Genomic DNA, 71,521 nt, shown 5'->3' on the forward strand with positions numbered 1-71,521 from the left:
AAAGGCCCCTAAGAAACACATCCTTGACACTTGGTTTCAGTACAGAGCAGTGTGCAAACAACAAAGTCCTCTCAATTATTCTGCACCAGGCACCACAGCTGGAATGCCATGGCACAGTGCTTTAACAAACCTGAGGTCTATCTCCGGCCATGAGCATTCATCATCGCAGCACAGAAGCATAGTTAAGATGCACCCAGATTTATCACCACAACACGCACACCCAGGAGTCTGCACAGCACTCTGCCTCTTACCAGAGCAAGTCCAGTAAAGGGCCATGAACTGATTAAGGCACTGGAGCATCTCTCTTACAAAGGGAGGCAGAGGACTGTTTAGCCCAGAGAAGAGAGGGCTCATGGTGGGGGATCTTATGGATGTTTATAAATATCTGATGGGAAGGTGTGAAGAAGATGGAGCCAGACTCTTCTCAGTGGTGCCCAATGACAGGAAAATAGGCAATGGGCACAAACTGAAGCTCAGGGAAGGGATGGTGTACCCAGAATGCATTTTGTTCTTTTGGCTTTATCTGGGGGGATACAAAATGGAATATAATCCAGTATCTGACAAAAGACTACACTTCTTCCTATAAATTTTGCCCTGTAGACTTTCATAACAATGATATTATCACTTTTAGGATCTACTCAGACATTTAATTTTTTCCCCTCTCCCAGTGCATAGAAGTCTCGGCAGACTTGGCATTGAAGGATCTTTCCGTATACCTTGCATTACTATATTAAACAGTACCTCAGTACTTGCAGGAATGACTTACACACTGGTTCTATAGCGAGAGCTCACAAGAATATTCTAGCTGAATCTTATGCAGGAAATTCTTTACTGATAACCATTCTAGCAATTCATTACTATGATCAGCTATGATTTTGTATAGGCCCTCCAGAAATGACAAAAGGTAAACCACTTGTGAAATCCATGCGCTACTTGAAGTGCATGTGTAGCCAGGCATAAGAATGAGCACAAATTACCAGCACTACTTCGGAAAACAATCAAAAAAATCCCACTCTTGTTCCAGGAAGCATCCATGCATTTATTTATTGCAATGCCACTTTCCCTCTGGATGCACAGCTTGGTGTATATGTTACTGTTCCAACACTACCAACCAATAACTTTTGCAGTGTTAACGTGGATAATATTGTTTATCAATCACTCCTAAAGCCTCTTCTCTATGTTTGCAGTGTGTGCCTCTTGCAAAATTAAGACTCCCATGTATATGTTAGAAGATATGCTGGTATTCTCCAAGGATTACCAAACACAGGTCTACCCTATGCAATGCTTGCATAGACTTTTGGCTGGAATAAATGCATGAGGTCCAGTTCTCTTTGTGTGTACTGCAGTAAGCCCTAGGACCATCAGAAATCACGTATCCCATGAAGTTTTGAAACAGAGAATGGAGCTAGTCATTAGGTAATAAACCCAACAGATGCCAGAAATGGACACAGTGAACAGATACATTTCATGTATGCCTAGGAGTAGAACTAGGGCTGTGCCCTTCCGTCTTCCCAAACTGGCTTAATGTGCTCTCCACTAGCTGAAAACTTTCCGAGTTACCCATCTTTTGTTGGACAGCCACAAGAGGGCAATACTTCATACAAAATCTCTCTGTGATACACGGCTCCAAAATACAGTGCTGTACAGATAGCCAAGTGATGATGTGCTAATACTAGCCAAACGAATGCACCTCCTGCCTGTGAGATGCTCCCTTTCTGGACCTTCTAACCTGAGACCTTACATCTAGATCCCAGTGCTGATAATCCAATCCTGTCACAATGCAACGTCTGACATTCTGCTAAACCCTACATTGCTAGCCATCAGCATGAAGTATGTGGTAAAGCTAACTATCTCATCAAAATGCACACGTCTAAAAGGTAGTGGTGTAGTTGTATGTGAAAGTATAAACAAGTTCAAGGAGAGCTTCACGTCATGTATCTTAGAAACCTCTTTCAGGTTGGGATGCATTGCGCCTTCAAGGTGAGAGTCTCCCATGACTATGGAGAGAGCTTTGGGCTGCTGGCTCTCAGTGACACCTCTAGTTTTCAGATGTGTCGTTGTAGGCATGTTCTTAGTTGTACCGGATAATTAAAAGTAGAAACATAGGGCAGTGTCTGAGATATGTTCTTAGCCAAATCTAATGAGGCCTTCCAATTAACCAGGTTGGTTGTGATGTTGTTAGCCCAAGACTACAAAGGTCTAGGCTTGTGCATATGATGTTACTGATCCTCAAGATGCTTGTGAACTGTATGTGCCGCTATTATGTACCAAATGCAAATGCTGACTTTAAGGCCTTAGGAAAATATCAGCAATTACCAAAAGCGTCCTCAGCTGTGTCTGTATTATGCTGTTCTTTTTATCAGCTTTGTCATACGGTTACCAAGGCCTAGTGAATTTTACCTAAGTAGAGAAATATTTCATAAGAATAGCATTACTAGCCTCTCTCTATTCTAGATACTGAAATATTCAGTCCATATGCAATAATTGCAGTACTTGTGAAGTATTACTCAGGGAAAAAAAAAGAGGCCTTTAGCCCAGTTGCAAGTAGATGTTACGTATTGCTTGTAAAAAGGGTATTCTGCCTTTGGATAAAAATCCCATTTCACAGGTAGTATTCTTCACCTACGAATACTTCAAAGTAGTTTGGAGGTACTTGGGTGGTGCAACTCCCTCTAATGTTACTATTTCATACGCCTAACTTGCAGGATATATGTAGTGCAGCGTAAACTCCTTATTCCAGATCTTATTAATCCCAATGGCTCTATCATCCAAAGCCACCTGCTACTACTCAACCTGCTTATTTTGGTATGCTCACCACAGGAAATTTCTAATTGAGGATGTGCACTTTAAATTACAGTTCTTCCATTTTGTTTTATGATGAAATAGTAATTAAAACAAAAAAAATCTCAGGAGTCTATTTGGAGAATACATGCTTGCACTAGTTGATGATATGCTGGGCCCAGATAATCGCAGGCCTGTTGGGGGAGCAATTTAAATCAGAAGTTTTGAACACACGCCTCTGAATTCAGCGAGTCCTTGGAAAAATAATTCTTCCTTTGAGCCCTGCTTTCCAGGTCAACACCTCTCAGTGGCATTTTTGGTTGCAGAAAACTCAGCCCTGGCCCTCTTGGCCCACCAGGAGAGTCTCTCTCCCTCTGTCACTTCAGAGGCCTCGCTCTGGCCAAGTCCTGCAGCACACTGTCCCCCTGCAACTCTCAGCTATCTCCAATCTGCATTCAAACTGCAGATTCCCTACCAAACTCCTGCCCTGCCAAAGGCACTTGCTCTCCAAAAGCCTCTCTAAGGTCAGGATGTTTGGGGCAACTGAAATCTCCTGGAGTTTCATCTCGATCCACAGTGCAGCAACCAGGACAAGACAAATAAGCAGCCATTCCCCTGGTGCCCAGCCACACGCTTTTACATCTATACACTCATTATTATCGCAACTTCCTGGCTGTTTTTTTTTTTTTCCCTAGATTTTGAATCCTAGCTTTGGATCTCAAAGCAAATAGAAAGCTTGGAAGGAGAGGAAAAGTCTTTTTATGCATGCCATACTGCTGTTTTATTTAGGCCTCTTCTTTGCACTGTGCATGCTACTGCATTGTGTAACCCTGCAGACTGGTGCTTCCACCGAGGGTCCTTAGCCTTATACCAGAGGAGCCGTCACTATGGGGTTTATGTAGGCAGCAGAGGGGCAAGTGTTTGTCTGGAGAAGGGCTTTGTTCAGCCCTCTCATGCCACACCAGGACTATGTTCCTGGAGTAATGTGATCAAAGCAATCTGATTTTGACTAATAGTGGGATTAATGAGCTTTGTCAGGTCTTGAGCTGTCCAACTAAGGATGCTCGTTATGAGCCCAGGCCAATTACAGACTTAGCTGCTGCCTTCAGACACGGGGCTGAGAACGATCCTTTTTTCTTTCATGGCCATTTGTGTTTCAGACATAGAGACAAGATGCTCTGAGGTAGTTCTGTTGCAAGGGAATAATCCCTCCCTGCAGCTCACATTGCAGGTGGGCTCCATCCTCCCTGCTAGGCTCCCTCAGAATGTTCTTTATTCTAAAATTAAATGAAAAACTGGGTTTCTAATGAAAACTTTGTCCCCTACTTTCCAGGTTCTGCAAAGGAGATGGAGTAGCAAGAAGAAATCTGCAGAGTAGGAGGCCTGGGACAGCAGAAGAAGAAAGGGAAACTTGTGAATTGGCCTCATCTTTGCCAGAAACCATTTCTGAGTTTACTGCCTTTGCTATGTAGACCAAATTGGTCAGTCAGGTGTGTATCATCCCAGCAAAAAACAGAGTAGTTCAAAACCAGCTCAGTCCAGGCAGTTTTAAGCTGCAGCCCCACTAGTGCAATGCAGCCAGCTCTGTTTGACCCATCATCTTTAAATGAAATAGATTAGACCAGGGTCTCTGTGGGGTTTTTGGAGATACAGCAAAAGCATTGTAGAGATCCTGCCAGTTTTCACAGGCTGCTTTTCCTTCAAGGCGGTCTCTCACTGTCCCTAGATTAGAGCAATAATCACATCTGACTGTAAGATGAGAGAGCTGCTAATTTCAAGGAGTGAAAGAACTTGAGATTTTAATGATGCACACTGGAGCCAATTTAAACACACTCGCAGACTCACTTGCCAAGTTGCATCATTGCAATTTGTCAGGCACAAGTTTCTTAACTGTACCTACGGAGACCTTACTAAAATCATCCTAAGTCATTTCCTGGAAAGACAACCAATTATATTAAATTGCTTGCCTTGAGTCTTTAGACACAGGCTCCTTAAAGCTGTAACCTACCTGGAATTTGCATTTGGCTTCCTTGTCAAAGTCAGAGTGATTAGTTCAAATCAATACATGTAATAATCTGCGTAGGGTTTCCTCAGAGAAAAGCAAGGGAAATCACAGACATTTCCCCTGGAGGAAAGGTAAAGCTTAAAAAAAGAAACTAGGAAATTACAGTTTCACAATTACAGATGAAGCAATTAAAAAAAATCTGAAATGCCACAGTTTTGTTCTTATGGCTATGTTAGCATCCGTCAAATATTACTAGTCATCAGTTAATAAGTTTCAGCCTGACGTGCCTGTTTTCCACAGTCTCTCCATTTTGCCTCACCAGCACAAAATGTCTTCTTAAAGGCATACATCTTAATGCTGAGAGAAATCAAACTGGCAACTGAGGAATCCAGTGCTGAAGTCCATCACTGCCACAGGTTATGAAACAGGGTGCCCCTTCCGGGAAAAAAAAAAAAAAAAAGAAGAAGAACTTTAATAATAAAATAATTGAAATTTGACAGTATACATAATCCAGCCCAATTTGTTCTCTCTCCTGCCACATCTCTCAGGTTATTAGGCAGAGCAGAGGGGTTGCCTTGGGCAGCAGATTAGTAATGGCAGCAAAATTGCCAAGACCCCAGCAGAGCAGAATCCTGGAAAATTTCAGTGGGGCATAAATGGAGGTGGTCACTGAAGGAGTGGGGCAGGGAAGGAAGAACAGCCACCTCCCCAAACTGGCAACTGTGTCCTTGTTTTTTGCTGTGTCCTTAGCAGCGGGTAGTGAATTCCAGCTCTTCAGGGCTGTCCCTGCACAACTCTGTGGCCTCTTTTCGTGTTTGGCAACAAAATTCAACTGCCGAGAAGCCTGTCAGCCAACCCTTCAAGTCTGCCAGTGCAACTCTTATCCTAAACCCTACCCGACAAGCACCCCATAGTTCCATTAAGGATCCCAAATCCTATTTTCCACTGCCATGTTCCCTATGAGATCAAAGATCAAGAATACCTCGAGCCCACCTCCGCCATATGTGTCAACTCACAGACCCAAGTGAGGGCTGCTACCTACAGACTTGGAAATAGAGAGTTCAGTCCCCTGTCCTGCAAAGACCTTTGGCATCCCAGACGGTTTTCACACAATGTCAGACCATGCAGAGACTGTATTACAAAGTCTATGATATACATTCCGAAATATCTAATAATTTCTTTATTGAAATTAAATGATTCAAAATGATCAAAATGAAGCATTTTGATTTTTCTCAATTGAAAGTTAGCATAATTGACCCAGAAGACATTTCAGTGTTTCAACATTGCTCTCTCATGTAAAAGGAAGATTAGAGAAGTAGGAATTCACCATTGAAGAGAAACACTATTTGCCCAAAGATGGGAGATCTTTGGAGAGCAGCCTCCACCAGGAATACCAATGACTCCCCCACTGCTTCTGACCTTCCTTCTCTTTCTGCAGGTGTGGGAGTGAGGGCAAATTTAAGATAGCATTTAAAATACCAGCAGGAAATGAGTGGAAATGGAAAATGTCCCACGTCCCTGTAAGATGAGTTTGCAAGAGAGAGATGATGAATTATCTTCTTGAATGGCCTGTCTCCTTCTTTCGCTACAAAGGCAGCTTAGACAACTAGATTAGATTCAGTCACCTAACTTTTAAATAGATTAACTGCAGGGAGATGAATCCCATCTGCTGTACTGCTGTATAGACATGTGGCATGTGCTCAAGATCCGTGATGGGTCTGGATCTACTGCACAGCTCTGTCCAGGAGATGCATTTCACATTCTCTGAAATATCACACTGAGCTGCACCGTGTGCTGTTCTGACTGTCTTTATGTGCACGGTAAACTATGCACATCCCAAAATCTGGGATGCATGGAGCCTAATCCACATGACATGGAGAAAGCATGTGTGAAATTGCACGTGCATGTGTAAAAAAACAAGCAAAAAACTCCTGCCCTGGAAATCCACCAGCCTTACCCTCCCAGCCTGCAGTTCTGCACCATGCCATCACACCATATTTCCATACCACAGCAATGCAGGAGGCCAGGCTCCATGATTACTCTTTCAAATGCTCACAGGTGTGAAACACTTCGGGAAAACATACAGGAAGACTTCCTTGCTGAGCTTTAGCTGTATGCAAGTGACCTATTTAAAGCTAATCAGGCTTCCTCTGTGTTCATCAGAGAGAAAGAAGTTAGCATCTTCACAGAGCGCTTCTTCCTTAGGACAAGTTGAATCATCTCCAGGAACTGCCTGTCTCTCTCTGTTGAGTCCAGAGGGGGTTTAGATGACTAGATTAGATTCAGACAAAGCTTTTAGGTGCTTCCTGGTAGATGACATGAGCGTTTTCACCCACAGTCCTCCCTAATTTCTCCCTTTTATCTCTACTGAGAGATCTCCAACCTCCTAGGCACCAGCATGAGGTCCTTCAGTAGGATGCCTGAATTTAGGTGAGATGAACTGAATCCTAAGAGTCAGTTACTCTAACACAAACAGATAATGCAACTCCCTGTATTTCTCTTGTTGCCAGATGTTGAACTTTTGACGCATTTGGTGACATAATTAATACATTCATAATAGATAATTTGCTGAAGGAGCACAGTAACTTAATTACTGCAAGGTGGAAGTTTCACAGTTATTCAATTCACCTCACAGAAGAAAATCCTCTTGTCTTCCCTTTACTCTGCTTCCCAAAATACTTGTGCAGCCTCCCCAGATGTGATACTGGATTGTGTCACTTCCTCCTTTACCTCTGGATGTCCCCTTGTATGACTTTTCATAATTAACTTGTGCAGGAGAATTATGAGAATTATTAATTGTGTTCAATGATCTTATTCCTTACCATTAAGATCTGGCTGATAAATCGGGTGCAAAAAAGCAAGGAAGATAGAGATGCCAAGGGGAGAAGAAAGAGAGGCAGTAACAGGAGCAGCAGTGAGTTTGAGGCTGCTGAGGCTTTCTTTCCACCATGCAATTACTGTGCAGCTATTTTGCACGTCTTATTTCTTACCCTGTCCGTTAGTCTCATGGGCTAGGGAATTACTCATGCCAGGTGGAACTACTCTTCTTTTGCTATAGTTATCTGGAAGTTAATGATCTAAATCCAAGGTACTTGGGCTTTCTGGAGAGTTGATAGGGACAGGCATGACGAGGGTTCACTGAATTTGCTAGGATACTTCTGTCATCAGTTTCACTAGTAAAAAGTAGTAAGGGCAGGGAATGAGATGGGCATGTCCTGTAATCAATGACAACAAAGACACCCTTAGAGGATGATTCCTTCTGCTTATCACACTTATCTTAAGATGGGATGAATTGTCCTTTGAAGGTGATATTGCTTCCTTTGTCTGTAGGGGGAGCCCAGAATAGATGTTGACGAGACCCCTAACCAAGGGTAGGGGAAATTAATTCACAGAAAGATTCTTCATTAGAGTGCACCTGCTGAGACTCCTAATTAAGGCCTGGTGTCTTGCAGGAGATCTAATTTACAGACATTAAACTGCATCGAGAGTCATAAATACACCAAGTACTTCAGTAACACCATTTTTCTGAAGAAAGAATTCTGAAGCGGCAAGCTGAGTGTTAGAATATCACATTTAGAATATCACATTTCATATTGAAGTTGTTTCTCAGCGTGTCACTCCACTAATGTTTCACAACGCCCAGGCTGCAGGTCAGCTGCAACATATAGGGAAAAGAATGAGCTGTTGCTCCAAAGGCAGTACTGAATTGCATAGTTCTGCAAACATCGAAGCAAAGAACATTTATCTGGGCATTTGTCTGGAGCAGGGAGGGGCTCTACTGCAAGTGTGAAGTCCTAAATTTTTTCTATTTAGACAAATCTTCTGATTTGTTTCAGTAAGATGTCTTTGTAGTGAAGAAGGAAGCAACTCGCTATTATGAAGGTACACGAAATGTTTCACAGAATCACAGAATGGTTGAGGTTGGAAGGGACCTCTGGAGATCATCTAGTCCAACCCCCCTGCTCAAGCAGGGTCACCTAGAGCACATTGCACAGGATTGCATCCAGGCAAGTTTGGAATATCTCCAGAGAAGGAGACTCCACAACCTCTCGGGGCAACCTGTTCCAGTGCTCTGTCACCCTCACAGTGAAGAAGTTTTTTCCCATGTTCAGATGGAACTACCTGTGTTTCAGTTTGTGCCCATTGCCTCGCGTCCTGTTGCTGGGCACCACTGAAAAGAGTCTGGCTCCATCCTCTTGACACCCTCCCTTCAGATACTTGTACACGTTAATAAGATCTCCTCTCAGCCTTCTCTTCTCCAAGCTAAACAGGCCAAGCTCTCTCAGCCTTTCCTCATAAGAGAGATGCTCCAGTCCCCTAATCATCTTGGTAGCCCTTCGCTGCACTTGCTCCAGTAGTGCCACATCCCTCTTGTACTGGGGAGCCCAGAACTGGACGCAGTACTCCAGATGTGGCCTCAGCAGGGCTGAGTAGAGGGGGAGAATCACCTCCCTCGACCTGCTGGCAACACTCTTCCTGATGCACCCCAGGATACCATTGGCCTTCTTGGCCACAAGGGCACATTGCTGCCTCATGCTTACCTTGGTGTCCACCAGCACTCCCAGGTCCTTCTCCACAGAGCTGCTTTCCAGCAGGTCAGCCCCCAACCTGTCCTGGTGCATGGCGTTATTCCTCCCCAGGTGCAGGACCGTGCACTTGCCTTTGTTGAGCTTCAGGAGGTTCCTCTCCACACACCTCTCCAGCCTCTCCAGGTCTCTCTCAATGGCAGCACAGCCCTCTGGTGTATCCACCACTCCTCCCAGTTTTGTATCCTCAGCAAACTTGCTGAGGGTGCACTCTTTCCCTTCATCCAGGTCACTGATGAAGAAGTTGAACAAGACTGGACCCAGTCCTGACCCCTTGGGGACACCGCTAGCTACAGGCCTCCAACTAGACTCTGTGCCACTGATCACAACTCTCTGAGCTCTGCCATTCAGCCAGTTCTCAATCCACCTCACTGTCCACTCATCTAACCCACACTTCCTGAGCTTGTCTATGAGGATGCTATGGGAGACAGTGTCAAAAGCCTTGCTGAAGTCAAGGTAGACAACATCCACTGCTCTCCCCTCATCTACCCAGCCAGTCATTCCATCAGAGAAGGCTATCAGATTGGTTAGGCATGATTTCCCCTTGGCGAAGCCATGCTGGCTACTCCTGATCACCTTCTTGTCCTCCACATGCTTGGAGACGGCCTCCAGGATGAGCTGCTCCATCACCTTTCCAGGGATGCAGGTGAGGCTGACTGGCCTGTAGTTGCCTGAGTCCTCCTTCTTGCCCTTTTTGAAGACTGGGGTGACACTGGCTTGCTTCCGGTCTTCAGGCACCTCTCCTGTTCTCCATGACCTTTCAAAGAGGATGGAGAGTGGCTTAGCAATACCATCTGCCAGCTCCCTCAGCCCTCGTGGGCGCATCCCATTGGGGCCCATGGATTTGTGGGTGTCAAGTTTGCTTAAATGATCTCTAACCCGATCCTCCTCCAGCAAGGGAAAGTCTTCCTCTCTCCAGACTTTCTCTCTTGCCTCCAGGGTCTGGGGTTCCTGAGGGCTGGCCTGAGCAGGAAAGACTGAAGCAAAGAAGGCATTCAGTAACTCTGCCTTCTCTGCATCCTTCCTCACCAGGGCACCCTCCCCGTTCAGCAAAGGGCCCGCATTTTCCCTAGTCTTCCTCTTGCTACTGATGTCTTTGAAGAAGCCCTTCTTGTTGTCCTTGACATCTCTCGCCAGATGTAATTCCAAACGGGCCTTAGCCTTCCTCGTTGCATCCCTGCATACTCTGACAATGTTCCTGTATTCCTCCCAAGTGGCCTGTCCCCCTTTCCACTTTCTGTAGACTTCCTCCTTCTGGTTGAGTTTTGCCAGGAGCTCCTTGCTCATCCATGCAGGTCTCCTGCCCCCTTTGCTTGACTTCCTACTCATAGGGATGCACTGATCTTGAGCCTGGAGGAAGTGATGTTTGAATATTAACCAGCTCTCTTGAACACCCCTTCCTTCTAGGGCCCTAACCCATGGCATTCTTCCAAGTAGGTCCCTGAAGAGGACAAAGTTTGCTCTCCTCAAGTCCAGGGTTGTGATCCTACTCAGTGCCCTGCTGCCTCCTTGCAGGATCCTCAACTCCACCATCTCATGGTCACTGCAGCCAAGGCTGCCCCCGACCTTCACATCTTCCACCAGTCCTTCTTTGTCTGTTAGTACGAGGTCCAGCAGCACACCTCTCCTTGTTGGCTCCTCCACCACCTGTGTCAAGAAGTTGTCACCAATGCTCTGCAGGAACCTCCGGGACTGTTTGTGCCTAGCTGTGCTGTCTTTCCAGCAGATCTCAGGGTAGTTGAAGTCCCCCATGAGAACCGGGGCCTGGGATCGTGAGGCTACTTCCAGCTGTCTGTAGAAGGCCTCATAAGTTTGTAGCTTTTGAAATAAGAGTTTATTTCTGGGAACAATATGGCATAAAATATCTCGCACCTTCAGGCAAGGAAGGTAGGCCTATTTCTTCATTTTAGAGATCAAAAAGATCATTTTCAATCTGCAGATAGAATCATAGAATCATTTAGGTTGGGAAGGATTTCTGGAGGTCATCAAGTCCAACCTCCTCCTCAGAGCAGGTTCAGTCAGATCAGATTGCTCCGGCCCGATCCAGCTGAATTTTAAATGTCAGCACAGATGGAGATTGTACAAATTTGCACCTAATCCAGTGTTTGATCACTCACGTTGGGGCAGGAGAGGGAAATTTCCTCCTTCAGTTTCCCAAGTAGTCCATGGAAGAGAGCAACCTGTTGATAGCAAGCTCATTGAAGCCCTTTTCTGAGAATTAACTGGGCTAGTTGCTGTGCTTTAGGGCAGAAAAGGTTGGGTAGGTTGGAGACAAACAACAGCCAGCTATGCAAAGATAACTCAGTGTGTAAAGGCAGTCTGGTCTTTTGTGCATCTAAGCAGGGTAAGCATTTTGCTCACTTAAACTGTGTACCTAACCATTATAGGCTGGTTTTAATCCTGCTGTCTGCTTCTTGAAAAGGGCAAGTACTTCTGAAGATTTGGCTCAAGGGGGGAATAAACTGGCTTGGTATCCACAGTATCTACTCTTGCCTTTCTGGATGAAACAGGTCAGTAAGAGAATAGTTTTGTACCTATGCAATACCTTGAAGCCTATGCTAGAAACAGACCTCAGCAAGAACTGAAACCTCCATTCAGTCACCCACGTGATAAGAACTCCGCTTTGAGAGCGTCAGCCAGGTTACAGGTAACCTCCAATAGATTAACAATAATTTTTCATGTGAGGTGAAGCTGGTAGAACCTTTACAGGGATGACTGATTCCCTTTTTGTTCAGGATTCCTTCCCTTTTAGCATGAGATTTTTCCCCCTCTAAATGGAAAGTATTTCATTTGGTGACTCTTCCCAATTTATTCCTGAGCAGAAGATAGCCACTTTTCCTTGACAACAGGGATGCAAGCAAATGGGAAATCCTTTCTCAGCCAAACCTGGAGGATCTTGTGGTATCTCCTCCTCTTTGGGAAGATGCAAAGCTGGGTTTTCCTGCTGCTGTTGCCATTTAGTGCTTGCCGCCATTTCTTTCAAGAGAGGAAACTCTTACTTTCTTCTGCCAGGATGTGGATTTGTTATTTGTATGTTTACGAGTCGCAGTCCCAAAGGTCAGGGTGGTGGAGGTCCATGTAATGAAGGCAGGTCTTACCAAGTTGGCACAGCCGCAGCCTAACCATTATATGCATATTTCAGCAAGGCTGAACGGGGGCTGCTTTGTCCTTTTAATGGACTTTGTGGCCCATACTGAGCTGTAACTACACTGCTACCAATGCCCAGGAGAGTTAGCTAATAGGCAAAAAATGTATTGGTGATTGCAATACAGGAAGAATGATGTCTGAACTAGTGTCAAGACCATGTATCTTCAGGAACAAGCGGGCCATTGCCCTTGGAGTGGGCCATTTGGATGATCCTGTACACCCAACCGTGGCCACGAGTGAGGGGAGAAGAGTGCTCCATAGATGTCCTCAAGAAAAGCAGACTTTTTTCCTTAAAAAAGGAGAAAGAGGGCACACGAAAACCATTGTAGTGCCAGACTAGGACTGGTGTTTCACAGTGCTGCTGCTGCCTTTTGAATAAATTATTTTATCTTTCTGCGCTTTCTTATCTCGCCTGAAAAATAGGAACAGTACTCCCTTGTATCACAAGTCATTTCAATGCGTAATTAAAGAAGTCTAGTCAGAAGCTATGATGAAAATGCTCTGTACTTCCTTGTGGCTACCGAGACAATCAATTGTGTGTTGCCAGTTTCCCATTACTTCTAGGTGTTGAACCAGTTTCTTGTCGGGAGATAACATGAGTGTGCTAGCAACATGCCTGAGAGGAATCACTGTGTGGCCATTGAGTTTATCCTCTCTGGACTAACAGAAAGCCAAGAGGTGAAGGTAACCCGCTTTTTTTAAGCACATTAATAGGGAATCTTGGAAGGATCATGTAGATGAAGGTTGATCCCCCGGCTTCACACACTGTGTACCTTTCCCTCAGTACCTTGGCTTCCGTGGATTTCTGTTACTCCTCAGCTATCTCCCCGAGGTTGCTGGTGAACTCTTCAGCAGTGAGGAGAGCCACTTCAGTCAGTGCCTGTGTGGCACAGTTATTCACTTGTCTCCTCATGGCTAGTGCTGTGTGTCTCCTGCTGGCAGTAATGGCATATGACTGCATGTGGCTCTCTGTAACCCTCTCCTTTATGCAACTGTCATGTGCTCAAAAGCCTGTACACAGATGGTAATCATCTCCTCTTTCACTGGCTTTGTCCAGGCACTTGCGCAAACTATCTCCACCTTCACATTCTCTTTCTGTGACTTCAGTGTTATCAGTCATTATTTCTGTGACATCCCCCTAGGATCCAGCTTTCATGCTCTGACACCTATAGCAAAGAGAAGGTACTTCACATTTTTGGTGTGTTTTGTGGCATCTTCACATCTCTGGCAATTCTCATCTCCTCCATCTACCTCATCTGCACCACCCTGAGGATCCACTCCTCCAAGGGCAGATGCAAAGCCTTCTCCACCTCTGCTTCCCATCTGAGAGCTCTCTTCTTGTTTTATGGGAGCACCGTTTTTATGTGCGGTAGCCCGATATGCAGCTACTCATTGGACTGAGATAAATGGGCCTCTCTGTTCTCTACAGTGGTGACTCCAGTGCTGAATCTTACCAGCTACAGCCTAAGGAATAAGGAGGTGAAGGATGCTCTGAGGAGAGTTTTAGGTCATATTAGAGAAACTTCAGCAGACTTGTTAGAAAGAGAACTTTGTTTGGGGAAAATTTATCAAAACCTTGGTACAAAGAGTAGGACTTCCAAGGAAGATTTGATCAGCTTCCAAGGGTGAGATTCAGAAAGGTACTTAATTGTTAGAAGGGATTTTAGGTGGACTTTTAACTGGTTGTATCTGCAACTTCTATCTTGAAAGACTGTGTTCCTCTGCTGCTGAGAGCTGGAGGAATCCTGACTCTTAACTTGCAAGTTCCAAGCACAAACAGGACTCCTGCCTGAGGAGTGCGTGGCACAGAATTGCAGTTCTCTGTTCTACTACGAACGTTTGCTCATGTAGGAAAACCACCAGTCCGTCAAGATGAGAAAAAGCTTTCAGAGATATTCAAGAGGAGAAAAGAAATGTGATTTGAATTTACGGCCATTTCTGCTACATCTTCAGTATTTGAAAGGAGTAGCCTCTTCCAGTGCAACACACAGAACCTGAAGTTCTGCAAAGGAAATCTTGGAGAAGAGACACCCGTGTTTTTGCCCCCCAAACACTAGCGAAAGTAACTGTCCCTCTTCTGTTAAATCTCCCTCTTCTGTCACTCATTACTACCTCCTTTTTCCCCTTCTGCCTGGAAACATGAAAAAACTACAGAAATGCAGAAAAGACTGACTTCTAATTTTGCTACCGTTGTGAAGTAACAAGAACTTATTCCTGCTTTTCATCTCCACATATCAGCAATCCACTTGGGGCAACTGAGTGAACCGGTAGTTATTTTAAGGACATTGGACATAATCTGAAAGTTAATCAAGCTACAGTGTTCTTTCACTTAAAGGAATGACGGAATAAGATGGTGACTTACCAACTACATGTCTGCCATCAATGTGATTTTGAGAATAAACGACCAATCATTTCTGGGAGAGGAGAAAGTTGGGAAAGGCTTTGGAATCCTTTTATCAGTTCAGCTAAGCTAGCTCTAAGGATAGGTGTTCTATCACTAGTAGATGTTTCATCGCTTCTGGCTGAGTTTACAAATGCTGTCCCTCAGTTGGCAGAAGGAGTTGAAATCTTTATTGAGCTGAAAGTGACAGAATTAATCTCAGACAGGTGAGAGGTTCCTGCCTCTGCATAAGGTTTACAGTCAAAGGGGGATGGAAAGAAGTCTTGTGGATTCCCTTTGCATTTCACTGCAAGCCTGTTAGGGCTGTTATTTCCCCTGACTTCCTCTCCTTAAAGCTGTGCATAACTATAGCAAAGATTGTGTCCCTGTGGTCATCTATGGCACCCTAAAGAAGGATTTTACAAGTCTCAGGAAAATGTAGCCTTTTGGTCCTGCTAGTTGTCATCTTTCTGTTGCTGCAGAGGCTGAAGCTCAAGGTTTATCTCTTGTTTCTGATTATTAAGTATCATCAGGTATGTGAAGTTCACAGTTTTTACACGTATCAATGTTGTGCTTTCCTTATCTTCAACAGAGAAGTGAGATTTTTAAACCAGATTTCTGAGGTGTCCAAAATTGTCTCTTTCAGTGGACTCCCAGCTCAAAGGAAGGAAATAGCTTGAAAAGAAATCACAGGCATCATTTTATTTTCCTGTGTATGTTTACAGGTCTCTGGGAAGAGCAATGTACACTACTACTCTTCCAGAAAAAGACAGGTAGATCGCCATCAAAGAGCTTCCCTGCACAGCAATGAGTCATGTCTGCACACCTCTCTCTGCGCTGATGTTTAAGATAGTCAAAGCCATCTAGAGCTAAGCATCAGCAGAACCGGCAGCATGTTTCAATCAAGAATCACAATCTCAAACCTAAATATGCTTTCTGACAAATATCATCAAAAAGAACAGATTTTCAGAAGCCCCACATTCATCTAAGTCCTGCATTCACCTATGCCTTAGTCTCCACCTCGAGAAACCCAGACAAAATTAGGGAATTTAAAATGTTAAAGAGCTGCTGTCTCTTCAAATCTACAGTTTGCTTTTCTAAGAAAGCCTTCTGATCCAACATCCAGAATCCTGTTCCTCTTCTTCCCTTCCCCAAATCTCAGTTCCAGGAGGAGATTTGGGAAAATCCCGGCCTTGAATCACTTGTCATGACAGCAATGCTAAAGTAAGTCCATTTGCGGTAGAACAGCATTGCCCAGAGTCAGGAGGTCCTAGGGGCATTTGGGGTTTCCCTGCTGCAAACAGTTGAGGAAAACTCGATGAATCAAGAACAGTACTGTTAAGAATTTTAGGGAAATTTTCAGTGTTCAGCTAGGAATTAGGTTATATTGTGTGGAGTATGGAGAGATATTGGATCCCCATATTTCCACTGAGATACCTATTCCTTAGATTTTTATAGTGTAAAGCACCAGACGACTGGCCAAAGTATGAAACTTCATCCAGTCTCTAAATAAAGCGGTGAAAAATGTCCCGATAATTGAACTGGATTGTGGCTCCAGCATTGACTATGGTATTTAACCATGCTTGGATTGCTGCTCTGATAGATTACAAAGCTCAGCTATGACATAAGGTCAAGGCCTTGGAAAGGTGTTAGCAGAGCTCCTTTAAATGAAGCGTTCCCGGAGACACCAGGTTGGCACAGACTGATGAAAATCGGAGTTAATGCCTGGCACTGGGGAACGGCCTCTGTGTCCATCAGTGTTCCTGGGAGCCTTGGAAAGTCTAGTACAGTGTGTGTCACCCTTCACTGTAAGGCAGACACCTAGTGCAGCATCCTGCTCCTCTCATGCTCCTATTTTACCATGCAGTGAATCGCAGTCCCCTCAAAGATCTCTTGCTGTCTTCAGCAGCTCTCTCAAGTTGAGGCACCTCATGTCAGCACACCAATATATGTGAGATGAAACCTGCTTGTGCTGTGCCATCCTGAAGGATTTGCTTTCTCTTGGAAGCTTAGCACCACCATCACTTTTTTTGTGTAGAAACGTGAGCAGACACCACTCTCCGAAGCTCGTAGGAGCTAATGGGAAAGCACAACCTCTCAAAATACCTAGTTATTCCTCTTAATGCCAGGAGAAGCCTAGACCTGAGACTTACACAGCTCTAAGGTGTCTAAAGGTAAAAGCCCCACTACCACCCCAAAGGCTTGGGTTTGACTGGTGACAATATGCTCACATCCTTTTGACTGACAGTTTCCAAAGAAAGATGAGAGCTACATGAAACCTTGAATTTAGTTTCAGTTCTACTCTTGTCTGCTGAGAAGATGGTGGAAGGGCACATATAGATGAAAACGCATGGCCCAAAGAACAGAAGTGCAACAGTGATATGGGAGGTGCAGGTAGAGAGTGCTTCGAGATGCCCTTTGGAAGAGCGTGTCCTCAAAGAGACCAAAATAATGACATAGGACACAACAAGAACAAGCAAAGAGCCCGAGGAAATCAGACCACTATTGGCAACCACGATGCAACCAACCACGTAGGTGTCAGTGCAGGCCAGCTTCAGCAAAGCGTGTACATCACAGAAGTAGTGGTCGATCTCATTGGGCCCACAAAACACTAGCTGAGCGGTCAGCAGGGTCTGCACCAGGGAGCGCACACAGCCTCCCACCCACGAAGCTGCCACCAGCCGGCCACACACATGCTTGTTCATAATGCTTGTGTAATGAAGCGGCTTGCATATAGCAGCGTAACGATCATACGCCATTGCTATGAGGATGAACATCTCCGTGCAGGCAAAGAGATGGACCCCAAAGAGCTGTGCTATGCAGCCCACAAAAGAGATGGTCTTCTTTTCAGCAAGAAGGTCATAAATGAGTTTGGGAACTGTGACAGTAGAGTAACTAATATCTACAAAGGACAAGCAGCTCAGGAAGAAGCATGGGGTGGGAGAGTCCAGCTGTTGACTGTTCTGTATAGTGCTGATGCTAAGCAGGTTTCCAAGAATAATAGTGGCATAGAAGACTAAGAAGAATGTGAAGCATACTTTTGCTAATGTATCATCTTGTGTGAGTCCCTGGAGGACAAACTCCGTCACATTGTTCTTGTTCTTCACATACGTCACGTAGACAGGACCTGAAGCACAGAATAAAGCCACCTGTGATGGCATTAGAAACACAGTGTTATCAGTACACATCCATGTCGATCACTGGTATGTTCAATATCAATGTATTCCCTTTTATGCCTTTTGGGGAAAGTTTCCTTTCAAAGTCAATGCTTCTCTCAAGGAGTGACAGTTGATATCTAACTCAGAATGTATTACTGAAGTGTGTATTAGCGAGCTCCGTTTATTTGTTTGAGGGAGTTGGTGGAAATATCCTCCAGATTCATATTTCTGATCTTTGCCCCTTTTAAAAAGGAAGACTAGTTACTAGGTTACCTAAACATCCACTTTTGTTGTGTTGATTTGGAAACGAAAAACTGACTGAGAAGGGTAGTGCATGTTTTGATTTGAGTCTCAACACATTAGTCATGCCCTAAGGAATTCTGCTCAGGCAGTGAACGTACCTTCTTTTTCAACCCTCTGAGGGAATTCAACAGAACTAGTCCTTGCTATTGCTCTCTGACTCTGGTTGAATGTCCATGCATTTCTGTGCAGCCATCAATATTCACATCATGACACAAGGCAGCTGGCTAATTAACATCACTTCAGCTATCAGTGTAGATCCTTCTGGAGGAGGTAAAGTGGACACCTACCTCATGTCTGTTTAGCAGAGATGTGCCTTTAGGCACAAACTGTCTTTAAGGCGCCCTAAGTGAAATCAGACCATGTTCAAGGCATGCCAGGAAACCTGAAGCAGGAGAGTCGTTGTCCTATATGTGCTGTACTGGGCTACATCTTGTGTGGATTGGTTCCAGTTATTGCTCACGAGTTTCTGGGTTGTGACCTCAGTCTCCAAAAGAGCGGGCTTGTGTTTCCTCAGACCACCTTTCCTACAGTACATGGGTGAATACTGGAGATAATCTGCATTAACGATGTGTCAGTAAGGTTTTTGTACACCTCAGCCAAGTTCTGGACTAGGCATGGAAACCCCCATAAACACACCTGTGATGCCCCTGGGGTAATAAATACACCGCTGCTGAATCTCCTTTACTCACCAACACCCTTGTATTCACCTTTGCTGCACTCTAGTGCAGTACGCAAGTATCACTAGTGTTCAGTTTCTACACTGAAAAGATCGATGGCAAGAGCTGCATAACAATGTCCACAATACTGGCAAGTCCTTTGGGCTCTTAATCCTGTTCCACAATCACAGGTCAATCAGTTCTTTCTCACGAGATCTCTGCCTCTTCCACCCTCCAACTTTAGCAGCAGAGGAAATATTCTTTCGTGTCTCCAGCCCTATCTCCATGCCACTCCGTGGGCAGAGGGAAAGCAGTGTGGGGAGGCCCAAAGCATGTGTGTTAAGAGCATTGTTGCCACGATGTGTACAGCTAGAGGGGACAAGTTAAGACTGAGTACATAGGCAGTGCTGCAGCTACCTATTGACTCCTTGACTCTGTAACACCAGAAACTTCCTTTTGACAGATATTGCTGGAAATGGCATATAACTGAAAAATAAGCAAAGAAGACACCAATTAAAACAAAGGGTAAAAAAAAATTGAGTACTTTCTACTTCATAAAATGCACCTCACAAAAGTCACTCAACAGTAATGCCTCTTTTCAAAGACAGGATTTCATAGTCATGCTTGAACAAAGTAAAGAAGCAAGATCAGAAAACTTGCACAGTTTATATTTGCTAGTCTCCAAAAGTTTGCCTGCTATTCTCCTCTGATGACCTTCTCGGACCACTTCAGGCAGTTTCATCAAAACCTCTCAGCTCCAAGCTGCTTCTTATGTGTCACGAGAGCAGTCCACATCTCTGCCAGGGCTGAAAACTACAGAGGATGAAACGGACAGCCTGAATGTCTAGCTCCATTTCTCATTCTGCAAAAACAACTTCCAAGAGCATCGGCAAGAACAACTCTCTCTCTCTCTCCAGATGGGGAAGTTGTGGCAGAAATATTTCAAGTAAATTGCACAGCAGAAGCACAAGCTTACCAGAAGCAACGAGATCCCAGAGGCATGTGAAGTTTTCTTCGTCAGAAAGAATCAGTGGACGGGGAGCTAAAATATATATTTTGGACAGCTATTAGAGTAATCTCTACAGGGTGACTCTGGAGCGTGATCACCTAGACCATGTCACATTGTGGGGGGGTTTGCTTGCGTTCTTGCTTGCTTTCCAATGCTGTCCAGATAAATGGACTTCATTTAGTATTAGCTATGTGCTTCTTTTGGAAACATTTCTATTTAAAATCAATGTCATGGCTGACCATTTGCAAGAGTTTGTGTTCACATTACCCTTGCAATCAAACATTTTTTGCGTAAAGATGTCTCTTACACGTCTCAGATATTTTTTCCCTTCCAAGCCAATATTTCACATATGCTTTCTTATTTCTTATTAACTTGCTCTTACCATTGCATGTTTGCAGCATAAATAAATATCAGAACTGTGCTATATGACTGTTGGCACTTAGACATCTGGTCTGTACACGTTTGAAACAAGAAGTAAACGAGGAAATTATTTCAAGACTTTAAAAATGTTTGTGGTCAGGCCTCACTACTTGCCAGGTATTTTTACTCAGGCAATGCAAAATACAGAAGCAGCTGGTTAGTCCTCATATTAAGTCATTATAAGAATCTGGGCCAATGTGTAGAGGAATCAAATGTTGTTGTTGTTGTTGTTGTATTCGCCTTCCATAAACTATGGTCCCACTGTTGCCTGCTTGCACCCGGCAGCCAGAAGAGAAATCAGAAAAATCATGGTGTTCTTCCCCAAAACATTTAAAAAAAAAACAAAACAGTTTTAAAATTATAAGCCTTAGCTTGAACTGGCCGTGTGCCCTAACGCCTCAGCAGTTTCAGTATGAAGGGGGTCAGTGGGCCCCATCTGTCTTTCTACCTGCCCCACCCCGGGTGAGACAGACCAGCCTCTGAAGGCGCCTGTCCCTCTCTGTTGACAATGGTGCTCAGCTAGACAACTGTCCTTCATTGCATGAAGAATTTAGACTGCTACAAATAGGTGGGGATGGTCCCACCTTTAGCTGTGTCCACAGAGTGTGAATGCTGGGTGAGGGACATGCTGGCCCAGGCCTGAGGGACACTATCCCTCTAAGCCTTGAGAATCAGGATTTATCCCAGTTCCGTCCTGCTGGCTGCCATCCACATAACCCACCACGGTGAGGAGAAGACACTGAGACATCCGCAGTGTACTGGTGCATGCCTGTGAAATGGGAACCCACTCTGCCACCCCCTGCATAGAGCAGAGGACATTCGGGGAACCAGAGCATTTGCGACATTGTCCCAGGGTTTGGTCCGTAGATTTGCCGCTCTCCTGTGCAGGGAACACCTTCTTATCTTGAATCACACTTAAGCCATGTTAAGGTGCAACACAAGTGCAAGCCAGTGTTTATAGGGAACATGAAGTGAAGGAAGGAAAAAGAAAGTGCTTTAGTTACTTTCAGAGTGCATTACACAGATGTCTTTCTCCCTCACGCAGCTCATTTGCTCTTTTCCTCCTGGCAAGGTAGGAGTCAGGGTCCCGTGGCTCCTCGTGGCTCCTTCGTCCTTGTGGAGAACCTTAGCTGCTAGAACTAACATCCCTGTGGCAGCTGTGACTGGCTCTGAGATGATTTCATCTTCCATCTTCACATTTCTTCTCTTCCCTCCTGCGGGAGTAGCTGCTCCAGCTATTCCCTTGGAATACATGTTTCTTCCTTTGCCTGGGCCTCTAGATGTGCCCTGTTGGGCTAGGAGTTATCCTGAGTACAGGAATTATTCCCAAACAACTCTTTTTTTTCACTGACACATAAAATTGTGCCCCCCAATGCTTTCTTTGGTGGCGACAATTTCCTACAGTGAGCAATTTATCTTTCACTTGGACCTGTGATTCTCTATTAGTCTAAACAGTAAAATGCAAAATCTGAGGCCGAGATGAAGGGCAGAGGGGATGGCTAGGAAGGAGGGCATTAGTGATAGGTGAACTGCTGCAGAAAGGAAGAGAGTTGCACTGGAATGGGAAGGGGAGAAGCTTCTCCTCATATCATCTGCATCAGCAAATGACCCAACCCACATCTAATATCAGCAGTTTAACTGCTAACCCATGGATTCAGCATATGACAATGCAGTACTCATAAGAAGGCATTCATTTATTTATTTGCTGGTGTCTCGACAGTGCTTGGAAGCCCCAGTCCTGGGCCTGTGCTATTCAAAAAGAGAACATAAAGGGAATCCCTGCTAGTCACAGAGTTTACAATGCCATTCCAATCAAAACATGAACTTTCAGTGTCTTCCTAATTGCTGCAACAGCTAAAACCAAGCTTTTCTTCAAAAGGGAGCTTTCAGTAAATTTTCCAAAATGGAATTATAGTGAGAGACACTTGATTTTCTCAGCTCCTGAGAAAATGTTACCACAGTTCTACACCTCACCCTTTTCTCTCCAAACTTTTCTATTCCACAGTTTTCTCATGGCACTTTTCATCTCCTCATTTCTCAGTGTGTAGATGAGTGGGTTCAGCATGGACGTGATGACATTGTAAAACACAGCTACGCTCTTGTCCTCCGAGAGATTGCTGGATGGGCGTATGTAGGTGAATGTGCATGGCCCAAAGAAGAGAATCACCACAGCAATGTGTGTGGAGGAAAAAGGATGAGCAGGGAGGCACTGCGGGGCGGAACATGGGAAGGTCGTAACGGGCGGAGCACTGCTGCTGGAGAAGAAGGCGGGGCTTTACAGCGTTATAAAAGAGCAGGACACGCTTCATTAAACGCCATTTTGCCACTCCTCATATTGGTGTCTGTGTGGTGATGGTCCGGGGCCTGGGGAGAAGGCCCCGTGCCTCCTCGGTAAGATCGAGAACGGTAACAAGTGGTGACCCCGACGTGATTCCGAGGAGGCGGCTCGGCCGGCGTAGGCACCGGGAGCGTGAGGAAGGGATCCGGATCCGGAACTATGGAGGCCATATGTAAGGTAGTAATGGCCTGCGCCAAGGAATGGCGGGCGCCGCTGAAGGCGAGCGCGATACGAGCGTGTGTAGAGAGGCTCGTGAAGGAGAGAGTGATTACTTCTCCTATGGAGATTCTGCGGGAGGAACTGTGGCTGCAATGCACAGCAGCGCTGGCGGAGTTCCCGATGAACGGGGGATCTGCGAGGGAGTTAAAGGCGTGGGGGCTGATAAGAATGCTCCTGCGGAGAGCGAGGGAGGAACGGGAGACGTGGAAGGCGGCTAGAGAGGCACTTAGAGGGAGTGGGATACGCGTGGGGTCGACAGAGATAGAGGGAGCGGCGGAGGAGACGGTGCCAGAGGGGGGAGAGGAGCGGGTCGAAGAGCAAGGGGAGGAACAATGGGACGGAGGTTTGGTGATGCCAGCCGGGCTGGGAGAAGAGGCTTCGCGTGCCCCTCCACCACACTACCCCTGGGACGAGTTGCGACAGGCAGACAGAGCAGGACAACCTTGCCCTGTCGCGCCCAGTGAGCCCGAGGGGGAAGGAGAAAGGGGGGAGAATGAGCGAGGGAATGAGCGAGAGAATGAGCAAGAGAATGAGCGAGGGAATGAGCGAGAGAATGAGCGAGGGAATGAGCGAGAGAATGAGCGAGAGAATGAGCGAGGGAGAATACGAACACCGAATGAGTGGCTCCCCGGGGCACTCATGGTACCTGATAAGAGCTGGAATCAGGGCGAGTCAGCGGCCAAAGATGGCGCCGGGGACAGAGAAAGAGGGCGGAGGAGAGTCACCTTCGATAGTACGAGATGAGCCAGTGGGAGGGAACGGGTGAGCGAGGATGAGATGGACAGCCTTACAAGGCGGTTTCAAGAAGTCTATCGGGGGGGGGGAGCGCGAGGGAGGCGTGAGAGCGGAGGAGGTGGAGGAGGATGTGGAGATAGGACTAGAGCAGGCGCTGCGGCTCATGCGGAGGCTGGAGAGAGAAGTACAAAAACAACAGCGGATGCTGCAGCGACTGGCCGACACACGATCCCAGGACGATTCCAGTGGCGAAAAGCCCCGAGCCGAGTTATACCTGCCAGATTGGCAACTATCAGCGGGGGCGGTGACATTACGGGGTCTTAAACTCACGGCACCCCCTGAAACGCCGTCGGCGCTGCCGGTACGCCTGGCGCCCGGAGGGCTCATAGAATGGACGCCCATCGACCCAAAGGCCGTGTATGAAGAACTCGGGAAGCTAGTAAAGGTAGAGCCACCCTGGACAAAGATAAAACAGACACACGCAGAGAGCTTCACTGAATTCTGTGACAGGCTCCAGCGGGCCATTGCAGAGTCAGACTTGCCCCCTGAGGCCCAGGGTCCGGTCATGATGGAGTGCCTCTGGCAGCAGAGTGACGCCATGACGCAGGACATCCTGAAAACGATCCCTAAAGGAACACCACTTTCGGTTGTCATCCGCACGGTACTGCAAAAACAGAATCAGGGAACAGCAGCAGCGCAGGCTCTTGTCACGGCGGTGGACCAGATGAGAAAGGGACCACAGCGTTGCTTCTCTTGTGGATATCACAGGGAAGAGGGTATGCTGCGGTAAAACGGGAGGAGCAGATAAGATGGGTTCCAATGAAATGCATAAAACCTGACTTAAATGCACGTACGGGAGGGTCTGGGGTGTAACTAATCATTCTTGGTGAGATTCCATCCTGAACAGGGCGACGCCAGACGGGATGCTGCTGCATGGCTGCATTGATGTTTATCGCCGGCTTCATGATTCCGGGGACCTCAGAGTCATACTGGAGGAGATGAGCACAGGCGCACAGAGCAGCTCACTACTGCATCCCGTTCAACCCCGAGGCGGGGCCGACAGAGACTTTCCTGACGGGGAACAAGTCAACACAGGGGCGTGGATCTTGTCATGGTTTGATTAGAAATGGCTTATAACACTAGGCTTGATAGCACTCACAGTAGTAATAGCGATATGCTGCGGCTTGCTAATTCTGAGTTATTGCTTACGGCATGTACGGCTTAACTGCTTGATAGACATGAGCATAGAGTATATCAATTAATAGTACAGGAAAAAGAGGTTCTAGAAAGGGGGGGAGATGTGGTGGATCTTGGGAAACTGCATAGACAAGATATTTGCATGAGAAGCGGTAGACTAGGCGTAGCGGAAGATCACGCGGTGTGACGCGCAGCCTAGGGGTGGAAACGAAGTGCACCTGTATGTAAGCTTGCACGCAGCCCACAATAAACGCCATTAGACAAATGGCTAACTAACCTGTTTGGCAATCTACCACAGTGGCTAATAGGACTGCTCGCTGAAGGCTTGCGCATTTTGCTAATCCTCATAACTATAGGCTTATGCTTGTGTGTAATACTGAGCTGCGTTAAGAAAGCCTTGCTGAAAGTAGCGGGCCAAGTCTGGATTGCTCGAAAACAAGAAGGAGAACTTCTGGAGGAATGGCTGGGCTTTGGGGGGGGGGATATAGTCTGTTGGAAATGAGCAATCCCGCCTATGCCTTTAAGGTTTTCCCTGAACCGACGAAGACAAGGACACCGCCTGTGTTAAGAAGCGGAAGAAGGGGAGGCAGCACACAGCTCCGCTCACGAAGCTACTAATGCAAGGAACCACCCGATGGCGGTCCCGTCGAGACACGCCGCACTTCCGCGTGTTTTGTTGCGTCCCGCTCGATATAACGAAACAACGTTGATGGGAGAGGGGGAGATGTGGAGGAAAAAGGATGAGCAGGGAGGCACTGCGGGGCGGAACATGGGAAGGTCGTAACGGGCGGAGCACTACTGCTGGAGAAGAAGGCGGGGCTTTACAGCATTATAAAAGAGCAGGACATGCTTCATTAAACACCATTTTGCCACTCCTCATATTGGTGTCTGTGTGGTGATGGTCCGGGGTCTGGGGAGAAGGCCCCGTGCCTCCTCGGTAAGAACGAGAACGGTAACAAATGTGGGACCCACAGGTGGAGAGGGCTTTGTACCGCCCTTCGGATGTTTGCCTTTTCAAGGATAACAAAATGACAATGTAGGACGTGACCAGGATGAAGAAAGAGACCAAAGTAATCATTCCACTGTTGGCAACGACAATGATGCCCACAACATAGGTGTCGGTACAGGCCAGTTGTAGTAGGGGATGGACATCACAGAAGTAGTGGTCAATTTTGTTGGGGCCGCAAAAAGGGAGGCTAACGGTTATGAGGGTCTGCACCAGGGAGTGCACAAAGCCCCCCACCCATGAACCCATCGCCATCCAGCCACACACACGCCTGGTCATGAGGGTGGTGTAGTGCAGGGGTCTGCATATGGCAAAGTAGCGATCATAGGCCATCATTGTGAGGACGAAGATCTCAGCGCCGCCAAAGATATGAAACCCAAATAGCTGTGCCATGCAACCCCCAAAGGAAATGGTTTTCTTCTCAACAAGGAAGTCAGCAATCATTTTGGGAGCTGTGACAGAAGAGTAGCAAATATCTGCAATGGACAGGTGGCAGAGAAAGAAATACATGGGGGAGTTCAGACGTTGACTGCTAACTACAGTGACAACAATGAGCAGATTTCCTGCCACAATAACAATATAGAAGAACAAAAACACCACAAAACATATTTTCTGCACCCCTTGGTTCTTTGAAAGGCCCAGAAGAATGAATTCCTTCACACTGCTTACATTCTCCATGTTGATCAGTCAGGTGCCAATATGCAATATACAGCTTATACACCTGGGAAAACAAAGACAGACACATGATTCATCAGCATTTTTTCATTATTAATGATGAGTTCTATATCAGAAGTGGATACAAACCAAGAAAGATATAGCATTAGTATTAAGCTTATGAAGTGTTTAGTTTCTGTCATGTATTTTTTCACAGCTATTTAATTCTCCACAGTACCAAGCTTCTACCATGGCTTTGGTGGCATGGAGATAGGTGCACTCTGTGATATGTTCCTTAATCCTGGTCCTCCAGGATTTTGAAGGATTGGCTCCATGGCTGGTAGCCTTCCATGCACTAAGGACAAGGCCAGAGTGTTCACCTTGGGCACTACAAGGCAGATAATGCAGCACGTCTGCCCTCAGGGGAGACAAAGTCCCTGACAGCAATCTTTGTAAAATGGGTGTCTTTAAGAATACCCGGAAATATTGCTCAGAATGATGATTTGCTTTATAAGTACACATGATCTTTGAATTCTTGTTTAGAAGGGAAATGTACCCACATGCAGAGAAAAGAACTCTCTTGTGTATATACATTTTGAAACGTAAATATGAAATGTCACAGGCTGAAAAATGAGTTCTGGGAAGGTTATCTATCATGGAGGGGAAAAAAATTGCACATATGACTTAATGTAGTATTTCACATTGTTCTAACTCTCAGCATTGTTTCTATCAGAGGAAGGAAGAATGAAAGACTCTTGTGAGATCTTCTGTCCCAGCACTGTACTGATTTTACCCAGTATGATTTTTGATACACTCTGCATGATGCTTTCAAGGGTTAACTTAGCTTAATGAAGCTAATCTAACTAAACTCCTTCAACAGCCAGTATAAGTCTGATTCATAGGCTGATTCAGAATGACTAAATTAGGGTCCTTTGCAGAACCCTTTTTTCCTCCATTCACTATGAGGAGCTTAAGCAAATTAGCACCACCAGCTTAGAATGACCCTCAGAGAATAATCCCTTTTGTTCCCTGAAAGTAGCGCAGAGCTTTTTGCAATGCCATCCACCTTTTTCAGGTTATGGCTGAGCTCCTTGTCCCTAGGCATTTCTACATCCATACAGTTTCTCATTCGAGACAAGGTCACATTCCAGCATAAACATGGGACTTCTTTGGTTCACCCTGTGTTCCAGCTACAACCCATCGAGCATTACATGTCACTAATAAATGAGTAGCCTACATCTTTAGAAAGAGTGTAACGTCTCTAGCTTGCCATTATGCACCCAGACCACCAGAATTCCCTTGCTCAAAGAAGTCTGGGAACCACCAGATGAAACTCTTCACAGAGAGTTTAAGGTCAGCCAAAAGCAGGCACTCTTTTAATAAAAATATCCACTGTATGGGCTTCCTTCTAGGATCAAAACATTCCCCGTCAGCTGGTGTTAAAATGCACCATTTTAAGTCCTGCAGAATTATATCACAATCAGGTCTTCTCATTTGTGTTGGTGATCTGTGAGCAAATCGGCGGAATGATTCAGTTAATCCAAGTTATCTACCAACTACTTCAATCTGCAGCATAATCAGAAATTCTCGTGCAGGCACAAAATGATCAAGCATCCACAGGAAACACTGAAACTGAGAAAAGCCAAGATTACTTTCAAACCCACAAAGTGAAGCCGAGAGAGGAAGTGGGGAAAGTTAAGGACTTTTCCTATGCTTACAGTTGTACTTACACTAGATGAAAGTTTTTCAAGCAGAAGGGTAAAATTTACATGGATGGTTCCCCTTCAGATATTTCTACAAGGAAAAGGATCAGTAAGAACAACGGGAGGTCAATTTCTCCCTCGTCTTACCAGGTCATGATCCTTTCTACCCCTCTTCCTTCTACTGAGCAACGACGTAGACTTCTCAACAAAATAAATGACAGGGATGAAATGAGCACACCTTTATGGCTGTGCAGTACCCAGTCGAAAAGAAATAGCTGGGCTCCATCCAAGCCAGAGCATCACTGGAAGCATACCACAGCAATCGCAGGGCCATATTTAGGCAGTCAGAAAGCAGTGACCAGAAATGGTCAGGGGAAACTATATGCCTGAATACCAGCAGATGGCAAATTCCTGAGCTAAAAACAAGGTGTGCATCTACAAAAGGACCGATTCACAATTCAGACAGCTCGACTATGTATCTTGCTTGATAAAGTCCTTTCCATCACCACCAAACTGCATTTAACAAACTACCCATCTGTCTGATCTCATCTCATCGCCTTAAGTCATGTAGGCACCTGTACCTAAGCTAGGCATATTACACCTGACCAGTCTACATGTAGATGTGATGAATCATGTGCTGCCGGTACCCGTTTCTTACTGCTGACTCCAAGAGGATTACTAGAATGACTAATTCAGTAGAGGATTGCCACCAGTTATGGCTTATCTCTTCAAGTGCCTTTGCAGGGGTAGACCTGAGCTATATGACATAATGCAATCAGCTGCAAAATAAAATGAATCTCATGTGTACTCTTAACATCTCAAAAAGGGTGAGAAATTGCACCATCTCCTTACTGCATGCATTCTTCCCTGAAATCTCAGGTGGTTATGGGAAACAAAAGAATAATATCGAAGCAATCGAATCTGCGGCTGTAGAACTAGCTCTGTATATGATTCTAGCCAAAGATAACTAGAGACAGTTGATAACTTCAGTGGAAGTTCCTTTCTGTATTTTCACATTTGTGCAAGAAGAAAGGAAAAGGAAGAGGAAAGAAAAGCAAAGCAAACAAAGCGAAGCAAAGCGAGAAGGCAGAGAAGCTGCAAAACTTACCTCGCCTGTGTTTAGAGATCTAATTTTTTGTGTAAGGGCTGTACAACTTTATCTCCTCAACTTCTGTCTCTCCTGGTATGAATGTGTTAGAGCACAGCACCTTTAAAGAACATAGAATGGCTTCTGGAAAGCTTCCAAAACTTGCTTAGGAGGTGGCTGTTAGTGTATAATCCAACCCCATCTAATTCATTACTTGCTTTCGTGTGTCACAAGTGTATCTTGATGTTTCCTGCCTGTGTGAGAAGTGGTTTAATAGGCTGTGTGGATGATGTGACCTGGGTGTGCTGAATGATGCTTTCATACCCCAGCAGCTGCACAAAGGGCTGAGAAGAAAACCATTTAAGCACCAACCTTTAACCCTCTCGCAGGAAATCTTCCACCTGAAGGGCTCTTGGGGCTGGAGGAGGGAGGGGTGGAGGCTTAGTGAAGGGAAGGCGTGAAAGAAAGGGGCAAAGGAGGAGAATGAGTTCTGTCTTGACTGAAAAGTTTAAGTAAATATATTTTAAAGAAACAGTTGTCAGTCAATGCTTTTATAATGATATCACAAAGGCATTTCAGGGTTTCTCCATAAGAAATAACACTCAAAGGAGTAGCTGAGTATTCAGCTGGACAAGCATATGCATGGAACTATCCAGTTAACACTTCTCGGAGTTCTTCCTTACTCCAAGCTGATAGTTGTATGGATTTCCCATGTGTAAAGGGCCATTAGGTCCACTGCTCTGGCTTCCTAGCATTGTGAATGCTAAAACAGTCCATTTGTAATCCAGATATTTTCTCTTCTTTTTTAACTTCTGTGTATTCCAAAAAACATGTAAAAGAGAAACCCTCATTAAAGGAAAAAAAGAAAGAAACCTCAAGCTGTAGGAAGAGTCACCATCCTCCAGGGATGGTAAAGAATTCCTGTCACAGGAGTCTTTTAAGGACAGGTTGGGCTCATTTCTCTCAGGAGTGGTACAATTAAGCTTTTATAGGGACAGAAGATGTCCTGGGTGACCTCTTGATGACCCTCCAAGTCCTATCTCACCAGAAATTTCATCACTGGAAATCCAGTGAATAAAGCCTCTTTGCAAGAATTTGCATGTTTTAACAGAGGTCAGTGAATTACCAAGTCAGTCAAAAAAATCCTTCATTTACGAATTGGGAAACTGAGGGAGGACGTCACCTATTTAATGCCAATGGAAGTCAGCAAATTTAACCCTGACTTAGTCACTCTAGGCTCTTCTGCGGAAAAAAATGAATGTCTCTGGAGGCAGATGCATCTGATCTACCTCAGAACTGATTTTAGGATGCGATTAGGTCTGAAATGGACATCTAGCTTTTAAACAAAATAACTTAGGGCGGACAAATCTCACTGTCACAATGGGCCCCATCTTTCTTAACCTGAGCAGCTGCAGTCAAAGGTGAACCTATGAAATGAAACAAACGAAGCAAATAGACATGCTGATTTATATCAGCATATCATCTCAACCAAGGCCCAAGTCAAATTCATCGTTTCTCTCAACTCTACTGTGTATTTGTAGCTTATGCCTCATGGATGTCAGGAAAGACATTGTCTCAGCTACTGTCCTTTGCTTTGTTTTGCTGATATTTCTGGAAATGTGGAATGGCCTGATAGCAACATAGTTAATGTCTCCATCTCCTCTGCACAGAATGCCAGCGATCTCCACAGTGAAAACAGAAATCCTACAGTTAATGAGAATAAATACTGGTAAAGAAATGCCTTGGTGAAAATAGTCCCCTAACTTAAATATACTTTTATTGTCACCTGGAGTCTTGGGCAGCTTAATGAGGGTTAACAGTAGTCACTACAGGAAACGAGTATTGGGTAAGAAGGTAAACAAAGTCTTACAGTCTTTGGGAAAGGAAGAGGAACAACAGATGACAGAAGCCAGAGATCAGGCCAATAGCATCTGGCCTGCTAACCTAGTATGAGTCAGCCTGCCACTTTCTGTACCCAGTGGCACACATGGCAGCAACTTGGCTAGCATCACATTCATGTCCTTTTGTTTCCCTAGCCAAATGGACTACCAGAGGTGACTTAATGCACAAGTCCAAATGAAGAATTGCTGCTACCTCCTGCTGCAAAATAATTCCCTGTTGGGGTGCGCTTAGTGCCAGCAAAGGAGAAAGGTCTTTTCTCCATTTTCATTCCACTTACCTCGGCACCTGGCTCTGGACACCACTATGGCAGCAGGTCATGCTTGGGGAGCTGTGATTTGGACAAGGAGGGACTGTGCATGGTGAGATGAACGAGGTTTTGCAGCTGGATAGTGAATACTGGCAAGGGGTTTGTTGATAGAGCCATGGTGAATGTGTGTTGTGAATTTGATGATGGGCAGGATGGGGACAAGGCACGGTGTAGAGGGAAGTTGTGAAACTTGAAATGGATGCTACATGGCCAGGGGCTGTCTTCATGGAGTTTGTGAAATCAGAAGTGCCTGAGGTGTGGTGAGGGACTGTGCTGAAAGATCGTATGAAGTGGCAGGTAATACTGTGGGTGCTAAGCTGTGTTGAAAGACCTTGTGACATCAGAAGCGGGCATCGTGTTTTGAAGGGTAACACTAGGAGAGGTTGCAGAATTGTGGCTGCTGAGGTGTCATAAGGCTGGCTACCGAGTTCAAGGAGACCCTACAGTAGAACAGGTTCTGTGAAGTAGTAGGGGACAATGTATGGTGACAGCTTCTGTTGGGAGAGGTTTTGAGGTCAGAAGAGGACACTCGGTAGTGAGGAATGTGCTAGGGGAGGTTCTGCAGTGACAGTGGACCCTTGGGAAATGAGAAGCTGTGTTGAGGGAGGTTGTGAAATCAGCAGCAGGCATTAGGGAAGAGGACTGACAATTTCTCAATCTGTGTGACCCTGAGCAGCAGTAGAGCATCTTCTGCAAGGTCTGTGAAACTAGAGCTGCTCATGAATGCAGCTGGGAAGCAAAGCATCAGTGCAAGAGTCAAGCTATAACTTTGGACAGACAGTTCTTGTGTTGTTTATATTGCGAGACTGTCTGAAGAAGGGAGAAGTAGTGAAAAAGCATTTCCTAAGCCATGACAGTGACAGGTTCTGTGCTGGGAGGAAAGGGGGAAGTGGTTGGAATCTAAGTGACCACATACAACAAACTAGATCCTTCCTCAAGAGAGTGACTGGCTGTTTCTCCAGATGTCACATTGAAATGACCGTGGCTTTTTTAACAGTGTCTAAATAGCCCAGCACCAGGATTTGATTTTACAGCACAAGGATTTTGTCTGGACCATCAGTCACAGAATTCAGGTGACAATTTTCACCAGCAGATCCACACCAGGCAGTTGCTGCAAATAGTCCCTGAAATACCAAGGAACCCACAAGAAGGTGAGAAAGTCCTGGATGGCTGCAACGATCTTTGCCATTGCCCTCTGTCTCTTGCTTTCTGCCATGATTTTGGAGAGATGGTGAGGGGAAGGGAGGAGAAAAAAGAACGGGGGGAAAGGAGCTCCAATATTTTCCTTTCCTGCTGGTTAGAAATTGGCTATAGCTGCACAATTGTCTTGATCATCTTCAAGATAAGGAGATCTTCATTCTAGGGATCTTTTTTCCAAGAACAAATGCTATTGCATTGCCCTAACTGCCCATCTGTCATAGAAGGTGGCATTCTTCAGAGATCAAACACTAGCAGTTTTGGTCTTAGATGATCAATTAAGATCAGCTGAGAAAGCACAACAGCATAACTCTGTGTCCAGACAAGGAGATGTCTTTGTGGTGTCAAGTTTGTTCAGACTAACAGCTGCCACAAGAACTATACTGTGCTCAGCATGTAAACCACAGGAAGGATGTTTAATCTCAAGGGAAAGAAAGACCAGCTAGACTGCTGCTATTTGATGCAGGCTTTCATTAATTAGTTTCATTAAGGAAGTAGACTCAGGTTTTGAATATGCTTTGGAGACAGGAGACCAATCTTACCAAAGCCTTATAATAGATATATGAGAACCGTGAGTGACTTTTTCAGCATGCTTTTGCACGGTCTATAGAAGAAACCATAGGATGGTTACTTCACTTGCATTATATGGAATGCAAAGTTTTTGATGATTCGGCATATCTCCACAGGGCGTCCATTACAACCAGTATGACACTACGTGACAGTACACTATCAATGGCCCAGGCTGATGCTATTTAACATTATGAAATCTGATTGAAATGCTTTAGCTAGAAACGTAATCACCTGATGTTCCCTAAATGGCCAATGGAGAGAGAGGCACCTCCAGAGGATGACCCACATTTCAGGTGGGGTGAATTGCCTTGTGGAGATGATGGCAGCAGGGAGGTAAAACAACCACTTTCTTAATGTGAGCACCTGGTGAGAAGGTTGGAGTGGGCAAAGGCAGAGGCAGGTGCCACTCAAATAGTTGTGTCCTCTTTAAATCAGTTGGCAAATTGCTTCAGGTCACATAGAGAGGTTGTGGCAGAGGAGTGTGCTGCAACTGGATTCTCCAAAGGGTGGGTAACCACTAACCATCGGCTCTTCCTTTCTCCTCACAGCAGACTTGGTTCACAGAATTAGCAACTGCTTCAGGTACTTTCTACTGTGGATCAAGGTCTGATAATTTTTCATTGTGGGAGATCTGCTGCCACCCCACAACCAGATGGAGAGGAAGTGGACACAGTCATAAGGCCATATATTTTCAATGGGCTTGCTACAGATGTTCAGGGAGCAGGTAGCCTTGTGAGTGCTGTTGGGCAAGCAGTAAGCTACTCTACTAAGATAAAGAAACAGAAGGTGAGTTTGGACTCAGATGTTACATGCAGGACTTACCTGCCTGTTCTGAAACAAACTGTGCTACAACAGACATTCCTTGCTTTCTGAAAGAGACAATGCTTTTTATTTCCCTTAGTCCGTTTCAGAAGTACATACTTAAATTCTTTCTCGGATCTAACAGGCTCTAAAGGCTTGATGTTAGAAACACTCGAGGTCTCATAATGGCTGAGGATGGAATCTTCTGCTCCCTACAAAAGAGTATGCTGCAGTGCCAGAAGTTCCCTGGGTTCAGTCAACCCTAAAAGACACATCCTGCAAGCTGTGGTGATGACATTAAGGGTGCAATTCACCTCACCTGTCTTTAGCCATCCAGATGTTAAGCCTCTAGATGAAGCTAGCACCATGGGATGTGTCTGCAGTCAGCAGAGAAAGACAGGCAGCTGACTGTGCACACCTAAGACACCTGTCTTAGGGCCAAAATATTACCCTTGCAGGTGCTCCTAAACCTCCATTAATTCTAATGGTAGCTTTAAAAGCTAAGTGCAATGAGACGTTTGTATTCTTAATGGACAAAGTTAGGTGCAATGGTTCCACTCGGATTCTCAACCAAGCACTGCCGGTGTATATGCCTGTCACAGACTCATGCGGCAAAATTATCCCCACTGCCCCGGCTATCAGCTGGACGAGGAGATTACCTGCATAGTCTTTCCGTGTAGCACTGGAGACAGGGTGGGTTGTTGAGACGAAACAATAATGTTTCAATTTGTCACATTTCACCCGTTCAGGTAGTCTGTCTCCCCACTTGCTGTGGCTTTTGACAAAGGGGTAAGGAACTATTCGTGTCGGTTAGATTATCCCATGATTCACCTCTTCACCACTGTCCTTATTTTGACTTGTTTCTCTCTTCTTTTTGACTATCTCCTGCTGTCTTTCATGGCACTTCTCTATCTTGTCATGTCCAAATTAACAGCTGGCAGGGCGAGTAGGAAAGAGTCACACAGTTTGACCTCATGGGACAAAAATGGAGTGAATTTTATTTCTGGACCTTTGGTTTTGGAGGTTTTTTTGGGGGGCAAGATTCTCATTCAAATCCCAGTATCATGGGGGAGGGAGCAGGGTGAATTGACAGAACGGTGTGAAACAGTTATTTAAGCCATAATTCCAATGTCATGTGAGGGTCAGACACTTTCTCCTACACATGCTTCCTAAAACTTCTGAGAAAGAAATTAGTAAGGCCTGACTCTGTCAGACTGAATTATTATCTACACATAAGGCTCCAGAGGCCAAACCAATCACATTAAACTACATTTCATCAAAATAGAAATCAGTCATCAACATAAAAAACTACCAGCTATATGACTACTCGATGATGTTTTCTGGGAGTATGGATAGGAAAAACTCGGTCTGATTTAAAGCTGCCTAAATTTGTATGTTGACTATCTACAACTTTCATACACTTTTGACAATATTCATCTCACCTAATCCTAGCTATATGAAGCAAAGACAATTATATCTGGGCTAATATCCCTGGGTTCTCTTTTTATTAAGACAAGAAAATGAGGAACTTTTTGGGTATGATCAATCTGAGCTAACATTGCTTTATTTTAGCCTACTTGTTTCCCACCACTGGCTGTAAAAGGAGCCTCAAGAAATAAGTTCAAAAAGAGACACATACATTGTAATCTAGCTTTTCCTACATGCCACACACAATTTGGCCTCAGATACGGTGTTTTAAATGACACATAGAAGCTCTGGGCTCCAAGTCCAAACACAGCAATCCTTCCCTGAATCTACCTCTGGCTACAAAGAGCTGGAAAGGCATTGCAAACACCACCAGATGATCAGGAGAGAAAGTCACATGAGCTACCACCTCTGTGCTCTCTGCTTACAGGTCTGTGTGGAATCAGAGACAGTGACAGATCAGTACTTCACAGTGAAGCCCTCATTATGAGTGCTAAAACTACATCAACCTTCCTTCCAAATACAACCAGCCTGGCTGAAGGGGCTAATTACAGTGGGACTGTGCAAAAGGCAGAGCCGTCATAGGCTCTCCTCAAGTTCATGGAGAGCTTCTGCCTCATCAGCTCTGCCTCTGGCATGGTGGGAAATGGCACGGTCCTTTGGTACCTCAGCTTCCGCATCCGGAGGAACCGCTTCACTGTCTACATCCTGAATGTGGCTGCCGCTGACTTTGGCTACCTGCTCTGCATTGCCATCGAAACAGTTCAGTACCTGATGCACTTCAATGTGGGAGTGCAGTTTGGGATATTCCTCTTCCTGGATCTTTTCACGTACGGGACTGGCTTGTATCTCCTGACAGCCATCAGCATTGAGAGGTGCCTGTCTGTCCTCTGTCCCATCTGGTGCCGAAGCCATCGCCCAAAGCACTTCTCCGGCATCATCTCCGGCCTGCTCTGGAGCCTCTCGCTGCTGCTGAACATGCTGGGGTAAGTTTCTAGCACTGTTCGCCCCTCCAGCAACTGCCACATACTCCTCATCACCATTGGAGTCCTGGACTTCCTCTTCTGCACGCCCCTCATGCTGGTATTCAGCCTCACCCTCTTCCTCAAAGGCAAGTGCAGCTCCCAGCACCTCCAAACAGTCAGGCTCCTCACCGTGATTATGCTCACCATCCTCTTCTTCCTCATTTTTGCTGTTCTGCTGAGCATCCTGATCCTCTTTGACTTCTGGGGCTATAAATTTCTCTACTCCCCAGAGATTGGTTTTGTACTGTCCTGCATCAATAGCAGCCTCAGTCCAGCTCTTTACTTCATCGTGGGCAGCTACAGGGATTGGAGGATTCGGCTCACCCTCAGGCTGGCCTTCCAGAGGGCCTTTAAAGATTCAGCAGATGACAAAGATGAATGGGAAAGCCACAAAACAATAACTATGCCCTCTTAAATTCATCCCTTCTTTTGCCTGAACCCCTTCTGCACTGGAGACAAAAGGAAAGAGAGAGGAAGACTATGAAGATTCCTTTAAACCATTGGACTCTAGAAATCGGGGCGGGGGGGAAGTGAACATAAGGCTTTAATTTAGGGTTATCCCAAGCCATGTTGCTAGTCCGCTACATTAAGCCCATATTCAAATGCCCTTTGTTCATTTAGACTCCTGCACAACATGGCATGAGAAGCAGGCTGCATAGCTTTCTAACTCTGCTTACTGTCACTGTCCTTGGGTGCTAAATTTATTAAACACCATCTTGAAATGTATCAGCCTGGTCTTTGTTTGCTTCTTGCTTTCAGCCTTCACGTTAACTGAGAGCAAAAATCTCAGCTCCTTCTCCATCAACTTTCTTGCTCCTAAAGCCATTGCATAGACCACATATTGTCAAAAGTGTCTGGTCAAAAATAATTTCAAAAACAATTATTTTTGGCAATAAACCATATAAGGGATCTCTCCCCACCCCTTAACATTCAATTTTTTGTTAAAAAAAAAAAACAACAACAGTTTTTCTAAAAGAATCGTGGAAGAAAGAATGACCGCAATGTATTGAAGGAAGGGAGAGCTATATGGGGATGTATGTTCTCCTCTGCTTGAGGTGTCTGCCTGGATGCTGTCCCTGCTTACCAGAAGGAACAGGCCAACCTCCCTCCAGCCACAAACTGAAAGCTCTCCCTGAAAAAGGAAGAGATGCAGGGTGCAGGCTGTGGAAATACAAATGAGAAAAGGGATGTGAGTGTGTCAGAGTTCAAAGGAAGGAATCCTAAGGGAATAACGAAGAGAGTCCCCCTGCTGCCACAAAACTCCCACCATCTGTGGGGCACAGGACTGTGTAGGAAGTTCCTCCGGGCAGAGAGAAGGGAAGACTGACAAATTCCCATCCCAAAGAAGCCACTAGAGGTAGGAGAGAACTTGGCTAGCCCTGACCTTGCAAAGGAGGTAGCAGGAGGTGCAGTGGGTCGACCACCTGATTTGCTGGGAAAGGTTGCTGGGTAGAGCCAAGCCCCCTTGCAGGCCAGAAGCACTCCTGTAAAACAGCAGCAAGCTGGGGAGGCAGTGAGGCTCTATCAGACACACAAGAGCCTGCGGGGGCAGCGAAGGAAGGCACACAGCAGGCGGTCCCCTTTCTCCTGGAGTCTGCTCCAAAGACCTGCGAGGGCCCTGTGAAAACCTGGCCAGAAGTAATCCAGAACATCTTCTGGAGGATCACAGGGAGAATACAGGCAGGATCGACCTGTCAAGGACATCATCTCACTCTGAGCATGACTCTCAAGTAGTGTGACACATCCCTGCAGTGAAACGGGCTGATAGGGTTAATGCAAGAAATTCAGCCAAATAGAGAGCTGGGGCCAAAGCTGACTGCATGGTCTCTTGTACACTTTCCATGTCATCCGTCATGTCAGAGGTTATCTCCAACAGGCCATTCACTCTCTTTCTTCTTAAAAGAACAGATGTGATCTGAGAGGGGAAGTAATATGCTAATACTACTTAAGATGACACGATTACGCGAAACTTAAAAGTACAGATACTATTTTTCTGCTTTTCCCGTTCAGCTTAGTAAAGGGCAAGTACATCTGCCCTGGCAGTTAACTGGTCAGGAATCTGGACTGTTATGAGCTGCTGCTTATCCCCTCCTGGGGATTTTTATCAGTTGTGTAAGGATACAAGGATATGGAAGAGCAGGGAGGAGAGTGCTGGAGGGTGAGGGAGGGAGAGAGGCAGTGGAGCAGTAAACACAGAAGGAAGCAGAGATTTGGGCCAGCAGTCCTTCACATTTTTCCCCAAGAAACCCTGCAGTCTGTATTGCATCCTTATGGAAACTGGCCTAAAGCGGATTGGCCACACACTCCCTATATATGTATATATATATCTCAAGAACTCATCGTAATTCTTACTGGAAGGTTGCTGTTGGCTACCCGCATTCAGAATGCCCTTTCCAGGAAAAGCAGCCAAATCCTATCAGGGGTTATCCTTTCTAGGCTGTGCAAGGTTGGACACCAACAACCTTACATTTTCTGAACACTAGATGGTTTCCGAGCTCATCAGGATTACCGTTCTTTTGAAACTGATCTCTAACAGGAAATAGCCTGCTAAAGACCATATCTCAGGAGAGAGATACTATTAAAAACCATTTTTACCTGTTGTAGACAGAGTGCAGTCCAAACACATTTGTTAGCATGAAAATTAGAACCCTTGTACAAATTATACATATGCAAAGAGGAATTAGGGACACATTTGTCCAACAATTTTAAAAAGAACTGATGCTTTTTGTCATGTTCTGACATAGTGAATCGATCCCTGCAGCTCAAACCTGTCTCTGTCAGAGGCAAGGACTCCTTACAAAGCTTTCCTTGCTGGTGTTTCTGTCCCTGCTTTTCCCCTTCCTCTCCCATCCCTTAAGCAACCTTGTCACTTGGAAAGCTAGTATTTCCCAGCTGCATGATAGCTGGAATTTGTCCCCTCAACATCCCTCAGGACTTTTCATGAAGAGGTCGCTCTACACCAGCTCAAACTGAAGGAGAATTGAGCTCACAAAGTCTGGTTTTGTCTGAACATGGAGCAAGTTTCAGGGCATTCAGCCATGCTCTTGACTTCTAATCCTCTCTGTGTAGAGGAAATGACTCATGGAAAGAAAGTTCAGAAGACAAACAGGGCAAAAAAAAAAAAAAAAAATTTAGCTGACAGAGATTCCTATTTTGTATAGATTGTTTCTGTCCTGGTAATCAGATGAATATTAGCACCCACTTAATTGTGAGATTTGGTGGTGGTGGTGGTGGTGTTCTCTGCTCTTCATGGATCTCATGCATATTTGGTAATATATTTTCTCCATCTGAAAATCCATCTGATTTTCTCAGTCCATTTTGCATTTTCTGGAGCTGCCTTAGGATGTGTTTCCGTTATAGCTGTGCTTTGCATTAGAGTAGCAACATATGCATCACCCATTTTGTGGGATGTTCCTGACAAAGAAAAGGGATCTGAGAAGAATCGAGAATACCCATCGTACAATGTGTGGCGGAGGGAATACTATTAAAACTACTGTCAAAGAGAATCCTAAATATAAGGCAAATCATACTGAAAAGAAATAAAGGGAAAACAAAAGGAAAAGGAAATGGTGACTGGACCAGGGAAATACTTTTTTATGTAAGACACAGGAAAAATCTTTGCTGAAAGCTTCAGTGTGGGCTGAAAAAGGACAAACAAAAAGCCAAGGTTATTTGAGAAGAGCTAACTCCAGCCGTGCTGGTCTGGTACTGCACAGCTGCACTTGCTCTTTGGCAAGGGAATAACATGTCCTGCAGTGATTTCAGAGGGAGCAGGACCAGTCCCTATGTGATTCAATGAACTACATATGAGGATTTAGCATGCTTGGCCTATTCCCCTGCAGCTGGCCTGCCCAAGTGGATCTTTTGTCATGCAAACAACTTATAGCATCCCCGTTACCCAATTCCACCCTGTAACATGTTTGATCTGGGTCCCAAGATGGCTCTTCATGTTCCACCTTTACCATATCGGCCTCAGTCCATCCTGTGCTTAATAAACTCCAGGCCTCAAGTGCTCCTCCCGTGCCATGCTCCTGACCTCATCAGACATTTGTGCTTGGGTAAACACCTGGCTGTTGGTCACAGCTTCTTACGGCTGCCTTGGTCCACACAAGAGCAAGGCTTTCATGTGAACTGCGTTTGTGTGAGCTCCAGCAAGGTGCAGAGGTATTACCTAAACCTACACATTCCCCCCGAGACTATCACAAGACACAGCAACACTTCTACTAGTTATGGTCATTTTCCCTTCTCTCGTATTGTTCAAGAAAACGTCATTTAGAGATAAAATAAATGTAAAGTATTTAGGGTGGGAAGGATTTATCTTTAGTCTTGGTAAAAGCTAAGGGTAGGATTTAGGTCACCGGACTTTGGGTCCTCACAGTGTAGGTGTGCCAGGTGCCTAGGATCCCACTGCAACCACGGAGATCCAGGAAATGCAGTCAGCGGAGCCGAAAGAACAACTGGATATAGAAGGAGAACAGCAGAGAGGTCTCATGGTTTCTAGTGAAATCTCTGCTAAAGCAATATTATAATCAACTGTCAAAGGGCTTCTCCAAACTTTGTTAACTGACATGAAATGGCTTCAGGAATATTGCTACTCTGTAGAATTAAAACAAACAAAAAAGAGAAGTTTTGACCCCTGTTAGTTCTTTGAACTAGTGGGATAGCTCGCATGACTGGAATGCTGTCATGGATGGCTACGTGCTTTTTAGGAAAGACAGGCCAGGACAGCGAGGTGGTGGAGTTGCTCTTTATGTGAGAGAGCAACTGGAATGTATTGAGCTGTGCCTAGGGGTGGATGAAGAGCGAGTCGAGAGCTTATGGGTAAGGATTAAAGGGCAGGCTAGCATGGGTGACACTGCTGTGGGTGTTTACTACAGGCCACCTGATCAGGATGAGGAAGTCGATGAGGCCTTCTACAGACAGCTGGAAGTAGCCTCACGAACCCAGGCCCTGGTTCTCATAGGGGACTTCAACCACCCCGATATCTGCTGGAAAGACAACACAGCTAGGCACAAACAGTCCCGGAGGTTCCTGCAGAGCATTGGTGACAACTTCCTGACACAGGTGGTGGAGGAGCCAACAAGGAGAGGTGTGCTGCTGGAGCTCGTACTAACAAACAAAGAAGGACTGGTGGAAGATGTGAAGGTTGGGGGCTGCCTTGGCTGCAGTGACCATGAGATGGTGGAGTTCAGGATCCTGCGAGGAGGAGGCAGGGCACTAAGTAGGATCGCAACCCTGGACTTCAGGAGAGCAAACTTTGTCCTCTTCAGGGACCTACTTGGAGGAATCCCATGGGTGAGGGCCCTGGAAGGAAGGAGTGTTCAAGAGAGTTGGTTAATATTCAAATATCACTTCCTCCAGGCTCAAGAGCAGTGCATCCCTATGAGTAGGAAGTCAAGCAAAGGGGGCAGGAGACCTGCATGGATGAGCAAGGAGTTCCTGGCAAAACTCAACCAGAAGGAGGAAGTCTACAGAAAGTGGAAAGGGGGACAGGCCACTTGGGAGGAATACAGGAACATTGTCAGAGTATGCAGGGATGCAACGAGGAAGGCTAAGGCCCGTTTGGAATTACGTCTGGCGAGAGATGTCAAGGACAACAAGAAGGGCTTCTTCAAATACATCAGTAGCAAGAAGAAGACTAGGGAAAATGTGGGCCCTTTGCTGAATGGGGTGGGTGCCCTGGTGACGAAGGATGCAGAGAAGGCAGAGTTACTGAATGCCGCCTTTGCTTCAGTCTTTCCTGCTCAGGCCAGCCCTCAGGAACCCCAGACCCTGGAGGCAAGAGAGAAAGTCTGGAGAAAGGAAGACTTTCCCTTGGTGGAGGAGGATCGGGTTAGAGATCATTTAAGCAAACCTGACACCCACAGATCCATGGGCCCCGATGGGATGCACCCACGAGTGCTGAGGGAGGAGGTGGATGTCATTGCTAAGCCACTCTCCATCATCTTTGAAAGGTCTTGGAGAACAGGAGAGGTGCCTGAAGACCGGAAGCAAGCCAGTGTCACCCCAGTTTTCAAAAAGGGCAAGAAGGAGGACTCAGGCAACTACAGGCCAGTCAGCCTCACCTGCATCCCTGGAAAGGTGATGGAGCAGCTCATCCTGGAGGCCGTCTCCAAGCATGTGGAGGACAAGAAGGTGATCAGGAGTAGTCAGCATGGCTTCACCAAGGGGAAATCATGCTTAACCAATCTGATAGCCTTCTACAATGGGATGACTGGCTGGGTAGATGAGGGGAGAGCAGTGGATGTTGTCTCCCTTGACTTGAGGAAGGCTTTCGACACTGTCTCCCATAGCATCCTCATAGACAGGCTCAGGAAGTGTGGGTTAGATGAGCGGACAGTGAGGTGGATTGAGAACTGGCTGAATGGCAGAGCTCAGAGGGTTGTGATCAGTGGCACAGAGTCTAGTTGGAGGCCTGTAGCTAGCGGTGTCCCCCAGGGGTCAGGACTGGCTCCAGTCTTGTTCAACTTCTTCATCAGTGACCTGGATGAAGGGACAGAGTGCACCCTCAGCAAGTTTGCTGAGGATACAAAACTGGGAGGAGTGGCGGATACCCCAGAGGGCTGTGCTGCCATTCAGAGAGACCTGGACAGGCTGGAGAGGTGGGCGGAGAGGAACCTCCTGAAGCTCAACAAAGGCAAGTGCAGGGTCCTGCACCTGGGGAGGAATAACGCCATGCACCAGTACAGGTTGGGGGTTGACCTGCTGGAAAGCAGCTCTGCTGAGAAGGACCTGGGAGTGCTGAAGGACACCAAGGTAAGCATGAGGCAGCAATGTGCCCTTGTGGCCAAGAAGGCCAATGGTATCCTGGGGTGCATCAGGAAGAGTGTTGCCAGCAGGCCGAGGGAGGTGATTCTCCCCCTCTACTCAGCCCTGCTGAGGCCACATCTGGAGTACTGTGTCCAGTTCTGGGCTCCCCAGTACAAGAGGGATGTGGCACTACTGGAGCAAGTGCAGCGAAGGGCTACCAAGATGATTAGGGGACTGGAGCATCTCTCTTATGAGGAAAGGCTGAGAGAGCTGGGCCTGTTTAGCTTGGAGAAGAGAAGGCTGAGAGGAGATCTTAATAATGTGTACAAGTATCTGAAGGGAGGGTATCAAGAAGATGGAGCCAGACTCTTTTCAGTGGTGCCCAGCAACATGACGCGAGGCAACGGGCACAAACTGAAACACAGACAGTTCCATCTGAACATGAGGAAAAACTTCTTCCCTATGAGGGTGACAGAGCACTGGAACAGGTTGCCCAGAGAGGTTGTGGAGTCTGCTTCTCTGGAGATATTCAAAAATCCGCCTGGGCGCGATCTTGGGCAACTGCTCTAGGTGACCCTGCTTGGGCAGGGGGTTGGACTAGATGATCTCCAGAGGTCCCTTCCAACCTCAACCATTCTGTGATTCTGTGAAATGGCTTCAGGAATACTGTTACCCCACAGAATTAAAATGAACAAAAAAGAAAAGTTTTGACCCCTGTTAGTTCTTTGAATGTTCTGGTGCAGACATTTTCCCTTCTTTCTCTGCTTTCAACTTAATTTCAAAAAATCAGATTTAGATCCATTCCTTTTAAATCCAGCCCTTCACTTGCTCACAAACTGTTTTAGTGTTAATTCGATCCACGCACCAGCCAACCCAGAAAGAGAGTAATGGAGACACAAAGGAGGGAAGGATTGAGGGCAGGAGCCAAAAAAACCAAAAAACAAATAGAAAGTCTGGAGAGCTGGATGGAGAGGCAGAGAAATGCCCTTTCAGCCCTGCAGCAACAGGCAAGTGCCAGTGCCAGGAAGAGAGGTGACCCTCCCAGCAGCTACTGGGAAGACAGTGAGATAAGGTGCTGTGGCTGGGAGCTGAAAGCTTTCTCAGAAGCACTAGGGTGAGAGGCCTTGCATGGCACTGCGTAAGGGGAGCGAGGCATCCCCAGTGTGGGGCGAGACGGTGGTGGGGAAGAGATTTGGCACAGGGACAGGAGGGTGGCTGATGGCTCAGCAGGAGCTGTGTGCTGCAGCCACATAGGGAAGGGAAAAGCTCCTTACAAGCACCTTTCTCTCCACTGCCTGTACAGGCAGCCTAGGGCAACTAACTCATCTGGAGATGGCCATCTTGGGCGAAAGCTGGGAGAGATGAGTTGAGACGTCCTCTGGGGACAGCGATGGAGAGGCTCAGGCTGTAGGTGAGGAATTGGTGCTCTTCTCTACACACACAGAAGCACCACGCATCACTCCAGGACCCCTGTGTGTTGACCAGAGCAGCCATGGCACCAGCTGAACGGTCCCCTAGGTGTTCAGACCTGAAAGATGTTTCTATACAAGCCCAAAATAGCCAGGATGAAACTCATGCCTGCTGAGAGTGGCCTCCCAGGAGCTGCCAGAATGCACTGGAGTCCTGCAGGCTTGGCCTCAAGTCAAAGTGAGGGAAGAGACTCCCTGTAAGGTTCAGGGTCCCAAAGACATGCCCAGCATCCTGGGTCGCTCTTCCTCCCCGCGCTCTGCATGCTCTGCATAGCCATGCTCTGTGCACCATGTCCCCTTCCACAAGGGGGGACCACGTAATGAGAAGAGGCACTGGCATGGTGTGCAGACAAGGATCGCTCTCACCCAGCTCCCTGGTCCCCAGCACAGCCCTGCTCGCAAGGGGCATGTCACCAGCTGAGCTGCTCCCACCGCAGTGGAGATGCCCTGGCTCTGCTGGGGGCTGAGCACTGCTGCCCACCTCCCCTCAGTCCCCTCTGCAGGCTGCCCCACCCTCCCACACCTCCTCGCCAGCAGGGATTTATACAGCAGTCTCTGCAGCAGTGTCTCTGGGCACTTGGCTTCCTTCTCCGCACGTTGCTTTCTCTGCAAACACTTGTCGGAAGGTGACTTTCCCAGAGCCATGGAGCCGGTGGTGACGGTTGCTCCTGAAGAGGAAGTAAATGACCAGGTTGGTGCTGCTGTCCCAGAGAGATGAGCCAGGGACCATCAAAAATGGGAATTTACCAATGTTTGGCATGCAATAGTAATGCTTTTTCACTACTTCTCCCTTCTTCAGACAGTCTCACGATATAAAGAACACAAGAACTGTCTGTCCAAAGTTATAGCTTGACTCTTGCACTGATGCTTTGCTTCCCAGCTGCATTCATGAGCAGCTCTAGTTTCACAGACCTTGCAGAAGATGCTCTACTGCTGCTCAGGGTCACACAGATTGAGAAATTGTCAGTCCTCTTCCCTAATGCCTGCTGCTGATTTCACAACCTCCCTCAACACAGCTTCTCATTTCCCAAGGGTCCACTGTCACTGCAGAACCTCCCCTAGCACATTCCTCACTACCGAGTGTCCTCTTCTGACCTCAAAACCTCTCCCAACAGAAGCTGTCACCATACATTGTCCCCTACTACTTCACAGAACCTGTTCTACTGTAGGGTCTCCTTGAACTCGGTAGCCAGCCTTATGACACCTCAGCAGCCACAATTCTGCAACCTCTCCTAGTGTTACCCTTCAAAACACGATGCCCGCTTCTGATGTCACAAGGTCTTTCAACACAGCTTAGCACCCACAGTATTACCTGCCACTTCATACGATCTTTCAGCACAGTCCCTCACCACACCTCAGGCACTTCTGATTTCACAAACTCCATGAAGACAGCCCCTGGCCATGTAGCATCCATTTCAAGTTTCACAACTTCCCTCTACACCGTGCCTTGTCCCCATCCTGCCCATCATCAAATTCACAACACACATTCACCATGGCTCTATCAACAAACCCCTTGCCAGTATTCACTATCCAGCTGCAAAACCTCGTTCATCTCACCATGCACAGTCCCTCCTTGTCCAAATCACAGCTCCCCAAGCATGACCTGCTGCCATAGTGGTGTCCAGAGCCAGGTGCCGAGGTAAGTGGAATGAAAATGGAGAAAAGACCTTTCTCCTTTGCTGGCACTAAGCACATCCCTACGGGGAATTATTTTGTAGCAGGAGGTAGCAGCAATTCTTCGTTTGGACTTGTGCATTAAGTCACCTCTGGTAGTCCATTTGGCTAGGGAAACAAAAGGACATGAATGTGATGCTAGCCAAGTTGCTGCCATGTGTGCCACTGGGTACAGAAAGTGGCAGGCTGACTCATACTAGGTTAGCAGGCCAGATGCTATTGGCCTGATCTCTGGCTTCTGTCATCTGTTGCTCCTCTTCCTTTCCCAAAGACTGTAAGACTTTGTTTACCTTCTTACCCAATACTCTTGTTTCCTGTAGTGACTACTGTTAACCCTCATTAAGCTGCCCAAGACTCCAGGCGACAGTAAAAGGACATTTAAGTTAGGGGGCTATTTTCACCAAGGCATTTCTTTACCAGTATTTATTCTCATTAACTGTAGGATTTCTGTTTTCACTGTGGAGATCGCTGGCATTCTGTGCAGAGGAGATGGAGACATTAACTATGTTGCTATCAGGCCATTCCACATTTCCAGAAATTTCAGCAAAACAAAGCAAAGGACAGTAGCTGAGACAATGTCTTTCCTGACATCCGTGAGGCATAAGCTACAAATACACAGTAGAGTTGAGAGAAACGATGAATTTGACTTGGGCCTTGGTTGAGATGATATGCTGATATAAATCAGCATGTCTATTTGTTTCGTTTGTTTCATTTCATAGGTTTACCTTTGACTGCAGCTGCTCGGGTTAAGAAAGATGGGGCCCATCATGACATTTGAGAGCTGTCCACCCTAAGTTATTTTGTTTAAAAGCTAGACGTCTATTTCAGACCTAATCGCATCCTAAAATCAGTTCTGAGGTAGATCAGATGCATCTGCCTCCAGAGACATTCATTTTTTTCCGCAGAAGAGCCTAGAGTGACTAAGTCAGGGTTAAATTTGCTGACTTCCACTGGCATTAAATAGGTGACTTCCTCCCTCTGTTTCCCAATTCGTATATGAAGGATTTTTTTGACTGACTTTGTAATTCACTGACCTCTGTTAAAACATGCAAATTCTTGCAAAGAGGCTTTATTCACTGGATTTCCAGTGATGAAATTTCTGGTGAGATAGGACTTGGAGGGTCATCAAGAGGTCACCCAGGACATCTTCTGTCCCTATCAAAACTTAATCATAACCACTCCTGAGAGAAATGAGCCCAAGCTGTCCTTAAAAGACTCCTGTGATAGGAATTCTTTACCATCCCTGGAGGATGGTGACTCTTCCTACAGCTTGAGGTTTCTTTCTTTTTTTCTTTAATGAAGATTTCTCTTTAAAATGTTTTTTTGGAATACACAGAAGTTAAAAAAGGAGAGAAAATATCTGGATTACAAATGGACTGTTTTAGCATTCACAATGCTAGGAAGCCAGAGCAGTGGACCTAATGGCCCTTTACACATGGGAAATCCATACAACTATCAGCTTGGAGTAAGGAAGAACTCCGAGAAGTGTTAACTGCATAGTTCCATGCATATGCTTGTCCAGTTGAATACTCAGCTACTCCTTTGACTGTTATTTCTTATGGAGAAACCCTGAAATGCCTTTGTGATATCATTATAAAAGCATTGACTGACAACTGTTTCTTTAAAATATATTTACTTAAACTTTTCAGTCAAGACAGAACTCATTCTCCTCCTTTGCCCCTTTCTTTCATGCCTTCCCTTCACTAAGCCTCCACCCCTCCCTCCTCCAGCCCCAAGAGCCCTTCAGGTGGAAGATTTCCTGCGAGAGGGTTAAAGGTTGGTACTTAAATGGTTTTCTTCTCAGCCCTGGGATATGAAAGCATCATTCAGCACACCCAGGTCACATCATCCACACAGCCTATTAAACCACTTCTCACACAGGCAGGAAACATCAAGATACACTTGTGACACACGAAAGCAAGTAATAAATTAGATGGGATTGGATTATACACTAACAGCCACCTCCTAAGCAAGTTTTGGAAGCTTTCCAGAAGCCATTCTATGTTCTTTAAAGGTGCTGTGCTCTAACACATTCATACCAGGAGAGACAGAAGTTGAGGAGATAAAGTTGTACAGCCCTTACACAAAAAATTAGATCTCTAAACACAGGCGAGGTAAGTTTTGCAGCTTCTCTACCTTCTCGCTTTGCTTCGCTTTGTTTGCTTTGCTTTGCTTTCCTCTTCCTTTTCCTTTCTTCTTGCACAAATGTGAAAATACAGAAAGGAACTTCCACTGAAGTTATCAACTGTCTCTAGTTATCTTTGGCTAGAATCATATACAGAGCTAGTTCTACAGCCGCAGATTCGATTGCTTCGATATTATTCTTTTGTTTCCCATAACCACCTGAGATTTCAGGGAAGAATGCATGCAGTAAGGAGATGGTGCAATTTCTCACCCTTTTTGAGATGTTAAGAGTACACATGAGATTCATTTTATTTTGCAGCTGATTGCATTATGTCATATAGCTCAGGTCTACCCCTGCAAAGGCACTTAAAGAGATAAGCCATAACTGGTGGCAATCCTCTACTGAATTAGTCATTCTAGTAATCCTCTTGGAGTCAACAGTAAGAAACAGGTACTGGCAGCACATGATTCATCACATCTACAAGTAGACTGGTCAGGTGTAATATGCCTAGCTTAGGTACAGGTGCCTACATGACTTAAGGCGATGAGATGATATCAGACAGATGGGTAGTTTGTTAAATGCAGTTTGGTGGTGATGGAAAGGACCTTTTCAAGCAAGATACATAGCCGAGCTGTCTTAATTGTGAATCAGTACTTTTGTAGATGCACACCTTGTTTTTAGCTCAGGAATTTGCCATCTGCTGGTATTCAGGCATATAGTTTCCCCCGACCATTTCTCTCTTGGTCACTCCTTTCTGACTGCCTAAATATGGCCCTGCGATTGCTGTGGTATGCTTCCAGTCATGCTCTGGCTTGGATGGAGCCCAGCTATTTCTTTTCCACTGGGTACTGCACAGCCATAAAGGTGTGCTCATTTCATCCCTGTCATTTATTCTGTTGAGAAGTCTACGTCGTTGCTCAGTAGAAGGAAGAGGGGTAGAAAGGATCACGACCTGGTAAGACGAGGGAGAAACTGACCTCCCGTTGTTCTTACTGTTCCTTTTCCTTGTAGAAATATCTGAAGGGGAACCATCCATGTAAATTTTACCCTTCTGCTTGAAAAACTTTCATCTAGTGTAAGTACAACTGTAAGCATAGGAAAAGTCCCTACCTTTCCCGACTTCCTCTCTCGGCTTCACTTTGTGGGTTTGAAAGTAATCTTGGCTTTTCTCAGTTTCAGTGTTTCCTGTGGATGCTTGATCCCTTTGTGCCTGCACGAGAATTTCTGATTATGCTGCAGATTGAAGTAGTTGGTAGACAACTTGGATTAACTGAATCATTCCGCAGATTTGCTCACAGATCACCAACACAAATGAGAAGACCTGATTGTGATGTAATTCCGCAGGACTTAAAATGGTGCATTTTAACACCAGCTGACGGGGAATGTTTTGATCCTAGAAGGAAGCCCATACAGTGGATATTTTTATTAAAAGAGTGCCTGCTTTTGGCTGACCTTAAACTCTCTGTGAAGAGTTTAATCTGGTGGTTCTCACACTTCTTTGACCAAAGGAACTCTGGTGGTCTGGGTGCATAAAGGCAGGCTAGAGACGTTACACTCTTTCTAAAGATGTAGGCTACTCATTTATTAGTGACATGTAATGCTCGATGGGTTGTAGCTGGAACACAGGGTGAACCAAAGAAGTCCCATGTTTATGCTGGAATGTGACCTTGTCTCGAATGAGAAACTGTATGGATGTAGAAATGCCTAGGGACAAGGAGCTCAGCCATAACCTGAAAAAGGTGGATGGCATTGCAAAAAGCTCTGCGCTACTTTCAGGGAACAAAAGGGATTATTCTCTGAGGGTCATTCTAAGCTGGTGGTGCTAATTTGCTTAAGCTCCTCATAGTGAATGGAGGAAAAAAGGGTTCTGCAAAGGACCCTAATTTAGTCATTCTGAATCAGCCTATGAATCAGACTTATACTGGCTGTTGAAGGAGTTTAGTTAGATTAGCTTCATTAAGCTAAGTTAACCCTTGAAAGCATCACGCAGAGCGTATCAAAAATCATACTAGGTAAAATCAGTACAGTGCTGGGACAGAAGATCTCACAAGAGTCTTTCATTCTTCCTTCCTCTGATAGAAACAATGCTGAGAGTTAGAACAATGTGAAATACTACATTAAGTCATATGTGCAATTTTTTTCCCCTCCATGATAGATAACCTTCCCAGAACTCATTTTTCCACCTGTGACATTTCATATTTACGTTTCAAAATGTATATACACAAGAGAGTTCTTTTCTCTGCATGTGGGTACATTTCCCTTCTAAACAAGAATTCAAAGATCATGTGTACTTATAAAGCAAATCATCATTCTGAGCAATATTTCCAGCTATTCTTAAAGACGCCCATTTTACAAAGATTGCTGTCAGGGACTTTGTCTACCCTGAGGGCAAACATACTGCATTATCTGCCTTGTAGTGCCCAAGGTGAACACTCTGGCCTTGTCCTTAGTGCATGGAAGGCTACCAGCCATGGAGCCAGTCCTTCAAGATCCTGGAGGACCAGGATTAAGGAACATATCACAGAGTGCACCTATCTCCGTGCCACCAAAGCCATGGCAGAAGCTTTGTACTGTGGAGAATTAAATAGCTGTGAAAAAATACATGACAGAAACTAAACACTTCAAAAGCTTAATGCTAATGCTATATCTTTCTTGGTTTGTATCCACTTCTGATATAGAACTCATCATTAATAATGAAAAAATGCTGATGAATCATGTGTCTGTTTTCCCAGGTGTATAAGCTGTATATTGCATATTGGCACCCGACTGATCAACATGGAGAATGTAAGCAGTGTGAAGGAATTCATTCTTCTGGGCCTTTCAAAGAACCAAGGGGTGCAGAAAATATGTTTTGTGGTGTTTTTGTTCTTCTATATTGTTATTGTGGCAGGAAATCTGCTCATCGTTGTCACTGTAGTTAGCAGTCAACGTCTGAACTCCCCCATGTATTTCTTTCTCTGCCACCTGTCCATTGCAGATACTTGCTTCTCTTCTGTCACAGCTCCCAAAATGATTGCTGACTTCCTTGTTGAGAAGAAAACCATTTCCTTTGGGGGTTGCATGGCACAGCTATTTGGGTTTCATATCTTTGGCGGCGCTGAAATCTTCATCCTCACAGTGATGGCCTATGATCGCTACTTTGCCATATGCAGACCCCTGCACTACACCACCCTCATGACCAGGCGTGTGTGTGGCTGGATGGTGATGGGTTCATGGGTGGGGGGCTTTGTGCATGCCATGGTGCACACCCTTGTAACTGTTAGCCTCCCTTTTTGCGGCCCCAACGAAATTGACCACTACTTCTGTGATGTCCATCCCCTACTACAACTGGCCTGTACCGACACCTATGTTGCGGGCATCACTGTCGTTGCCGATGGTGGAATGCTTTGTTTGGTCTCTTTCTTCATCCTGGTCACGTCCTACATTGTCATTTTGTTATCCTTGAAAAGGCAAACGTCCGAAGCACGGTACAAAGCCCTCTCCACCTGTGGGTCCCACATTACTGTGGTGATTCTCTTCTTTGGGCCATGCACATTCATCTACATACGCCCATCCAGCAGTCTCTCGGAGGACAAGAGCGTAGCTGTGTTTTACACCGTCATCACGCCCATGCTGAACCCACTCATCTACACGCTGAGAAATGAGGAGATGAAAAGGGCCATGAGAAAACTGTGGAATAGAAAAGTTTGGCGTGAAAAGGGTGAGGTGTAGAACTGTGGTAACATTTTCTCAGGAGCTGAGAAAATCAAGTCTCTCTCACTATAATTCCATTTTGGAAAATTTACTGAAAGCTCCCTTTTGAAGAAAAGCTTGGTTTTAGCTGTTGCAGCAATTAGGAAGACACTGAAAGTTCATGTTTTGATTGGAATGGCATTGTAAACTCTGTGACTAGCAGGGATTCCCTTTATGTTCTCTTTTTGAATAGCACAGGCCCAGGACTGGGGCTTCCAAGCACTGCTGAGACACCAGCAAATAAATAAATGAATGCTATCAAAAATATTAAAATGTGTTCCAGGCAGAGCATCCCATTAGTCCGAGCTCTCCCACGTGTAAACTTTCCATCAGACAAACTCCATCTACTCTGTAATCTACTCAGCTAGGAAACTATGGCCCAAGGTGTCTGCAAGGCTGTTGGTCACCTGCTGCTGGAAGCAATTGTACCAAAGGCTTCCTTCCCCTTTACTTTGGAGTAAATGCCTTCTTAGGAGTACTGCATTGTCATATGCTGAATCCATGGGTTAGCAATTAAACTGCTGATATTAGATGCTGGCTGGGTCATTTGCTGATGCAGGTGATATGAGGAGAAGCTTCTCCCCTTCCCATTCCAGTGCAACTCTCTTCCTTTCCGCAGTAGTTCACCTATCACTAATGCCCTCCTTCCTAGCCATCCCCTCTGCCCTTCATCTCTGCCTCAGATTTTGCATTTTACTGTTTATTACTAAAACAGAATCAAAGATCCAAGTGAAAGATAAATTGCTCACCGTAGGAAATTGTCACCACCAAAGAAAGCATTGCGGGGCAAGGAAAGCATTGGGGGGCAAAGAAAGCATTGGGGGGCACAATTTTACGTGTCAATGAAAAAAAAATTTATTTGGGAATAATTCCTGTACTCAAGGTCTGTATGCCTTGTAGCCCAACAGGGCACATTTACAAGTCCAGGCAAAGGAAGAAACATATATTCCAAGGGAATAGCTGGAGCAGCTACTCCTGCAGGAAGGAAGAGATGTGAAGATGGAAGATTAAATCATCTCAGAGCCAGTCACAGCTGCCACAGGGAGGTTAGTTCTAGCAGCTAAGGTTCTCCACAAGGACGAAGGAGCCACGAGGAGCCACGGGACCCTGACTCCTACCTTGCCAGGAGGAAAAGAGCAGATCAGCTGTGTGAGGGAGAAAGACATCTGTGTAATGCACTCTGAAAGTAACTAAAGCACTTTCTTTTTTCTTCCTTCACTTCATGTTCCCTATAAACACTGGCTTGCACTTGTGTTGCACCTTAACACGGCTTAAGTGTGATTCAAGATAAGAAGGTGTTCCCTGCACAGGACAGCGGCAGATCTACGGACCAAACCCTGGGACAATGTCGCAAATGCTCTGGTTCCCCGAATGTCCTCTGCTCTATGCAGGGGGTGGCAGAGTGGGTTCCCATTTCACAGGCATGCACCAGTACACTGCGGACGTCTCAGTGTCTTCTCCTCACCGTGGTGGGTTATGTGGATGGCAGCCAGCAGGACGGAACTGGGATAAATCCTGATTCTCAAGGCTTAGAGGGATAGTGTCCCTCAGGCCTGGGCCAGCATGTCCCTCACCCAGCATTCACACTCTGTGGACACAGCTAAAGGTGGGACCAGCCCCACCTATTTGTAGCAGTATAAATTCTTCATGCAATGAAGGACAGTTGTCTAGCTCAGCACCATTGTCAACAGAGAGGGACAGGCGCCTTCAGAGGTTGGTCTGTCTCACCCTGTGTGGGGCAGGTAGAAAGACAGATGGGACCCACTGACCCCCTTCATACTGAAACTGCTGAGGGGTTAGGGCACACGGCCAGTTCAAGCTAAGGCTAATAATTTTAAAACTGTTAGTTTGGGGTTTTTTTAATGGTTTGGGGAATAACGCCATTTATTTTTCTGATTTCTCTTCCGGCTGCTGGATGCTAGCAGGCAACAGCGGGACCATAGCTTATGGAAGGCGTCAACAACAACAGCAACAACAACAGCATTCTATTCCTCTACACATTGGCCCAGATTCTTATAATGACTTAATATGAGGACTAAGCAGTTGCTTCTGTATTTTGCATTGCCTGAGTAAAAATACCTGGCAAGTAGTGAGGCCTGACCACAAACATTTTTAAAGTCTTGAAATAATTTCCTTGTTTACTTCTTGTTTCAAACGTGTACAGACCAGATGTCTAAGTGCCAACAGTCATATAGCACAGTTCTGATATTTATTTATGCTGCAAACATGCAATGGTAAGAGCAAGTTAATAAGAAAGAAGAAAGCATATGTGAAATATTGGCTTGGAAGGGAAAAAATATCTGACACGTGTAAGAGACATCTTTACTCAAAAAATGTTTGATTGCAAGGGCAATGTGAACACAAAATCTTGCAAATGGTCAGCCATGACATTGATTTTAAATAGAAATGTTTCCAAAAGAAGCACATAGCTAATACTAAATGAAGTCCATTTATCTGGACAGCATTGGAAAGCAAGCAAGAAAGCAAGCAAACCCCCCCACAATGTGACATGGTCTAGGTGATCACGCTCCAGAGTCACCCTGTAGAGATTACTCTAATAGCTGTCCAAAACATGTATTTTAGCTCCCCGTCCACTGATTCTTTCTGACAAAGAAAACTTCACATGCCTCTGCGATCTCATTGCTTCTGGTAAGCTTGTGCTTCTGCTGTGCAATTTACTTGAAATATTTCTGCCACAACTTCCCCATCTGGAGAGAGAGAGAGAGAGTTGTTCTTGCAGACGCTCTTGGAAGTTGTTTTTGCAGAAGGAGAAATGGAGCTAGACATTCAGGCTGTCCGTTTCATCCTCTGTAGTTTTCAGCCCTGGCAGAGATGTGGACTGCTCTCGTGACACATAAGAAGCAGCTTGGAGCTGAGAGGTTTTGATGAAACTGCCTAAAGTGGTCCTAGAAGGTCATCAGAGGAGAATAGCAGGCAATCCTGCCTTTGAAAAGAGACATTATTGTTGAGTGACTTTTGTGAGGTGCATTTTATGAAGTAGAAAGTACTCCATTTTTTTTTACCCTTTCTTTTAATTGGTGTCGTCTTTGCTTATTTTTCAGTTATATGCCATTTCCAGCAATATCTGTCAAAAGGAAGTTTCTGGTGTTACAGAGTCAAGGAGTCAATAGGTAGCTGCAGCATTGCCTATGTACTCAGTCTTAACTTGTCCCCTCTAGCTGTACACATCGTGGCAACAATGCTCTTAACACACATGCTTTGGGCCTCCCCACACTGCTTTCCCTCTGCCCACGGAGTGGCATGGAGATAGGGCTGGAGACACGAAAGAATATTTCCTCTGCTGCTGAATTTGGAGGGTGGAAGAGGCAGAGATCTCGTGAGAAAGAACTGATTGACCTGTGATTGTGGAACAGGATTAAGAGCCCAAAGGACTTGCCAGTATTGTAGACACTGTTATGCAGCTCTTGCCATCTATCTTTTCAATGTAGAAACTGAACACTAGTGATACTTGTGTACTGCACTAGAGTGCAGCAAAGGTGAATACAAGGGTGTTGGTGAGTAAAGGAGATTCAGCAGCGGTGTATTTATTACCCCGGTGGCATCACAGGTGTATTTTTGGAGGTTTCCATGCCTAGTCCAGAACTTGGCTGAGGTGTACAAAAACCTTACTGACACATCGTTAATGCAGATTATCTCCAGTATTCACCCATGTGCTGTAGGAAAGCTCGTCTGAGAAAATACAAGCCTGCTCTTTCGGAGACTGAGGTCGCAACCCAGAAACTCATGAGCAATAACTGGAACCAATCCACACAAGATGTAGCCCAGTACAGCACATATAGGACAATGACTCTCCTGCTTCAGGTTTCCTGGCATGCCTTGAACATGGTCTGATTTCACTTAGGGTGCCTTAAAGACAGTTTGTGCCTAAAGGCACATCTCTGCTAAACAGACGTGAGGTAGGTCTCCACTTTACCTCCTCCAGAAGGATCTACGCTGATAGCTGAAGTGATGTTAATTAGCCAGCTGCCTTGTGTCATGATGTGAATATTGATGGCTGCACAGAAATGCATGGACATTCAACCAGAGTCAGAGAGCAATAGCAAGGACTAGTTCTGTTGAATTCCCTCAGAGGGTTGAAAAAGAAGGTACGTTCACTGCCTGAGCAGAATTCCTTGGGGGATGACTAATGTGTTGAGACTCAAATCAAAACATGCACTACCCTTCTCAGTCAGTTTTTCGTTTCCAAATCAACACAACAAAAGTGGATGTTTAGGCAACCTAGTAACTAGTCTTCCTTTTTAAAAGGGGCAAAGATCAGAAATATGAATCTGGAGGATATTTCCACCAACTCCCTCAAACAAATAAACGGAGCGCCCTATTACACACTTCAGTAATACATTCTGAGTTAGATATCAACTGTCACTCCTTGAGAGAAGCATTGACTTTGAAAGGAAACTTTCCCCAAAAGGCATAAAAGGGAATACATTGATATTGAACATACCAGTGATCGATATGGATGTGTACTGATAACACTGTGTTTCTAATACCGTCACAGGTGGCTTTATTCTGTGCTTCAGGTCCTGTCTATGTGACATATATGAAGAACAAGAACAATGTGATGGAGTTTGTCTTCCAGGGACTCACACAAGATGATACATTAGCAAAAGTATGCTTCACATTCTTCTTAGTCTTCTATGCCACTGTTGTTCTTGGAAACCTGCTTAGCATCAGCACTATACAGAACAGTCAACAGCTGGACTCTCCCATGTACTTCTTCCTGAGCTACTTGTCCTTTGTAGATATCAGTTACTCTACTGTCACAGTTCCCAAACTCATTTATGACCTTCTTGCTGAAAAGAAGACCATCTCTTTTGTGGGCTGCATAGCACAGCTCTTTGGGGTCCATCTCTTTGCCTGCACGGAGATGTTCATCCTCATAGCAATGGCGTATGATCGTTACACTGCTATATGCAAGCTGCTTCATTACACAAGCATTAAGAACAAGCATGTGTGTGGCCGGCTGGTGGCAGCTTCGTGGGTGGGAGGCTGTGTGCACTCCCTGGTGCAGACCCTGCTGACCACTCAGCTAGTGTTTTGTGGGCCCAATGAGATCGACCACTACTTCTGTGATGTACACGCTTTGCTGAAGCTGGCCTGCACTGACACCTACGTGGCTGGTTGCATCGTGGTTGCCAATAGTGGTCTGATTTCCTTGGGCACTTTTGTGGTTCTTGTGTCCTATGTCATTGTTTCGGTCTCTTTGAGGACACGCTCTTCCAAAGGGCATCTCGAAGCACTCTCTACCTGCACCTCCCATATCACTGTTGCACTTCTGTTCCTTGGGCCATGCATTTTCATCTATATGCGCCCTTCCACCATCTTCTCAGCAGACAAGAGTAGAACTGAAACTAAATTCAAGGTTTCATGTAGCTCTCATCTTTCTTTGGAAACTGTCAGTCACAAGGATGTGAGCATATTGTCACCAGTCAAACCCGAGCCTTCGGGGTGGTATTGTGGCTTTTACCTTTAGACACCTTAGAGCTGTGTAAGTCTCAGGTCTAGGCTTCTCCTGGCATTAAGAGGAACAACTAGGTATTTTGAGAGGTTATGCTTTCCCACTAGCTCCTACGAGCTTCGGAGAGTGGTGTCTGCTCACGTTTCTACACAAAAAAAGTGATGGTGGTGCTAAGCTTCCAAGAGAAAGCAAATCCTTCAGGATGGCACAGCACAAGCAGGTTTCATCTCACATATATTGGTGTGCTGACATGAGGTGCCTCAACTTGAGAGAGCTGCTGAAGACAGCAAGAGACCTTTGAGGGGACTGCGATTCATTGCATGGTAAAATAGGAGCATGAGAGGAGCAGGATGCTGCACTAGGTGTCTGCCTTACAGTGAAGGGTGACATACACTGTACTAGGCTTTCCAAGGCTCCCAGGAACACTGATGGACACAGAGGTCGTTCCCCGATGCCAGGCATTCACTCCGATTTTCATCAGTCTGTGCCAACCTGGTGTCTCTGGGAACGCTTCATTTAAAGGAGCTCTGCTAACACCTTTCCAAGGCCTTGACCTTATGTCATAGCTGAGCTTTATAATCTATCAGAGCAGCAATCCAAGCATGGTTAAATACCATAGTCAATGTTGGAGCCACAATCCAGTTCAATTGTCGGGACATTTTTCACCGCTTTATTTAGAGACTGGATGAAGTTTCATACTTTGGCCTGTCGTCTGGTGCTTTACACTATAACAGTCTAAGGAGTGGGTATCTCGGTGGAAATATGGGGATCCAATATCTCTCCATACTCCATAAGATATAACCTAATTCCTAGCTGAACACTGAAAATTTCCCTAAAATTCTTAACAGTACTGTTCTTGATCCATCGAGTTTTCCTCAACTGTTTGCAGCAGGGAAACCGCCAAATGCCCCTAGGACCTCCTGACTCTGGGCAATGCTGTTCTACCGCAAATGGACTTACTTTAGCATTGCTGTCATGACAAGTGATTCAAGGCAGGGATTTTCCCAAATCTGGGTCTGGGTTTCTCAAGGTGGAGACTAAGGCATAGGTGAATGCAGGACTTAGATGAATGTGGGGCTTATGAAAATCTGTTCTTTTTGATGATATTTGTCAGAAAGCATATTTAGGTTTGAGATTGTGATTCTTGATAGAACCATGCTGCCGGTTCTGCTGATGCTTAGCTCTAGATGGCTTTGACTATCTTAAACATCAGCGCAGAGAGAGGTGTGCAGACATGACTCATTGCTTTGCAGGGAAGCTCTTTGATGACAACCTACCTGTCTTTCTCTGGAAGAGTAGTAGTGTACATTGCTCTTCCCAGAGACCTGTAAACATACACAGGAAAATAAAATGATGCCTGTGATTTCTTCTCAAGCTATTTCCTTCCTGTGAGCTGGGAGTCCACTGAAAGAGACAATTTTGGACACCTCAGAAATCTGGTTTAAAAATCTCACTTCTCTGTTCAAGATAAGGACAGTGCAACATTGATACGTGTAAAAACTGTGATCTTCACATATCTGATGATACTTAATGATGAGAAACAAGAGATAAACCTTGAGCTTCAGCCTCTGCAGCAACAGAAAGATGACAACTAGCAGGACCAATAGGCTACATTTTCCTGAGACTTGTAAAATCCTTCTTTAGGGTGCCATAGATGATCACAGGGACACAATCTTTGCTATAGTTATGCACAGCTTTAAGGAGAGGAAGTCAGGGGAAATAACAGCCCTAACAGGCTTGCAGTGAAATGCAAAGGGAATCCGCAAGACCTCTTTCCATCCCCCTTTGACTGTAAACCTTATGCAGAGGCAGGAACCTCTCGCCTGTCTGAGATTAATTCTGTCACTTTCAGCTCAATAAAGATTTCAACTCCTTCTGCCACCTGAGGGACAGCATTTGTAAACTCAGCCAGAAGGGATGAAACATCTACTAGTGATAGAACACCTATCCTTAGAGCTAGCTTAGTTGAATTGATAAAAGGATTCCAAAGCCTTTCCCAACTTTCTCCTCTCCCAGAAATGATTGGTCGTTTATTCTCAAAATCACATTGATGACAGACATGTAGTTGGTAAGTCACCATCTTATTCCGTCATTCTTTTAAGTGAAAGAACACTGCAGCTTGATTAACTTTCAGATTATGTCCAATGTCCTTAAAATAACTACCAGTTCACTCAGTTGCCTCAAGTGGATTGATGATATGTGGAGATGAAAAGCAGGAATAAGGTCTTGTTACTTCACAATGGTAGCAAAATTAGAAGTCAATCTTTTCTGCATTGCTGTAGTTTTTTTCATGTTTCCAGGCAGAAGGGGAAAAAGGAGGTAGTAATGAGTGACAGAAGAGGGAGATTTAACAGAAGAGGGACAGTTACTTTCCCTAGTGTTTGGGGGGCAAAAACACGGGTGTCTCTTCTCCAAGATTTCCTTTCCAGAACTTCAGGTTCTGTGTGTTGCACTGGAAGAGGCTACTCCTTTCAAATACTGAAGACGTAGCAGAAATGGCCATAAATTCAAATCACATTGCTTTTCTCCTCTTGAATATCTTTGAAAGCTTTTTCTCATCTTGATGGACTGGTGGTTTTCCTACATGAGCAAACGTTCCTAAAAGAACAGAGAACTGCAATTCTGTGCCACGCACTCCTCAGGCAGGAGTCCTGTTTGTGCTTGGAACTTGCAAGTTAAGAGTCAGGATTCCTCCAGCTTTCAGCAGCAGAGCAACAGACTTTTTTAGGATAGAAGTTGCAGATACAACCAGTTAAAAGTCCACCTAAAATCCCTTCTAACAATTAAGTACCTTTCTGAATCTCACCCTTGGAAGCTGATCAAATCTTCCTTGGAAGTCCTACTCTTTGTACCAAGGTTTTGATAAATTTTCCCCAAACAAAGTTCTCTTTCTAACAAGTCTGCTGAAGTTTCTCTAATATGACCTAAAACTCTCCTCAGAGCATCCTTCACCTCCTTATTCCTTAGGCTGTAGCTGATAAGATTCAGCACTGCAGTCACCACTGTAGAGAACAGAGAGGCCCATTTATCTCAGTCCAATGAGTAGCTGCATATCGGGCTACCGCACATAAAAACGGTGCTCCCATAAAACAAGAAGAGAGCTCTCAGATGGGAAGCACAGGTGGAGAAGGCTTTGCATCTGCCCTTGGAGGAGTGGATCCTCAGGGTGGTGGAGATGAGGTAGATGGAGGAGATGAGAATTGCCAGAGATGTGAAGATGCCACGAAACACACCAAAAATGTGAAGTACCATCTCTTTGCTATAGGTGTCAGAGCATGAAAGCTGGATCCTAGGGGGATGTCACAGAAATAATGACTGATAACACTGAAGTCACAGAAAGAGAATGTGAAGGTGGAGATAGTTTGCGCAAGTGTGTGGACAAAGCCAGTGAAAGAGGAGATGATTACCATCTGTGTACAGGCTTTTGAGGACATGACAGTTGCATAAAGGAGAGGGCTACAGAGAGCCACATGCAGTCATATGCCATTACTGCCAGCAGGAGACACACAGCACTAGCCATGAGGAGACAAGTGAATAGCTGTGCCACACAGGCACTGACTGAAGTGGCTCTCCTCGCTGCTGAAGAGTTCACCAGCAACCTTGGGGAGATAGCTGAGGAGTAACAGAAATCCACAGGAGCCAAGTTACTGAGGGAAAGGTACACAGTGTGTGAAGCCGGGGGATCAACCTTCATCTACATGAGCCTTCCAAGATTCCCTATTAATGTGCTTAAAAAAAGCGGGTTACCTTCACCTCTTGGCTTTCTGTTAGTCCAGAGAGGATAAACTCAATGGCCACACAGTGATTCCTCTCAGGCATGTTGCTAGCACACTCATGTTATCTCCCGACAAGAAACTGGTTCAACACCTAGAAGTGATGGGAAACTGGCAACACACAATTGATTGTCTCAGTAGCCACAAGGAAGTACAGAGCATTTTCCTCATAGCTTCTGACTAGACTTCTTTAATTACGCATTGAAATGACTTGTGATACAAGGGAGTACTGTTTCTATTTTCAGGTGAGATAAGAAAGCGCAGAAAGATAAAATAATTTATCCAAAAGGCAGCAGCAGCACTGTGAAACACCAGTCCTAGTCTGGCACTACAATGGTTTTTGTGTGCCCTCTTTCTCCTCTTTTAAGGAAAAAAGTCTGCTTTTCTTGAGGACATCTATGGAGCACTCTTCTCCCCTCACTCGTGGCCACGGTTGGGTGTACAGGATCATCCAAATGGCCCACTCCAAGGGCAATGGCCCGCTTGTTCCTGAAGATACATGGTCTTGACACTAGTTCAGACATCATTCTTCCTGTATTGCAATCACCAATACATTTTTTGCCTACTAGCTAACTCTCCCGGGCATTGGTAGCAGGGTAGTTAGAGCTCAGTATGGGCCACAAAGTCCATTAACAGGACAAAGCAGCCCCCGTTCAGCCTTGCTGAAATAGGAATATAATGGTTAGGCTGCGGCTGTGCCAACTTGGTAGGACCTGCCTTAATTACATGGACCTCCACCACCCTGACCTTTGGGACTGCAACTCGTAAACATACAAATAACACATCCACATCCTGGCAGAAGAAAGTAAGAGTTTCCTCTCTTGAATGAAAGGTGCCAAGCACTAAATGGCAACAGCAGCAGGAAAACCCAGCTTTGCATCTTCCCAAAGAGGAGCAGATACCACAAGATCCTCCAGGTTTGGCTGAGAAAGGATTTCTCATTTGCTTGCATCCCCGTTGTCAAGGAAAAGTGGCCATTTTCTGCTCAGGAATAAATTGGGAAGAGTCACCAAATGAAATACTTTCCATTTAGAGGGTGAAAAATCTCATGCTAAAAGGGAAGGAATCCTGAACAAAAAGGGAATCACTCATTCCTGTAAAGGTTCTACCAGCTTCACCTCACATGAAAAATTATTGTTAATCTATTGGAGGTTACCAGTAACCTGGCTGACGCTCTCAAAGCAGAGTTCTTATCATGTGGGTGACTGAATGGAGGTTTCAATTCTTGCTGAGGTCTGTTTCTAGCATAGGCTTCAAGGTATTGCATAGGTACAAAACTATTCTCTTACTGACCTGTTTCATCCAGAAAGGCAAGAGTATCTACTCAATACTGTAGATAATGTAGATACTGTCTGTACTGTAGGTAACAAGCCAGTTTATTCCCCACTTGAGCCATATCTTCAGAAGTACTTGCCCATTTCAAGAAGCAGACAGCAGGATTTAAAACAGCCTATAATGGTTAGGTACACAGTTTAAGTGAGCAAAATGCTTACCCTGCTTAGATGCACAAAAGACCAGACTGCCTTTACACACTGAGTTATCTTTGCATAGCTGGCTGTTGTTTATCTCCAACCTACCCAACCTTTTCTGCCCTGAAGCACAGCAACTAGCCCAGTTAATTCTCAGAAAAGGGCTTCAATGAGCTTGCTATCAACAGGTTGCTCTCTTCCATGGACTACTTGGGAAACTGAAGGAGGAAATTTCCCTCTCCTGCCCCAACGTGAGTGATCAAACACTGGATTAGGTGCAAAATTTGTAGAATCTCCATCTGTGCTGACATTTAAAATTCAACGGGATCAGGCCGGAGCAATCTGATCTGACTGAACCTGCTCTGAGGAGGAGGTTGGACTTGATGACCTCCAGAAATCCTTCCCAACCTAAATGATTCTATGATTCTATCTGCAGATTGAAAATGATCTTTTTGATCTCTAAAATGAAGAAATAGGCCTACCTTCCTTGCATGAAGGTGCGAGATATTTTATGCCGTATTGTTCCCAGAAATAAACTCTTATTTCAAAAGCTACAAACATTTCATGTACCTTCATAATAGTGAGTAGCTTCTAAGGTCCTTGAATAACTAACTCTTTTGAAGAAAAGAAAAATAATGGTCTATTGGAAGATGTTGACATAGATATCATGTTTTAGTAAACAGTTTGCCATTAACCTCTCTCTGTTCTTGCAATATCACTGGACTCTTATTGAAATTACTTTACGATAAGATGATGAAGACAGCTCAGCGTGCAGACTCCATTGTTCTGGACCCTGCCCTGTGGACTGACTTCCCAGCTTGACCCTGGACCTATCTTGTCACTTTGGGCCTGCCCAGTAGGCACTGGACTGTCTCTGCCCCTGGTTACCCTCACCAGGCCTGATCCTGGCTCTGACCCGCAGGCTGACTTCTCAGCTTGACCTCATACCTGCTTCATCACCAGGAACTCTCCTGGTCATCTGGACTCTTGGTTGAACTTGGCTACCATCCCCAGGTCTTCTCTGCCCACCTGGCTCAGGGCCAGAGGGACAGGCCCTGGCTGCAGCCTCCTGAGCTTATCATTCTACACATCCTGAACAGGGAAAAGGAAGAAAAAAATGGGCACTTCTATGGCATAACTCATCTCATCATGTAGCAGATGTCTAAGATACTCACATGAACCATTCTGTAAAAACACCTGTTACTTTTTTTTCCTCCCCCTCCCTATTGAGAAGAAACTAAGATGGAAGACAGAAACGAAGGCATGCTTAAAGGTATATCTCTAGGTGAGATGAATTCCATAAGCAGCCATATGCATGTAGAGCTACTCCAGATTTTATTACAAATAAACCAACTATTCCTTCACTGCCATATTTATAACTGTGATACTAATATTTTTTTGTATTCAGAAAAGGATATTAAAGTCCACTGGTTGGATTCCAACTCTTTCCAGTCAACTTGATGGCATTCTACTAGACAAATGTCTGATAGAAAACACTCTTTGATTAATTCTGCTCGTTCCTGCACCAAACCAAGCTCCATTCACACTCATAACAAACTGACTGTCTGACTAGTAGGTACATGGACGTATGAATTCATGAGCTGACTTTTGAAGGTGTGCAGCATATACAAAGTTACCTGTGAAGACAGAAATGGATGGTCAGCATCTCTGGGGAAAATAAGGTTTCAAATGCATTTGTCTGCATGGGATTACAATGATATTCCAGAGTAGATGTCAGCTGCACTTAAACTCCACAACTATGAAAAGAGTTAAATTCATATTCTTTTTCACTTATCATGTCTTTATTAAACCAAAGGTAAGTAACTGCAATTTATTTGCACGGAAGAATACATCACTACAGTCTTCTGCTGTTGTACCAATTCTATCAATAAATTGGACATACAAGCCACAAAGAACACGTGTGAAAATGAGGCTATTCTAGGATTCCTAGACTGTAACCTTCTAGTTCCACATTGTCCTGAAATGATGTTTTGCTAAATTTCAGTCTACTTTTAAATAGAAACAGACTTTATCTCTGTTATTTCTGTTTGTATAACAGAGATGGTCTCTTTCCAAAATGTTGAGAAGATTTGGATTTATTCCACTCTTGGTAATACCCAGCACTCTGAAAAATAAGGAGAACAGGATTTTATCTATCTGCTAACAATGGAGCTTCTATATGTGTGTATGGACATCTGGAGATCAAGGGTCTATAAGCAAATCTGGTAAATAATCCAGTCCTTATTGGGGGAAAAAAAAAAGAAGACGACCTGCAAGCAATTACATAGCAACTTATGCCTGGATCATACAAGAACTTCCAAAGTGAACACAGATGTTACTTCCCAGCTGAGAAAGCAAGCAACTCCACCTGTGTTGAAATCCAGTGTTGTAGCAGGCAGGATTAAGCAGTGGGTGTAAGAAAATGAATGGCCATCCTTCATAGCAAAGAAACTAGAGATGGGAAATAGATCTTTCAACCACTAATTTCTAAGGCCAGGAAAACGCAAATTTCATACTAACCAGTGTAACTAGTAAATTCCCTCCTATGCAATGTAAGTTAGAAAGAAGAAAATGAGAAGTACTTTTTTTTTTTTTTAATTTGATCTTAGTATGTAATATGGCTCAGATATCTTTCTCAGCTCCAATATTTCAGGATACATGAGAAAGTAACCGGGTTATAATTACACCCACTGACTTGGATTCCCCAGTTGGAAGGACAAGATGTGAGGTTTTTGCTGTCTGCACTTTGGCTCTCTATGATGCAAGAGATATGATCTCAGAAGTAATCGCCTTCACCTAAGCTGTTCACCTCGTGTTCTTCATAGTTTACAAAGAAGATTCATGGATCCCGGGCTATGAAGACGTCTCTTCTAAGAAAAGATGAACAGTGCCCAAGAAGTGCCCCCCCCCCTTTTTTTTTTATTAACCTTAAAGCAAGATTAGATTGACAAGGTCAGATGAACTCAAATCTTCTGCAGAGGTTTAAATTTGGGTAAGATAAATCCATGTGCTCACCTATGACTGGAATAAGCTGGGACAGCCTTTTGCTCAAGCCTATGACTAGATGCATAGTCAACTATCTGAAAAGAGCATGTCGGATATTTTTGTGCCACAACGCTCAGATATGATGCAATGCAATGTTGTTCAGTACAATATAATACAAGATAATACATTAAAACAAGTAGCAGCAGTAAACAATAAGTATCACCTATTTACAAAATAGAAGATCTCCAAATGATGTATGTATATAACTGATGGTATTATCAACAAACATTGAAAAACGGAAACTTTCTCAACCATCTTACTTATTTAGAATCCCCATTTTCAAACAAATAGATAGGGTCCAAAAACTTTCTCAGTTCTGTGGACACGCTATGATCGTGCTTTGCCACCAGATGGCGAAGGCACAAACCTGAGTGTGTATAAATGTGTATACACTGGTGCTGATGTTTTCCGGTAAGTTGAAGATGGCTATTTTATTTGTTGGATTTTCTTTAGCCATAGTAGGGCGCTATATTTTAAAAAACTTTTCTGAAAATTGCCATAATTCTCCTGCACAAGTTAATTATGAAAAGTCATACAAGGGGACATCCATAGGTAAAGGTGGAAGTGACACAATCCGGTATTATAGCTGGGGAGGCAGCACAAGTATTTGGGGAAGCAGAGTAAAGGGAAGACAAGAGGATTTTCTTTTGTGCGGTGAATTGAATAACTGTGAAACTTCCACCTTGCAGGAACTAAGTTACTGTGCTCCTTCAGCAAATTATCCATTATGAATGTATTAATTATGTCACCAAATAACGTCAAAAGTTCAACATCTGCCAACAAGAGAAATACAGGGAGTTGCATTATCTGTTTGTGTTAGACTAACTGACTCTTAGGATTCAGTTCTTCTCACCTAAATTCAGGCATCCTACTGAAGGACCTCATGCTGGTGCCTGGGTGGTTTGAGATCTCTCGGTAGAGATAAAAGGGAGAAATTAGGGAGGACTGTGGGTGAAAATGCTCATGTCATCTACCAGGAAGCACCTAAAAGCTTTGTCTGAATCTAATCTAGTCATCTAAACCCCCTCTGGACTCAACGGAGAGAGACAGGCAGTTCCTGGAGATGATTCAACTTGTCCTAAGGAAGAAGCGCTCTGTGAAGATGCTAACTTCTTTCTCTCTGATGAACACAGAGGAAGCCTGATTAGCTTTAAATAGGTCACTTGCATACAGCTAAAGCTCAGCAAGGAAGTCTTCCTGTATGTTTTCCCCAAGTGTTTCACACCCATGAGCATTTGAAAGAGTAATCATGGAGCCTGGCCTCCTGCATTGCTGTGGTATGGAAATATGGTGTGATGGCATGGCGCAGAACTGCAGGCTGGGAGGGTAAGGCTGGTGGATTTCCAGGGCAGGAGTTTTGTTTTTGCTTTTTTACACATGCACATGCAATTTCACACATGCTTTCTCCATGTCATGTTGATTAGGCTCCATGCATCCCAGATTTCACGATGTGCATAGTTTACTGTGCACATAAAGACAGTCAGAACAGCACAGGGTGCAGCTCAGTGTGATATTTCAGAGAATGTGAAATGCATCTCCTGGACAGAGCTGTGCAGTAGATCCAGACCCATCATGGATCTTGAGCACATGCCTCATGTCTATACAGCAGATGGGATTCATCTCCCTGCAGTTAATCTATTTAAAAGTTAGGTGACTGAATCTAATCTAGTTGTCTAAGGTGCCTTTGTAGTAAGAAAAGGAGACAGGCCATTCAAGAAGATAATTCATCATCTCTCTCTTGCAAACTCATCTTACAGGGACGTGGGACATTTTCCATTTCCACTCATTTCCTGCTGGTATTTTAAATGCTATTTTAAATTTGCCCTCACTCCCACACCTGCAGAAAGAGAAGGAAGGTCAGAAGCAGTGGGGGAGTCATTGACATTCCTGGTGGAGGCTGCTCTCCAAAGATCTCCCATCTTTGGGCAAATAGTGTTTCTCTTCAATGGTGAATTCCTACTTCTCTAATCTTCCTTTTGCATGAGAGAGCAATGTTGAAACACTGAAATGTCTTCTGGGTCAATTATGCTAAATTTCAATTGAGAAAAATCAAAATGCTTCACTTTGATCATTTTGAATCATTTAATTTCAATAAAGAAATTATTAGATATTTCGGAATGTATATCATAGACTTTGTAATACAGTCTCTGCATGGTCTGACATTGTGTGAAAACCGTCTGGGATGCCAAAGGTCTTTGCAGGACAGGGGACTGAACTCTCCATTTCCAAGTCTGTAGGTAGCAGCCCTCACTTGGGTCTGTGAGTTGACACATATGGCGGAGGTGGGCTCAAGGTATTCTTGATCTTTGATCTCGTAGGGAACATGGCAGTGGAAAATAGGATTTGGGATCCTTAATGGAACTATGGCGTGCTTGTCGGGTAGGGTTTAGGATAAGAGTTGCACTGGCAGACTTGAAGGGTTGGCTGACAGGCTTCTCGGCAGTTGAATTTTGTTGCCAAACCCAAAAGGAGGCCACAGAGTTGTGCAGGGACAGCCCTGAAGAGCTGGAATTCACTACCCGCTGCTAAGGATACAGAAAAAAACCAAGGACACAATTGCCAGTTTGGGGAGGGGGGCTGTTCTTCCTTCCCTGCCCCACTCCTTCAGTGACCACCTCCATTTATGCCCCACTGAAATTTTCCAGGATTCTGCTCTGCTGGGGTCTTGGCAATTTTGCTGCCATTACTTAGAAACACAATCTTTCATTTAATTTTAGAACAAAGAACATTCTGAGGGAGCCTAGCAGGGAGGATGGAGCTCACCTGCAATGTGAGCTGCAGGGAGGGATTATTCCCTTGCAACAGAACTACCTCAGAGCATCTTGTCTCTATGTCTGAAACACAAATGGCCATGAAAGAAAAAAGGATCATTCTCAGCCCCATGTCTAAAGGCAGCAGCTAAGTCTGTAATTGGCCTGGGCTCATAACGAGCATCCTTAGTTGGACAGCTCAAGACCTGACAAAGCTCATTAATCCCACTATTAGTCAAAATCAGATTGCTTTGATCGCATTACTCCAGGAACATAGTCCTGCTGTGGCATGAGAGGGCTGAACAAAGCCCTTCTCCAGACAAACACTTGCCCCTCTGATGCCTACATAAACCCCATAGTGACGGCTCCTCCGGTATAAGGCTAACGACCCTTGGTGGAAGCACCAGTCTGCAGGGTTACACAATGCAGTAGCATGCACAGTGCAAAGAAGAGGCCTAAATAGAACAGCAGCATGGCATGCATAAAAAGACTTTTCCTCTCCTTCTGAGCTTTCTACTTGCTTTGAGATCCAAAGCTAGGATCAAACGAGGCAGGGGCTGCCTGACACAAAGCTTCGTTAAGCCAAAAGGCATCCTCCCAGGACTCCCTTTGGCTCCTGCATCTGCAGAGCTCTGGGGATACCCATGAATGGACAAGCTCTGCTGTGAACACTGCGGCTCTCCAGATTTCATATGGGTGGCCCCCTTTGCCCACAACACTCCTTGCCTGCTATTCAGGAGCAATGAACTGCTAAGAGGAACAGTGCTGGCTGGTGCTCAAATGGGTGTAAAGGCTGCCAGGTGAAAGCCAGTCTGCTGGTTTTGGAGACCACAAGTCATCACTTTGACCGGGGGCTGAAGGACGCAGAAGTGCACCCCTGCACACTGGCGCCATCTGGTCCCAGCTGTCTACATGCTCGCCTCTCAGCCCCACTCCCCCCTGCAAACCTGGCCTTGCTCATGTCACGCTGCACACTCCCTGCACGGGCTTTTCACAGAGGCCACAGTGGCAATGCAGTAGGCAATGTGGGCATGCCTGAAAACCGAGGGGTGCCTCTCCTTCCACTTCCCACCCCCAGCCTGGAGCCTGCCATTCCTGACAAGCATGAAGCCTGAGCACTGTGCCCTGGCGTCCAACTCTGCCACGTGACATGTCCCCACGACTCACCAGCAAGTGTCAACACACATGCCAGAGGGCCAGAGGAGGATGAGGGAATTCCTGCTTTTGGGGCACAATTCCTCCTCCGCCAGCTTCTTCCTGCCCAGGCACCTACTTCGCACCGCAGAGCATCTGTAGCTCCCGGTGCCCCAGCCAGTGCCTCTGCAGAGAGGAACAGCAGGGGCTGACGTGGAGGCTGCTTTCTTGGGGGCCGTGCTGGCAATGCCCCTGGCAGAGCCTCGGGAACGGAGGCCACAGTGCACGGTGCTCGAAATCTGCCACAGTCACTGCCCCTGTGGGCACCTGCTGTGGAGGTTCGAGCTGGGGCCATGGGGCAGGAGGTCTCTGTGCTGGGCTCTGTGGGGCACCGGGACAGAGCTGGGGCCTTGGGGCAGTGAGTGGCAGCTGGGGCCATGGAGCAGGAGGTCTGGGCTGGGGGTGGGGGGCAGGGGGAAAGAGCTGGCCCCCGGGGCTCCACGGGGGCAGGGGCCGCATCTCCCCGGGCTGAGCCATGGTGCCCCATAGCAGCCCTCCTCCCAGCAGGCCGTGGGGATGCCCCAAGGCATGCTGGGAGTGTGGCTGCCGCCGGCCCAGCCCTGGTGTGGCAGAGCCGAGGTGCTGGCACCCTGAGGGCGCTGCCTTCCTGCCAGCTTAAAGCCATGGGCTCTATGCAGCCAATGCGTCGCTGTCTGCTTTCCGGGGGCGTGCAGTCGTGTGCCTTGCAACCTCCTCGATCGCCTTCTTGGCACACTCCAGGCTCCTTTGTGCGACCTTAGATCCCTTCTCCATGCATGCGCTAATGCTCTGGTCCCCTCACACCTGCTAAAGTCTCCTCCAGTCCTCTCCCTGCATCCTCAGGTTCCTTCTGTTTCCCTCCGTGAGCACCTGAGCCCCCTGCTTTCCCCACCCTCAGCACTCTCCTCCCTTCCATTTCCCCCAAGGCTTCCTCTGATCCCCTCCATTGCTCGCCACGCGCACCCTCAGCCCCTCCATTCCTTTCCCTCTGTGCTCCCGTCCCCTCCATTCACCTCCCGGCACGCTCGCATCCCCTCCCTTTCCCCCACTCACACTCACTTCGCCTCTACAGCTTCTCTCTTCTGCAGTCAGTGCTGCTGCCGAAGGCACCGTGCCCCTTCCACAGACCTCTGCAGCTGTACAGTTGGGGCGGGAGGGGGTCAGTAGGAACTCAGCTCTGCTCCCACTGTCTCGCTCACTCCATTGCTTCCTTTGAGGCTCCCTCAGATTTGCAGGGCGGAAAATAATGTGCAGGGGATGCCTTTCGGGCACTCGGTGTAAAGCCACTCTGCTTTCCATGCAGCCATCTCAGCTATCTGTTCTGCTTCTGCAAGGGGTCTCTCAGCCTGCAGTGCTTACCAGGCAGGTGAGAAAGGAAAGACCTCAGGCATCGTTTCCTTCCGAAGAGGCCAGAGGGCCGGCCGCTCCTTGACCTCCCTCAGGGCAGACTGAGAAGTAACCAGAGAGGGTCACC

The 71,521-nt window shown here is 45.6% G+C and overlaps 3 protein-coding genes across 5 annotated transcripts; 2 read left to right on the forward strand and 1 right to left on the reverse strand.

Annotated features, from left to right (window-relative positions):
- Positions 1-22,420: 22,420 nt before the first annotated feature.
- Positions 22,421-26,618, reverse strand: LOC136991948 (olfactory receptor 4S2-like; the record flags this gene model as incomplete). The annotated part of the gene is made up of 2 exons (XM_067295446.1): positions 25,896-26,618; positions 22,421-22,621 (listed from the first exon to the last, which is right to left on the reverse strand). Coding segments are annotated over exons 1-2 (924 nt in total), but the record flags the coding sequence as incomplete, so codon positions are not given.
- LOC136991949 (uncharacterized) lies at positions 22,879-25,211 on the forward strand. Of its 3 annotated transcripts, none has more exons than XM_067295447.1 (3): positions 23,760-24,182; positions 24,324-24,513; positions 24,645-25,211. In XM_067295447.1, the coding sequence occupies exons 1-3, from the start codon at positions 23,775-23,777 to the stop codon at positions 24,737-24,739; spliced, it is 693 nt and encodes a 230-aa protein (XP_067151548.1). In that variant the 5' UTR covers positions 23,760-23,774; the 3' UTR covers positions 24,740-25,211. The 3 variants fall into 3 exon arrangements, 2 of the variants coding, with proteins under 2 accessions (XP_067151548.1, XP_067151549.1); XM_067295448.1 differs by having other exon boundaries at positions 24,327-24,513; XR_010883992.1 differs by lacking the exons at positions 23,760-24,182; positions 24,324-24,513 and adding an exon at positions 22,879-22,960.
- A 24,786-nt stretch (positions 26,619-51,404) lies between the features above and the next one.
- On the forward strand, positions 51,405-52,310 carry LOC136991950 (olfactory receptor 4S2-like; the record flags this gene model as incomplete). The annotated part of the gene is made up of 1 exon (XM_067295450.1): positions 51,405-52,310. A coding segment is annotated over exon 1 (906 nt), but the record flags the coding sequence as incomplete, so codon positions are not given.
- Between the last annotated feature and the right edge of the window lie 19,211 nt (positions 52,311-71,521).

The sequence above is a fragment of the Apteryx mantelli genome, chromosome 4 (assembly GCF_036417845.1).
Source record: "Apteryx mantelli isolate bAptMan1 chromosome 4, bAptMan1.hap1, whole genome shotgun sequence".
In the NCBI taxonomy this organism is placed as follows: Eukaryota; Metazoa; Chordata; class Aves; order Apterygiformes; family Apterygidae; genus Apteryx; species Apteryx mantelli.

Excerpts from the sequence above, each read along its gene's own strand:
- LOC136991949 (XM_067295447.1), top strand. The coding sequence starts at position 23,775 with ATGAGATGGACAGCCTTACAAGGCGGTTTCAAGAAGTCTATCGGGGGG. Across the intron at positions 24,183-24,323 it reads AACTCGGGAAGCTAGTAAAG|CAGAGTGACGCCATGACGCA; the intron begins GTAGAGCCACCC and ends TGCCTCTGGCAG. Across the intron at positions 24,514-24,644 it reads TGGATATCACAGGGAAGAGG|GGCGACGCCAGACGGGATGC; the intron begins GTATGCTGCGGT and ends CATCCTGAACAG.